Source organism: Chionomys nivalis, chromosome 3 (assembly GCF_950005125.1).
Source record: "Chionomys nivalis chromosome 3, mChiNiv1.1, whole genome shotgun sequence".
In the NCBI taxonomy this organism is placed as follows: domain Eukaryota; kingdom Metazoa; phylum Chordata; class Mammalia; order Rodentia; family Cricetidae; genus Chionomys; species Chionomys nivalis.
In genome coordinates, this window is record NC_080088.1 from 22,299,539 (window position 1) to 22,371,627 (window position 72,089).

Sequence of the window (72,089 nt, forward strand, 5' to 3'; positions counted from 1 at the left end):
AAAATCATTGAACAGTAATTTATCACACAAAAAATTATCAATACAGATGGACAATTTTTTTCTTATTTCACATAATAGAAGTCTCAAACTCTCGAATGTTGTACGCAAGAACTGTAATCCTTCTGTTGGCTGTTAATGGTAATAAAGTTTACTAATGTTAGCAATATGACTTTCTCCTTTACAGGAGAACTTCTTGTTCTAGCTTGAGCGAGAATGACTTGTTGGTTACGGCTGAACAAGCCATTCCACTTTCAGTAAATGAAAACAGTAGCAAATTCACTAAGTCGAAATGAATTATAGTCCTCTGGTGGAATTTTGTGAAAGATTATTTTCTTTAGGTTTTAAATGTCTTTTATAAATTCTTGCCTATGCACTCTAAAAAACATTACACATCAAGTAGAAATTAATATTTTGCTTTTATTTTCAGTTGAATATTTGAACCAATTATAGTTCTTGTAAGTGTTTTAGAAAGTAGGCAATAGTGCAAAGTTTATGTTGTAAATTTTATGCATTGGGGTGCTTTTTAAAAAGACATTTTAAGTTTGTGATATGTGGTATCAGCATCTTGACTTGAAATTTAGAGAAATTTGAACTCTATGCCACCAGACATAGTTATGATCTAATATCATAGTTCATAGTTATTTTGATATCATAGTTTGCACACTTTGGTGTAGACTTCCAGAGATTATCGTTTTGATTAGAATTAGCCAGTTCCCTGTGTTTTCAACAGGGAAAATGAAATTATACTTCTTAAGTATTTTTTGTTTCTGTCAAAAGTTTAGTTCATTTGTGATTAAAATAGAATAATAAGACTTTTAGATATTAACATACAGAGAATATAACAATTAAAGACTTTCATAATTCAAAAGATTTTTTAAACACATATAGACTCAAGTTTCTTGTATTTAAAAAATATCTCCACTCAATTAGGAGATTTTTCTGGATTTTCAATTCTTTCATTCTGCTTGTACACAGTTTTTCTTTCTTCACGGGAGATTCTGCTCTATTCTGTCTATAGTTGGTCTCTCCTGTCAACACTGAATATTATTGATGAGATTTTCTTTACACAAAAGGAAAATGAGCAAAACATTTAGAAAGTATTTATAGATTACAAGGCAAGCAGAAAGGTAGCTAAACGATTGAATAAAGGTATTTATCTACATGTACATTCAAATTATATGTACATATATTCTTACTGTCGCTGCTAACTGCTAAATTTGCAGTTTTTGTTGTTTCTGTTATTCTTGTAGTAAGAATAGGAAAATATTTCTGTAAGGGCCAGATAATAAGTAGGTGAAGTTTGTGGATCATAGAGTCAATGTGTCCTTTCAGCTCTGCTATCTGACTTTGAATGCAGCTTTAGACTCAATGAAAATAGACCAGGGTGGCTCTGTTCACAAATCTTTATTTAATCTATTGGATTAGTTATAATTTTTAAATATCACAAAATATGGCCACTTTTTCTTTTTTATTCATTTAAAATTATGAAAGTTGAGGGTGGAAAGATGGCTCAGAGGTTAAGAGCACTGGCTGGTCTTCCCGAGGAACTGAGTTCAAATCCCAGCATCCACATGGCAACTCACGATTTGTGACTCCTGTTCCAGGGAATCTAACACCATCACACAGACATACATGCAGGTAAAACATCAATGAACATAAAAATGAATAAATACGTTACTTTAAAAATATGAAGCTATTCTTAGATTGCTGACCAGATTTATCTTTCCTGACATAGTTTGTGAATTCCTATGTTTTAGTCCTGTGGGAGACAAGTTGAAAACAGATTAATTCAGCTCTCTTTTCCCGTGTCATAGCTGAGAAAACTGAAACAGAGATATAGAGTCATTTTTTTTTCTAAAATTATAGACCTTGTACTCTTCTGTATAGTTTAAATAGTAATTTGGTTAAAATTCATTTTTTTAATTTAAGTCTTTTCAAATTGCATGTATGAGTGCTATATTTAAATTTGTTCACACCTTCTCTCCTTGTATATCCCTCCATTTGTAGCTACCAGCTCACACACTGAGCACTGCAGTTGTGCATGGGAATACAGCACCCATCTCATTCTTGCACTCCCAAGAAGCGCTGTGTAAATTTTAATTGGAATATTATGACAAAAACCCAGAGGCCACAATCTTTCCATGAGATAATTGAATCTTAATAATGATCCAGGGAAACCTTTAGCGTTCCCCTTCAGGATGAGTAGAAATGTCTTCAAACATAACTTCAGAAAGAGTTCCCTTTATAATGTAATTAGCCTCTCTCTGTCCAAGTACAGAACAGTTCAATCATACAGCCTCCCCCTGGAAACATTATAACTCTACACTCAGTTGTGCTATTGCTACAATGTGTAACTAACTGACAACCAAATATTATGAAATTGTTTAAACACTATGAATTTATTTTCATATATGCAATACAAATGTATTTATTTGCACATATATATATACACATATATATGCATATATGTCTTTCTTTCCTATTTGGGACAATTTATAGATGGGTATTGTATCTGTAGCACTTTCACCTCTCTCTCTGCTCCAATTCCTCCCATGGTCCCTTATGTGTAACCTTGAGACATTTGATCTTGTACTTCACTTTTTTTACTTAAACATTGAAGGGATAAATGCTAAATAAAGACAAGGCAGGGCTTACATGCAGTGATTGCCAAGAAATCAAGAGTCATGGCTAACACTGTAGTTAGGATAAAAGTCCATTTTCTTGTCTTTTTTTTTTTAAAGATTTATTTATTTATTATGTATACAACATTCCTTCCATGTATGCTTGCATGCCAGAAGAGGGCACCAGATCTCATTTTAGATGGCTGTGAGCCACCATGTAGTTGCTGGGAATTGAACTCAGGACCTCTGGAAGAGCAGTCAGTGCTCTTAACCTCTGAGCCATCTCTCCAGCCCCTCCTCCCCCCCACACATTTTATTTTTCTTAACTGAAAAACAGAAAGGATTTCCTTTTTCTTGCAGACCGTTTAGAATAGAAGTAGAATTTGAGGGAAGGATCAGAGGTATTTCTAGGATGTGTGCATTGTTCAGTGATTTTTCTGCTACACAGTTATGGGCCTCCTGAGTTCTCAGCTTATTCAACCCTGAAAGTCAGAAGGTCGTTGCCAAGTGAGAATGAATTTGAAGTCAAAGATTGTAGTAGCAGATGAGAGAGCACTTCTGTCTCCTTCTTCCATTTAATGGGGAAAAAAACCTATCCAGTTAAGTGAAAGAAACGAGAAAAAAAATTGTCTCAAGGAAGATGAAAGTGGAATGATGGTTACATGAAGCATTGAGGGATAAGGGGTGAAGGTGGAGGGGGTACAGCAGGGTTGGAAGAGTGAACTGTCTGATCTGTTAAATAGTAGGTGAACGTTACCCAACAAAAATGTACTGTGTGGTACAAGACAACAAGAGGATCTTGATGCTTATCACCATAACTATGTGGTAAATGAGAGGTTGTGTATATGAATTGCCCTGATTTGATCTTTACACAATATAGATGTATTGAACTGTTACAATCTATCACTTCTTTTCCTTTATTTTAGGTGTTATTTATCTTAGGTGTTGAGTTTCATATGCTTGACTTTGTGACGTGTAACACAAAAAGCATTTTAAGCAGGACTCAGTATCTGCAGTATGACTATCATTAATTTGTCTTTTTCATAAATTTCCCCTTCCTCCTTACAGCACTAAGTCATAACTTAGAATCGCATTGTACATGTAGGAGCTTTGGCAAAATCAATCCAGTATACATTTGGACCATGATATATTTCCATGTTCAATCAAATCTTCTCTATTTTTATGTAAAATACCTTTCCTCTTCAGTATTTATTTTATGTGAGTATTTACTATGTGAGTATATATTTCTATTTCTTATCTTCATTCCAGTCTTTTGTTATTTTATTTTTTGTCATCGTCTCCTCTTCCTCTAATTCTTCCTCTGTACCTTTCCTTTTCTATTCTGCTTTCTTCTATTTTGAAAAGAACCAGTGAACTTTCGTTAGCAGCACCCTTTTTAAACTAGCTTAGAATAATTTATGAGCACCCACTCCCTTAAAGTTCTGTATCAAATGCCACTGAATCTAAGTAATTTAAAAATTTATCACTAGATGCATTCCTTTTCCCTTGAGCACCCAAGAGACTAAAGGCACTTAGTGTGTAACTCACTCCTAAAAGTCAGCTTGAGGCACAAGTTCTTCCATGAGGTCCAATCGTAGGCCAAGACCAGGTGGGTATTCAGATTGTCTTACAATAGACTTAAAGAGCTTTCATGATTAGCTAATCAAAATGAATAAAAAAACCCAAAGTAACAAACAACAACCCCACTACCTCCAAAAAATTCCAAAGCCATACTAACAAAAAATCAGTTAGAATAGGGAAAAACTTCCAAGAGAAAAATAAGTAAAATTGGAAAATATAAATGTAATTATGGAAATATTAATTGAAATTTCCACTTGCTTGCTTTTGGATATTTTAAAAATCATAGTTCATAATCTATTACTTATGTAATCCTAACCATTTATTTCCTATACCAATTATTCTTAATGTAGTGACTTTTTTCAGTTTCTATTCCTAGATTTTTAAGCTAGAAGTGAAAGTCACAGTTTTACAGTTGTTAAGAACAATTCACTCTGTGGCAGTAGATGTCTTTATGCTTTCTTACTTTTAATGGGATAATCACTGCTAGGATTTTATCATTTTAATAAGCCACATTTCTATTTGAAGTATGTTATGAAAAGCATGGTACTATCAACTTGGATATACTTTTATGAGGACACGTTTTCAGTTGACAGTGTTAACATCTAGATATGAACTGTCAGGGTCCAATAAGGTGCATATTTTCACTATAAGAATTTTATCAACCTGTTTTCTAAATTATTGTATCATTTTTATACTTCCTTCTACAGTCTAAATAGCTTTATATTCTCAATTATATTTCCCTGGCCACTAGTCTTTATCATTTACCATTTTAGTGTGTGTGTATGGCTTATTTTTTAATTTCCATATTTTGGATGGCTAATGATGTATCTTTTCTTGGGATACTTTGCTGTTATATTGAATTTTTTTGCCAAGTTGAAAAAGACTGTTATTTTGTCTTTTTATATGCATAGTCCACACATACTCTTACATTTATATATAGTTTTTAGACACATGCTTTTCAGGTATACATATACTGAATATTAATATTCTTGGTAATGCAACTTAGGAAACAATCCTGTTTCATTAGTTAAAATAAATTTTTCTCTTTTTCTTTGAACATGTGTTTGTAGCTATCCATCTGTTGAGTTTATCAATGGGTATGTAAGTGAAGGAAATGTCTGCCTCTGTCCAGACATCGTTTAGTAGGGAGTGGTAGGATCCTCTAACCCATGCTTGCTTGCTGATGTGTGAGTTTAGAGCAGGCTCTTTGGAGGCTGAGTCCTCTGTGGTCACAGCATGGTTACCTTGGGTGGCTTGCCCTGAAAACAGTATTTCATAACCCTTCTCACTATCCTCTTGACTTATATTCTACCCATATGCTTTTTCTTATTGCTTCCTGCATATTAAAGGATGAGGTAAATGATCTATTTATGGCTAAGCACTCGACCATCACTTATTCTAAGTGCTGTGAGCTGTACTTCTGATTGAGTTTTGGAGTAGCATTAGCTTTTAGGTATAAATATAAATAGGTGGTTTTGGAAACCACCCTGTCAATTTTTGCAAACAACTGTGGTAAGATCTCGTCTAGGGCCCAAGGATTGGGCCTGTGGATTTTGGACTGTGTTCATATTTTAGGCATGAATTCCTTCTTGTGAAATTGTCCTCCAATCCAGTTAGAGAGAACAGTCTATTACTCCTATAACAGTCAAGCTATGATTGCACCAAGTGAATATATTTTTCCTGGTGGATTAGTTTTGTTGTTCAGAGGGTTTACAGTGGGGTAAAGAATGTCAATGGTTCCTTTTCTTCTCAAGCAACTGTACAGCACTGCCTGTCACTATGAAACTGAGCCAGCAGGGAGGAAATGTACAGAGAACTAACTTAATTTCTCCCTCTCTTGCATCCACTGAAATTTGGGAGCGTTACCTAGTCTTACATGCGAATTCCCTCTCCCCTCTGAAACTCTCTCTCTCTCTCTCTCTCTCTCTCTCTCTCTCTCTCTCTCTCTCTCTCTCTCTCCTTTCTCTCTCTCTCTCCCAATTATTAAGGTACTTTTTCTCCCAGATTTTAAGGTAATTTCAATTTTTGGAGTTAAAAAAATTCAATTGTGGTACCTTCAATTGAGGACTAATTTTCTATGCTTCTCATTTACATTTTTATGAGTAAAAAAATTGGATGGATAAGAGTACAAGAATGACTTGTGATGTTAACTTTCTATGAAATTTTGCCTTATAATAGTCAAAGTTAAATTAATATCTGCTTTCACAATCACTCTCAGTATTTTAAATAAGTTTCTATGAATTATGTCTCTATGAATCTAACATTTTACTGAAGAGTGATAACATCAGGCCTGGGGAGACAAAGGCTAATGATCCTTAATTTGAAAGCATTAGGATCTGTGTTAGAATCTCCTGTCATGGATTAGGTTGGTATAAGTAACCAGGCTGGCACAAGAGTAACCGGAATTCTTTAATGGTTAAAGAGGGGAAACTTACACTGTAAGAATGGGAGTTCCGAAATCCTATAGGTCCTGTGGGCACCGCAAAGAGAACCCACACATGCATCCCCAGGTTTTTCTACCTGAGCTCTAGGTGGCCACACCCTAACTAGATGTGATTGGTTGAAACTATCAGTTGATAGTTTCCCTATCATCTCCCCCCTTTGTCTAAAAAAGAAAGATCCAAACCCAATACAACTATATACAATAGGAACAGATACTAAATATAAAATTACAAACAGTAAACAATATTGAGCAAGGAACACATGACAAAAGTTTTACTAAACATACTATTTCAAGGAGTCTAAATAATGTATTGAAATTAAGTTTGGCTAAATCATGAGGAAGGTAACTACAATTATCTAATCTTTAATTTAAGTCCATCAAAGATCTAAGAAGGGAAGCAGTATTACTTGAGTAAACAGGAAGTGTAATTGAGAAACTTTCAAATTGCACAACAAATGACAGAGACAACTGACTACCTGGCCAATCACCCAAAGTCTCATTTGCAATGTTGAAGCAACTAACTTTGGTTAAGGCCTAACGTAACTGACATACCATTTTCAAAGGCAAGAAACTTTTCAAAACTATCTTACTCTGTCTTGGCAGGATATGACAGTCCTGTTTTATCCATTCATGGATACTTTTTTTTATCTCTGTCAGTGGTTGAGGTATGGGCATTTCTTTGCCCAAAGGCTAGCTCTGCCAAGAAGAAAGGTTCCAGTTCGAGTGTCTTTGGTGCTTAACATTCTCTTGGGAATGGACTGGTGTTGTCAGGATTGATTGTGTCTTATTACCACTGAACTCTAAATTAGATTAAAGGCCATTTCCTACAGCTCTTTGAAGAGGTTGAAGACTATCTATCTATACTGAATATAATCTCTATGTATCTGAAGAACCTGATAAACCTAAATATAAATATAACAAACATAGATGACTATTGATCTATAATTCTCAATTCCTATCTCACTTAAAGACAAAGACAATAAACAACTGTGCAATAAATAAGAACAATGACCTTCAAATGTAAACAATGTATAAGTATCTTGATCAGAGGTAGTAGTGTACACTGCAATATGGTAAATTTATATGTCAATACATAAACAATGTTTCAAACAGAGGTAGAAGCATACATGCATAGAATATTCAATATAATTTAACTATGTATCAAAATACAAGAATTCATACCAATATAATTGTCTAAAAACAGTAAGTCACAAATACCAATCTATTATCCCATCATCCAATTATCCCTCCTTTTCTTTTCAAGAAGATCCCTGAGCCTATAAAATTTGTCCCCCATCCCTCAACCATATACCAATTATAACCAACCCCTAAATGATGTCTCTAAACCTGAGGGCAAACTTTGCTGGAAGAGGGGACGTTGTCCTCTAAAATTGCATCCAGCTGTTATGGGGGCGACATTCTTCTTGGGGGATCCTGTGAAAGTAAATGATGGTTAATTTTCAAGATTAATATTTGGTCTGGTAAAATTGCAAATAGTCTCTGAGAATTTCGTGGAGGTCTGGCCAGAACGTTGTAAAAGATGTGCACCATTTCAGCTAACCAAGTTGGAACCGTCTTGTGCAGCTGATACCCAAAAACAGGTCTTGTAGTAGCGCTATCAGCATCATGACGTCATATTAACCAGGTGGAGTTGTTGTTGTGGGGCCCTATCTTCTTTCTGGAAACTTCAAAGATTACTGCAGGGCACCAAGTGACGCGAATTAGGTAGGTATGATAAGTAACCAGGCTAGCTCAAGAGTAACCGGAATTCTTTAATGGTTAAAGAGAGGGGAAACTTACACTGTAAGAATGGGAGTTCCACTCTAGAGTCAAGTCTCTTGCCAACCCTAAAATGGCTCCCTTAATTAAGATATATACTTCCCTGCTCCCATATCCATCCTTCCATTATCCCAACCATCCCATCCTCCCAAGCTCTCCCCATCCTCCCCTTCTCACTTGTCTTTCCCCATCTCCCCTTTCCCCATCCCACCCCACCCCCCAGTTCCCAATTTTTGCCCAGCAATCTTGTCTACTTCCATTATCCAGGAGGATAACTATATGTTTTTCTTTGGGTTCACCTTCTTATTTAGCTTCTCTAGGATCGCAAATTATAGGCTCAATGTCCTTTATTTATGGCTAAAAATCAATTATGAGTGAATACATCCCATGTTCATCTTTTTGGGTCTGGGTTACCTCCCTCAGGATGGTGTTTTCTATTTCCATCCATTTGCATGCAAAATTCAAGAAGTCATTGTTTTTTACCATTGAGTAGTACTCTAATATGTATATATTCCACACTTTCTTCATCCATGGACAAGGGCACTGAGTTTTGATCCTACTGCATGTACTGGCTTTGTGGGAGCCTAGCATGTTTGGATGCTCACCTTCCTAGACCTGGATGGGGGTGGGGGGGACCTTGGACTGCCCACAGGGCAGGGAACCCAGACTGCTCTTCAGACTGGAGAGGAAGGGGGAGGGGAATGAGGCGTGGGGAGTGGGGGGAGAGGGAGGGAAAAGGGAGGCTGGGAGGAGGCGGAAATTTTTAATAAAAAATAATACAAAAAAAAAAAAAAAAAAGAATGGGAGTTCCAAAATCCAATAGGTCTGGCAGGCACCGCGAAAGCGCACCTGCATCCCTAGGTTTTTCTATCTGGGCTCTAGGTGGCTACACCCTAACTAGGTGTGATTGGTTGAAACTATCAGTTGATAGTTTCCTCATCAATCCCCAGTGCCCATGAAAACAGGTGGGAATATCTGTGAGTGTCTATAGCACCAGCATGAAGAGCCAGAGACAAGTGGACCTTTGGAGTTCCCCTTTACTGTTAATTTAGTGAAAATGGCTAGCTTGTGGGTTTGTGAGCTATCCTGTCACAAGACAGTCACATTGAGGGTGGAAAAGAAAGGTTTCCGGTGCTTTGCAATGGTCTTCTCATAAATGCACACAGGGGTCTGTGCCAATACATTTATGTGCCCGCACCATGTGTACATACACACATGGTATCAATGAGTGTAACAATCACTCGTGAGTAGTAACTTTCAGAATAAGGCCTAAGATTGTTAGTGCCCAATTATTCCCATTTAAAGTCTTCTCATTCTCTTTAATTCTATCCGTCTAATGAATTGTTTTAACAGGAAAGATTGATCTCATCACTATTCTCTTTGTAACCTCAGTTTTCTCTCTTGATATTTTAGGATATTTAAATTTGCCATCGAAAGGCAATGGAAGGTATAAAAATCTTGGTGAGTCTGATTGAGTGATTTTTCTCTACATTTTGGGGAGTTTGTTGAGTTTGCAAACCATGCCTTACAATTATGTTCTTAGTTAATGAAACAGGCTTTCTCTCTTCTCCCACCAAGTAACTCTCCTCAAGGAAGTAGCATGTTTAAATTTGTTTAAATTTCTCTGCATCTTTTGTCTTCATTCTCATCATAATTTTAACACCTCCTCTATTATGTGTTCCTGAAGAAAGAAATTTCCATATCTTATATGATTTTATAATTTGAATGTTTATTACACAATTGTGTTTTTCCTTAATTGGAGTTTTAATTGTCCTTTTCTTTAACTGATCCTTTTTTTATAACTTCTAAAATTTGCCTCAATAGCTTCTTTCCCTTGCTTTTGAAATGACATTGTTTTCTTCTATTCTGAATAAGAATGCTTTAAAAATTAGCAATTAATGCTCTACCTGGTAATAGATGCTATATTTTTCTGATGACTATTTAGATGTAGGTCTTTCCCCATTATTTAAATAAAAGTTTTCTTACTAGTTAATTTCCCATTACTCCTTCTAGGACGAGGCAAAGTCTATCAGGGTTTGTAACCAAGCAGATCTTTGGATTATCAGATTATATTTCGCACTTGTCCAAACTCGGTAATAAATGTGGCGGATATGTATAACTCACACAGTTTGTTCAGCACAGCAAGTTCATAGTCACCATGGAACTAAATGTTCCTCGTTATGTCTTCCTTTATCTCTGGCACTGTGTATGCAGGATCAAAGGTCTTCTCATTACATATCCATTGTTAAACAGGGAAAGTTGTGCAAGTGTTATAGCTTCTTGACTGGCTTCTTTCCTCCAAATTACTTTGACAATAATGCATTTGTATGCTCTAAATTAGAATTACTATAAGTATTGTATCTTATGTGCAATATTAAAATAGTATTTTTGTTCTTTTCTTCCTGTGCTCAATTTCTAAATTTTGAATTGCTGAGATGAAGTTTACTAATGCCTTTTAAGTATTTGACAAGTACTAAAAAATTTACTTCCTAAATAGAATTACCAGATTAATGTTCTAGATGTAGTACAAATTTATGCCATCATTAAAATATTTTATACTTATGTTTATTCAATAATTCACAATTCTGGAAAGCTATGAAAAGTTAAATATAAAGCAGCCATTATATCACTGCCTTACAATTATTACTGCTATTGAACATTTCAGTTATTTCATTTTCTGGCTTATTTCTTTCTAGGATGAGCAGATGAGTAGATGAATAGACAGATGATGTACAGATGATTATAGAAAGATAGATGATAATAGGTAGATAAAAATTTTTACTCTTTGTGCCACTGTGCAAAAGCCTGTGACTGATAACTTTAGAATTAATGCAATTGTTTACTTTATTAATTTAAATCTTATCAAATAAATAATTTTAATGCTAAAAAACTCCAAAACAACATTTTATCATTGCATTCTCTCATCGTTCACTTATATGTATTTTGTATATATACACACCTACATTTTGTTGGGATGATTCTCTTCTCTTTCTCTGTCCTCTCTTCCTCTCCACTTTCTCTTCTTCTCAGGCTCTTGCTATGTCACCACGGCTAACCATGTCCTGAAGGTACTTCTACCTCATGTTCCCAAGTGCTGGCATTATATGCCTTGGAAAGAATTTTTCACTACTTTAAGTTTAAAAGCAAAATGGTAGACTTTATTTTTATTTGTGTTAATATTGGTACTGGCGAGCTTAAGTTTTTTCTCATTAATAAGTACCCTTCTGTAAAGCTTTTGGGAGGATTCACAAGCAGTTTATCTGTCTTCACTGCTGATGTTTCCAGTGATTAGTAAAAGGAATGATTTCAGCCTGACACTTTCTATTTTATTTGAAAAGAGTGTTTGTCATTTTTAACCTATCACATTTGTTCATATTTGTTTGTTTGTTGTTAACCTATCTCAGGGAGGCTTTTTGTCTGATCCAATGTGAGTTTTAGCATTGTAGCTGCTCAGTAGATCACATTAAAGTGTCAATAAAATAGAATTCTGTTCATTTGTACAATATTGCACCAATAAAACTGCAATGTTAACCTAATACTCACCCTGACTTTTCTTTCTTTACAGAGACTAATAAAAAATGTCTTGAATTCTCAAAATTAAATGCAATGTATTCCCTAAAAGATTTGTTTACCTCCAATCTAAAGATAAGTCTGATGATGTATACAAGATACAATTCAACCTGTGCAGAACCATTGTTTGGATCTAATAACTCGCTTAATGCCCGTTTCAACTTGTCAAAGAAAACGGTCTGGATTATTCATGGATACAGACCACTGGGATCCACCCCAGTTTGGCTTCCGATGTTTACTGAGGCATTTTTGAAACAGGAAGATGTGAATCTCATTGTCGTAGACTGGAACCATGGTGCTGCAACTTTCCTTTACAGAAGAGCTGTTAAAAACACCAGGAAGGTGGCTGCGAGTTTGAGTGTGGCCATTCAAAATCTTTTGGTAAGTATAAAAAATTTTAAAATATACATGCTACGCAATATATGGGTTGCTATGTGACATCACAAAATTAAAACTTTTTCCATAAACATTTGAGACTTTATAATAGACATATTGATTTTTGTGGCCATATTTTGTCTACTCTAAATAATTTTATATTTTAATTTTACATTTTTAATGTAAAAACCATTTTATTTTAAACAATTAAAAATTTAAGGCTCTTTAAAACCTTATCTATCCTGAATTCAGTATAAATTAGTGATCTTATATGGGAAGTAGACATTACTGTAATCTCATTACATTTTTTAGTCATCATTGCTAAGAGCATTATTATTTTGAATTTCCAATTTTAAAAATATTGTGACCCAAGAGAGAAGTGGAGAAAATAATTGACAAGAAGATTGACGTGTATAAAACTGAATAATTGACTTTTTCCTGAATTATAACTGTCTCTAACTGATAAACAGGGACTTCATAATGTAGAAAGTGCAAGTTAGGAAGAGAATTTAAGGAAAAGCCATGGTCTTTTGCTTACAGAGGATTTATAGGAGCTGGGAGGAAAGTAGCCTTAGTTTTGTGGTTTGGAGAAATACCCGTTCAGCTTTGCGGACATTGCTTTGAGGAATTTGAAGAACAAAATTGCTTTGTGCTGGCCAAGTCCCCCTTTAGCTCTCCAAGAGTAGTGAAAGTTCAACATCATTTTATGAACCTTCAGACATCACTGTATAGTGTGGACCATCACCAACTCCAATTAGCTCCCTGGGAGTCTGCTGGAAGATACACACGCTCAGTGAACTCACAAAGCTAACTACCTGAGGCAGACAGATAGATGTTCACACATTGACTTTAGATTGTTTATCTGTTCTATGTAACCTGTAATCCTGGAACCCACCTTAAATCCAAGCACTCATTTTAGCATTTCAAAAGTAAGAGTGGCTTTTATACTTTTACCAATTCTATTAGGGGTCATTGATATACCCTGAAAGAAAAAAACAGAAGAATACTAGAATATATTTTGCAATCAAACTGATTCAGGCTCATATCTTTCCATTTGAGACACTATAAAAAAAAAAAAACACAGTAAACTGGCTCTGCAGACATACCTGCAGACTAAGAGACCTAAGAGCAAGGGATTGGTGGATTCTCGGCTGGTAAGGCTCACTTCTTGGTTCGTAGTTGGTGTCTTTTCACAGTGTTTTTACGCTTTGGGAGACTCAAATAAACTTCTTTGAATGTCCTTTATCAGGATATTAGCCTCATTCTTGAGTGTCCATACTTTATAATATCACTTTTTCTAGTCTCTGCTCGATACACATAACATTAAAGGTTAGGATTTTAGCATATTAATTTTCAGAGGCACAGAAATCCAGACATCACTGACTTAAAATACATCTTCATATGTCGCTTTGTACATGTCTTTGACTTCTGAACCTTTTTCCTTAGTAAATGGATGTTCATGAATGTTGTTTAGTTAGTGTTTGATAGGTGACGGGAAGAGTTTTAAGTAACAAAATAGATATGAATAACTCAAATGGCAAGCTGAAATATTAAATAAAAACTTACAAAACACATGTTGAGGTACTTACCACAGAATAAACATTCGGTCATGCCTATTATTACTACTTGATCATTAAATGCCTTGATAATTAAGTATTAAATATCTCACTATACATTATGGATATTTAAAACTTAAATTCACAACTGAAGTTGAATGGTGTTCCTGGAAACAAAAAGAGAGAAATCAGACATTTCAGGATGCAAGCTGAACAAAGTTATCATCTTTTCAAGGTTGTAAGCCCCTTACTTATATCCCAGAAATGCATGAAGTCAGAATGAACTTCAGAGTGTCAGTATATTAGGAATTATTTGTGATTTGCCAAAATTAAAATCATTGCCTTGTATTTTTCAATTGCAGAACCATGGAGCATCTCTTGACAATTTTCATTTTGTAGGTATGAGCTTGGGGGCTCATATTAGTGGTTTTGTAGGAAAACTATTTCACGGTCAACTTGGAAGAATCACAGGTAAAAATTTTTTTTTTTCCTTTTTGTAAAATTATCATTTAAGCACATTTTCCTCCTAGAGTTTATTCTTTTTAAAACCTGAAGACACTGCTGTTGACGGAGGCTGCTTGTTCGTTCCTGGCCAACCAAACCTGAAATAATCACGAAGAAACTATATTAATTAAAACACTACTTGGCCTATTAACTTATGCTTCTTACTAACTAATTCTTACATCTTCAATTAACTTATTACTGGTAAAGTTCTGGGGCATCTCTCTTCTTTGGCAGCTATACAGCACCTCCTCAACTATGCCTACTCCCTCTCTCTACATCTTTGTTCAGATTTTCTGACTGGCTTTAATCTGTTATGCCATTGACTGAAAGCAGCTTCTTTATTAACCAATGGCAATGAAACCTATTCACAGCACACAGAAGGGAATCCCATATCACACGGCTACAAAATATATTCAAATATTACCTTTTATTGGATTGTTAATTCTTCTTTAGTGGTTATGGTAAACATGAAAAGCAAGTATTATATTTTTATAGCTTTATCTATATGTCAAAAGCTACATGGGAAAAATTGATCCATCAAAACAATCATTTATTTATTAGCTAAAAATATTAGCTCTTATAGTTCACTTTTATACACGCTGTTGGATTTTAATTCTTTTAAACATTCACTGGAGTACTAGACAAATCAGCAGTTGCTATTCAAATTTGAAACATTCTCATGTTCACTCAGGCAACAATGACATGATGTTTACAGAGATTTCCATCATTTGTCTACATCAGGTTTATTAAGCAATTATCCATATGCATATCACTGAATTATTATAATCCCAATTATTAATGAAGGATAACATTGTCTTAATAAAATTTCATAAAAGAAAGGAGAGGTAGAATTACTCATATTGATGCACATGCTTACTTGCCTATTCCTCTGCCATCACACTATTGCAAAATTCTGAAAGACCAAAAATATAGGCTTCTCACATAAGAAAAATGTAGAGAAAGAGAGGGTGGGGTATTATGTCAGTTAGGCTAAATAAAATAGGACAATAGAAGAGTGTGAAGTGAACAATAGTTAAAATAATATTAATTTATATATTAATGTGGGTAAAAGAATAACTTAAAAGAGTAAGGTTTTTTTCCCCTTCTGCTCCATGGGTCTGGAAAACTAGATGTCTCGTTCTCCAGTGGATTTTATTCTATTTCCACCCCTTTGCTACCAGAAAGTCATGATCTGTGAATTTTAGTTTAGAATTAATCCTATAGAATAATATCCATATTTCATAGAATTTATAACATTTTTACTTAAGAATGTATAGGAAACTCTTAGGAGAGATGACTACTAAGAAAATAGCAAATTTGTTCCATCCACTAACCTGAGTAGTATTGATATCTAAAATGTATTTTAGACCTATAGGCAGTCACAGGATGAAGCCAGTAAGGCAAATAATTCAAAAGAGGTCTGAATGGTATTCATTAGCTCTTTTCCTCAATTAGGAGGGATATCTGTTACTATTAAATACAAAGTTTCATAAATTACTCTATCTGCTTCTTAGATAAAAGTGCTAAAAATAGCTTAACAATATTCTGTTGAGACATTTCTCCTGTTTTTAGAATAGCTATAAAGGTTGCCAATAAATATTTAAATAATGAAGGCACTTGTCATTTGTCAAATTTAATATCTTTATATAGGCCTATTAGACATGTTTAAACTAAAACTGAAGATATTTGTATTTATAATCGACAATACAACAAGTATAAAATATAACAAAGTACTAAAACATTATTAGACTGATACTTCCTATTTTTTATTTCAGGTCTTGACCCAGCTGGACCAAATTTTTCTAGAAAACCATCAGATAGCAGATTAGATTACACTGATGCAAAGTTTGTGGATGTCATCCATACTGATTCCAATGGTATAATAATAAGTATCTATTAGTTTTGTGTTTAAAAGCAAAGTATGGAATATAGATTCCTGATGAAGATGTTGTAAGAAGCACTATGGATAAAATGTTTGGGGTTTAATGAGTTTTGGGTTTTGTTGTTGTTTGTTTGCCTGTGTTTTTGCAATGGTTTCTGGTATTGTTTGCCTTGTGTTTATTTATTATTACTATTTTTTTCTTATTTTCTTTTTAAAAACAACCTTTTTTATTTTACATACCAATCCCAGTTTTTTCTCCTTCCCTTCCTCTTGCTCTTTCCACCTTTCCCCTCCCCCAAACCCCAGCCCCACTCCTCAGAGAGTTTGAGGCCTCCCAATGGGGTTTAAAAAGTCTCTCTAATCACTAGGGGCAGGAACGAGACCCCCCTCCCCCGTATCTGAGCTGAGCAAGGTATCTCTCCACGGTTTCCATAAAGCCAGTTTATTACTAGGGATAAATACTGGTTGCATGGCTGGTGGTCCCACAAACTGCCTAAACCTCACAACTGTCATCCACATTTGAAGGGCCTAGCTAGGTCCTATGCAGGTTTCCCAGCTGTCAGTCCAGAGTTAGTGAACTCCCACTAGCAAGGATCAGTTGTTTCTGTGGGATTCCCCATTATGATCTTGACCATTTTGCTCATATCATAGCTCCTCCTTTTTGTATGACTGGACTCTAGGAGCTTGGTCCAGTGCTTGTATCGGCGTAAATGAAGGCACACAGAAATTGTAATAATATATACAGCTTTAATTGGGAAATAGACTTACAGTACCAGAGGTTCCAGTGGAGAACAGGAAAGCAGAAGGGGCGGCGGGGAGTGCACCCACAATCTTTATAAGTAAAAAATATCCTCAGGGGACCCCGCCCTACCATAAAGGTGGTTGGCTGGGTCTCCCCTACAAGTACTTAGCTGTAGATCTCTGCATCTGCTTCTATCAGTTACTAGGTGATTGTTCTATGATGACAATTAAGATAGTCATCTATCTTTCGACTGGGAAAGGCAGTTAAAGTACTATCTCTACTATTGCTTAGATTTTTGGCTGGGGTCATCCTGTGGATTCGTGGAAATTTCCCTAGTGCCAGGTTTCTTGCTAATCCCATAATATCTCCCTCTATCAAGATATCTGTTTCCTTGCTCTCCCTCTCTGTTCTTCCCCCAACCAGACCTTCAGGATCCCTCATGGTCTCCTCCCCACTCCCCATATCCCCTCTACACTCTCCTTCGACCTTTCACCATTCCTTTTCCAAGCTCACAATTTACTAAGGAGATGTATTCTGTTCCCCCTCTACAGGCGTATCCATGTGTGTCTCTTTTAGAATTCTCCTTATTTACTGGCTTCTCTGGGGGTTTGGACCATAGACTGGTGTAGGAGGAGGGGTCTCTTGTTGCTTCCTGTCTGCTCAGCCCTGAAATAATCACATAGAAACTGTAGCAATTAAATAACTACTTGGCCCATTAGCTCTAGCTTCTTATTGGCTAACTCTTACATATTAATTTAACCCATTTCTATCAATCTGTGTATTGCTATGTGGCTGTGGCTTACTGGCTAAATTTCCAGTAGGGATACATGGCTTCTGTCTGAATCTGTCTACTTTTTACCAGCATTCAATACAGTTTATCCTGCCTATCTATGTTCTGCCCTGCTATAGATCCAAAACAGTTTCTTTATTCATTAATGGTAATCACACCATACAGAGGGAAGTCCCACATCAGACTGATTATCCTTTGCTTTGTGTCTAATATCCACTTATGGGTGACTACATACCATGTTTGTCTTTCTGGGTCTGAGTTACCTCACTCAAGATTTTTTTTTTAGTTCCATCTATTTGCCTGCAAATTTTAAAATGTCATTGTGTTTTTACCACTAAGTAAGACTCCTTTGTGTAAATATACCTCATAGTCTTCATACATTCTTTGGTTGAAGTGCATTGAGGTTCTGGCTATTATGAGTAATGCTACTATGAACATAGTTGAGCAATTGTCCTTGTGGTATGACTGTGAATCCTTTGGGCTGGAAATATGGCTCAACCATTAAAGGGCAGGCTCACAACCAAAAATTATGTGTTTATGTTTTAAGAATTGTCATGTCATTGGATAAATTGAAATTTCATTTTTAAATAATCATCTTCATTTTATTGGCAGTCACTCACTTGATAATATTTCTTGCATTGGTCTGATGTGGGATTACCCTCTATATGCTGTGAATACAATTGCTTAATGAATAAACCTGCTTTGGTCCTATAGCAGGGCAAAATAGAGCTAGGAGGGGAAACTAAGCAAATTGGTGCTCCAACATGTGCTGACTACATCCATGTAAAACCTGAAAAAACTTGGAAAGAAATTCTAGACACAAAAGAACAGAATTAAGCACAATTTCTTGGTAGCCAGCCTTTTTTTTTTCTCTGCTGGGCTCTGTTTGCAGGCAGAGAGTAGGGGCTCTGCGGATTCTTTAAGAGAGGTCTTCCTGACTCAGCAGTAGCAGCAAACACTGTGTGGCTCTTTTAAGAAGGCTTCACGGTTCCTGCTAGTTACAGGAACAGCTCTGGCTCTTTCAGGAGGCCAAGCATTTGAGTGGGGTTTTGGGCTCGGGTGCTTGTATGCTAGCTCCAGGTTACGAGGAAAGGAACTGAGAGCATGCATGCTACTCAGTACCCTGGCCTGGGCTCAGGTCTGCTAGGAGTGCACAGGCAGTAGAGCATGGAGGATTCCCACCGACATACACAGAGACATTCCCAGGCTGAGAAGTGCACTGCATGGCGGATTTAGCTTATACAGAGATAAAAAGGGCTTATATGCTGCACAGTGCTACCCAGAGTTGAGGTGGTGAGCGTGGTTCACACCCAGCAGTCCCAGAGTGGGCGGTAAGGTACCTCTGCCTTACTGAAAGCCTGAGAGAGGCAGAGCCAGCATTCAGGGTCTCTGTGACTAAGATGCTTACCATTTTAAAGCGTTCCTGGTCAAAATGATTATAGATACACAATAAAGACAGATTCAGACAGAAATAAATAGGTCATAGTGTGTTTAAAGATGTATGTAGACTTGGGAGAGAGAAGAAGAGTATAATTATAAAAAGAAATAAATAATTTCAGAAAATAAAACAAAGTCTTTAAGGAAACAGAGTACAGACAGTCATAGATTAAAGGAGTAAAGAAAAATAAGCCACGTAAAGATGGAATATACACAGATAGTCTGGATTAAGTATATTGTTGTGCTTTCTTTGAAATTTTTGACTGGGAAGGAGCTGCTAAGCTAAACATACATACATACATGCATACATACATACATATGTACATATATTAAAGTTATCTTGACTTCAAAATTTGGGTCTAAGGATATGTTGCTTTAGAAAGAGGTTCTGATTTTGTTTCCACAGAGGATGAGAACCTGTGGATTCCTTGAGACTAATGTGGTTCAATGAAACAAGACCCCCTGAAAGGTCTGTGTAAACCTGCAAAATTACTTCGCACAACAAAAAAATAGGAAGCAGTTTGAAGAGAACTACACCCAAATTCCCTAAATGCTTGTTTATAAACATTTGTTTACATTTATAAGGGGGGTTTGCAATAGAGATGAATACTTTTCATTGATATGGATCTTGGTCTATTGATAAATTTAAGGTCAACTTTGTTATATGTATATTTCTGCTCTTGATTAAAGTATTGTGTTTGTGCAATTCATTTAAAAAAGTAATTTATAGTTAAAAATACAGATTAATAGATAGTCATTTATAATAGTCAAACTTGTAGTCATGTTAGTTAGGTATTTATATATACAGAAATATATTTCAGATAGGTAAATATTCTCCAAATCTTTCAAAGATGTGCAGAATATGGCATTTAAAATGTTTTAAGAGCTTAGGACTTTTCATGACAGTGAGACACATCTGCTCCGGTCAGTACCAGTCTACTTCAAGAGGAAACTGGGAATTGAAGAATCTCCTTATAGACTTTGTTAGTCATTTTGGCAAGAAATTGCTATTGCCTGGACTGCTTAAATGTATGCTTTATGAACTGGACATGGAGAACCCACAGGAAAGTTACTGCTGAACATTCCATAAAAGAGGATGGTCCTTCAGTGTACCTACTTCACAGAGGAAACTAACAGACATTCTGCATGAATGAAAGCAACTGATGGACTTTGCCATTACAAGGCAGAACAGATCTTCAAATTTCCTGCTTCATGGAAAAGTCTGCTGGATACTATGGGCCTGTAGGCTGAAGATGGATGCCTCAATGTTACAGAAGAACTTTGGGTAACTGAACAGCAGTGAGGTATCTCTATCAATTCTAGAGCTTTGGAAGTTGCTTACAATGCACTTCTGGGATCTTTGATGAAGTTGAGGAATAGATAGTTATAGTTTTCCTTAGTTAAGACAAAAGATAAAGTAGATATAAATATTTGAACTCTATTTTTTTCTTGAAACCTGTTTTGTTGTATGTAATCTTGCTATGTTAAAGTTAAAACGTTCCTTTTTATTTAGACAAAAAAGGGGAGGGGATGTGGGATTCCAATCTATATGCTGTGAATATCATTGGTTAATGAATAAAGTTGCTTTGGTCCCATAGCAGGGCAGAATAGAGCTAGGTGAGAAAACTAAGTTGAATGCTGGGAGAAAATATATGGAGTCAAACAGACACTATGTAGCTGCTCCAGGAGACAGACATGCCAGAACCTTGCTGGTAAACCATGAGTCTTGTGGTAAAATATAAAATAATAGAAATAAGTTAATTTAAGATGTAAGTGCTAGCTAGAAATAATATTAAGGTATTGGCCAAGCAATATTACAAATAATATAGTTTCTGTGTGATTATTTGGTGTCTGGGCTGCTGGGAACAAATGAATAGTCTCAGCCAACAATAGTCAATGCTGCTATTTATGTTTCTGTTCATTTTCCTCTTGTGATGTATACCAACTGGAGCTGAGCACAACATTAAAACCACAGAGAAGGACTGTTTTTCTATAAGGAGAGAATAATTTATCTATTGATTTTAATTGTCTTTATAACGCTGTTGGTAACACTGGTTAGAAAATATTGGATAAATTCATTAGAAAAATTATTGAAATTGCCCTGAGCCTTTTTTGATTGAATGGATGAGTTTATTAAGTTGAAAGAAAGACGGGGGGGGGGGGGCAGGGTTAGGTTACATAGCGGGTTCTAGAGTAGTTTGGGATATTGCTTATATCCATATCTCAAAAAAAAAAAAGAAGAAGAAAGAGGAGAATTAGGAGGGGAAGTAGGAAGGAAGGGAAAGGGAGGAGGAGAGAGGCAGAAGATAGATATGCTGGAAGCAGAAGAAACTAACAAAGTTAAAACTTGCATTTGTCAATGATACAAATTTCTGAAGAGTAAGTTTATTGAGTGTTAACAGATTTTGTTATATACAACTGCTCAAACAACATTTTATGCTTTTTAATTTTATGGGTGCTTTCCCCTCTAGGTTTAGGCATTGTAGAGCCATTGGGACATATAGATTTTTACCCAAATGGAGGAAAACAACAGCCAGGTTGTCCTACAAACCTTTTTTCAGGTACATGATAAGTATTTTCATTCTTTTTTCTTTTATTAAAAATAGACTTTTTTCAGATGATATATTCTGAGTACGGTTATACATGATTCAAAATGATATGACAAAATAGCTTACCATTTTGCTCTCATAAACTGTGGGTAATATTTTCATATCATATTTTTTGCTAATGACATAGAATAGTTATTGACAAGATATAATTTAAATTTATACAATTTAATACACATAGGTTACTAACATATATTACATTTAGTAATGGATGAGGACTCTTTTTGTGTGGTTTTAACAATTTTAGTTCATCATTTTAAGCACAAAGAGGAATTTAAATTCATCTAGAAAACATATATAGCCAAATATCTTAGAATTTGAGTTTGATCCCACAATCTAGCACTTATGATCAACGTATTACCACATATACACAGATTTTCAACCGTGACCACTTGGTTGTACCATACATGTAGTAATGAATGGTCTTTGAGTGTGGAATCTAGCTCACTTTGGCACCATGGCAGGTTAACACATGGTCAAATGCCACCATGGATAGAGAAGTTCAAACTAATGGAAACATGTATGAAAGACTGGGAGAGGGAAGTGAGATCAACGAGTTGTAACATCACTTGTTTTCAGAGACATGTTTTACAATGGATCAAATGTTTAGGAGTATAGAGTTAGAAAGGAAAGACACTATATTAGTAATAGTATAATTGTAGCCATGCACTTGGGTAGCCTGTTAAATTTAAACAGCCATGCTTTACAATTATTACTTTATGCAAATGTCTTGTTTATTTCATGAGAAAATCATGCCCAATTTAAGATTTTAATTGGTTGATATGTAACTATTTTGTGGTCAATGCTTTGCTTGTAAAAAAAAACCACAGAATTTAATGTAACTTAATGGTCAGTATTTTTCTAATTCTCTTGAACTTGATTTTATAGTTGTTTTGCTTGTTTTTCTCACCCTTAAGGAGTTAATTACATAAAATGTGACCATCAGAGAGCAGTTTACTTGTTCCTTGCATCTTTTGAAACAAACTGCAATTTTGTCTCATTTCCTTGTACCTCCTACGAAGATTACAAGAATGGTTTATGTGTGGACTGTGGGAACCTTCCCATAGACTCCTGTCCTAGGCTTGGTAAGGGAACTTATATTTACTAAAATTCCTTTTGAAGATGAGCAATATCACTGTGGTAGTATTTTAGACTGGAGGCTAACTTGTGATTCATAAAATCTGCTAATATATTATGGTTTGGTGGAAATTATCAATGGGGATAGCAGTAGATTTAGATTATATATTTCCCCATTTTTCCTAAGGAATTTGTCAACCCCTCTTCCTAGGCATACAGGCAGAAATTTCTACATTCCACATTCTTTTTTCTTTTAATAGGAAATCTTAGGCACAAGTGAAGAGATGTGCATCATAGCTAGCTTCACATTTGGTCTCAGCAGGTAGTGAAAAATTGCATGTGATTCATGCTTTCCATATCAGTAAGACATAGCAAGGATATTTACACTGACATCTTTTGAAAATGAAAGTCAGCCAATGGAAAATACAGAAAAACAATAGATTCCACAAGAAGATAGGATTAAGTAGGAGGAGGTAAAGAGGATTAGGGGTATGTCAATATACAATATATTATACATCAAATATATTTATAGTTATTATACTTATGAATAAAATGTGAATAAATAAACAAGTCAATAATGTGTTCAAGTAAAAATAAAAAAAATAGATCTTTAAAGAATTTCAGACACTGTTCAGTATTTTCCAAAGAAAATATTAGGTCTCAGCATGGTGTAAACATATCAATATATGGTTAGTATTATGGAAGGGTTTTCCTGAAATGTTTGCATGGTCAAAGCATCTCTAGGAATGGGACTGAAATAAACCCAGTGCATCAAACTTTACTCAACCTTACTGAATGCACATGGAGCATCGCTATATAAAGCATGATCCATCCAGAATTTGTCAAATCCCCATTTCCATACATTTCTTCTGTCCACAAGATCTATAAGTAAAAAATCTCATGTAATTCTCCCAATTAGGAAAATTTACTTATACTTCTAGATGGGATCGCTTTTCTGGTGGCATCATTTCTCTATCTGTGAGTTAAGGCAATTATATAGATTGCTTAAGAGCACAAGGTTGAGCTGAAGTTAAAAATTCTGAAATTTATGTTTTCTCTCTGCTACATGAACATTCAAAAGTTTTGAAGTAGATATAAAGAGGCATTTGGCATTGTTTAATGTGTTACTAATTTAGTATTCAGTATGCACAAATATAAGAAATGCATTCAAAACATAGGATTTATATATGTATTTATATTATTTATATGCTTATGTATTATGGCATAATACAATATTGTAGCTGTAGGATAATTTTGGGTCTTCATTCATGGAACTAAACTGCATGTTAAAATTTTATGCAACTCACTTATTCTGGTGAATTTGCTAAAAAGAGTTATGCAAAAACTGAATATATAATGGTATAAAAATGATACAAGTGTATCTCAGTCATACTAATTATGTCAGGATCTGATAGAACTTTCAGAGAGTGTAGTGATTTTTGTGAATCTTGAATGTGAGTTACTTTAAAAAATATTGTAAAGCATCTTAAATATTTCCAGCATACCTTTTAATCTATATTTGATGCTGTACATTGACATTTAAGAACTTTAGTGATTTGGAGAATTTATGTGTTACTTGATGGAATTCAATTTCTGTGTCTATTTATTAAATCTTAGGTAATCAAGCTAAACCTTGGTGGAAAGAAGGTTTAAAGGAAAAAATGGAAGGATGGCCTTTCAGGACCATTGCATTTTTGGATACTAGCAGCAAAAATCCATTCTGTGGTAAGTGGTTAGAATTTACATAAATGAACCATTATGCTCAAGCATATGTTATTTAGGGATAACTGAAACCTTCTTTATAATTAATCTTTAAGGATGAATTTGTCTTGCTTTCTAAACCTGTAAATTGAAGGGTTAAGTTACTTAATTTCAAGCCCAACAGTTAGAGAAGTGTATTAAGACAGGCAATGTCAATCATGGGGGAAAAGATAGAAAAACAATGCAGTCAGTATTACCAAACCATTTTAGAATCAACCCAGGCTAGCTCCATTTAGTTTCAAGCCCTAGTTGGTCATGGTTTCTGCACTCACATCTGCATCCTTTTGATGTTCTTCTCCTTCTATCCTACTTGTCCAGCTGCTTTCTTCACCTTTTCTTCTCCAACTACTTCTTGCATCAAAACTTTATTTATAGTTCATAATTTCAGTTCCCTCCACACATATGTTAACTTCTCCATCTCTCACTCTTCATTTATTTATTTCTAAAATAAAACGTACTGATGACTTTTCAGTAGTAATTTTGGCCGATTATTTTAAAAGCTTTAGTTTTTAATCATTGTTTGTGGTTTTGTGTGTATGTTTGTGTGTTCACGTGTGTGTGTGTTTGTGTGTGTGTCCACACTCATGAATGCAGGTGCTCATAGAGACCAAAGGCATTTAATCTTCCTGAAGCTAGAATTACAGGCATCGGTGAATCACTTGACATGCCTGCTGGGATTCCAACTCCTGTCTTCTGCCAGAGCTATATGACTCCTAATCATTGAACAAAATCTCTCTCGTTCACTGTGAGCCCTTTTGTTTTGGAAGAATAGTGCTTTCCTGCATGTATATACTTGAGGTATAACAGCTCAGTAGACAATGAAGTGATTATTAAAGTTGGCAAGCAAATTTAGTTTTATTTATTAATGAGGTCATTAAGAGACTTATAATATTTAAATATGTCCTTGAAAAACAAAATGTTGTCTTATGTTATTTTTCTATTTGATTTTATGTTTGCAGAAAAGTCATAATGTAGTGTCAATTTAACCAAATTATCACTGTACTCGACTGATGATTGGCAGGATTTTATTCTTCAAAATATGACTTTTTAAATGTTTTCTATAAAGATGTGACTCATAGTATGTTTGCCACAGTTCAGAGCAGATCCCACTCCCAAGAATAGTTGGGCAAAATAATCTCTAGTCAACAGGGAGAAAAAAATTAGAAAACTAAAAGTTTGGTGTTGCAGAAGTTAGGGTAGGTATGGTGGATGTGGGAAAAGCTAGGGGTGAGGATAAATGTGGTCAGAATAATGTTTCTGAAATTCTCGAAGAATTAGTAAAAATGTTTTGGTAATAACCCAACAAGAAGTAGAATGCATTTTCCATTGATAAAATTATTCTCTCTTAAATTTTTGTTTGCATAAAATATGGGACTATCATGTGTGCTTGTGTGCATTTCTTACATTTGGGACAAAACAAAATAAAGTTTGTAATATAATATGAATAATATTCTACATTTTTATTTTGTAGCCTATTATTTTTCTCTCAGTGTAGTTCCTTATAACAAAACTATGAAGGATGGCTCAATTTCATTTAGTGTATTAAGCCAGCATGACCAATTTTCATATCCGAAGCTCTATGAGTAAGTACCACTTTTTACTTACTTCTTTGAGAAATTAAATGTTTGCTTATTTGCAGATCTACACATGGTTCAGTAGATAATGCAGAATTAATTTTCTAAATGCACAGTCTTACATATCATGTTTACCTATCATGTTCTAGTATTTCATTCTATGGGAAGACAATGAATATGTAACAGGCAGCTCGTGTTTCACAGCTCATGGTCACAAATGTTAGAGGAACAGGAGGAGCCATTTTTGTTACATATTTGACCCTCAATTCCAATATTCATCCTTACGATCTTGCTTGCTCACTTCCTCCAGATTTTATGAAATATGATTTCCGCAGTGTTGTAAATAAAACTACAGGACATCTAGAGTGGCACAAATTTAACATTTATAAAACTCCACATTACAAAGCTTCCAAATATATGTTGAGGTATCTTTTTCCTCAATTCCAAATGAATTTTTACATGTTTATGACTGTATGTACATGTTTCTAATGTTACTTAAACTTCAAGTTCATTTTCAGCTCAAGTTTTCTGAATATCTTTTTAATCTTAGATAAATTCTTAAAATTCTGAAGCCAAAGAATGATATAAAAGTTTATTTTTGTTTAAAATCACTGCTTCCAATGTACTGGTTTAACCATCTAGAAAGGGAAACTGCTTTCATGTCGGCCGATTAAATGAATAATCAGCTTTATTTAGCCATTACTATGGCATAAGTTGGCTTCAATCTTTCCTGTTATTGGTGACTTTTGGGTTTTCAGGAGTCACAGTTGTTATCTCCAAAATTTACTGTCATTGCAGCTAAAGTAACAGTGACATGAACTGGCCAATAAACTAAATACAATGTGTGGTGAGTCTTGGATCTGAACATATTGTAACATACAGATTTATTCAGTTGTCGTCTATGAGAGCGGAAAACCTCCCTGACTGGAAGCAAGTTTAGTTATCAAACAATGGTAACAGCCTTCTTAATGTTACAATGATATTAACATTTAATTAAAAATCTTCAATGACATGAAAATTATAGTACATAGCCAAATCACATAGTAGATGTGATATGGAACACAAAAAAATTTCAAATCTTGGAATTTGGGAAGAAGATCAAAAGAAAAAAGTTCATGTTGACAAAAACCTGAAAAACTTCATAATCAAGTAAAGCTAAGATTTTCTGTCATGGCTGCTATGATCATTCTCAGAAATGAAATACTGCCTCAACAACAGGAAAGTAAAAATTGAAATAAATATTTTAATATTGCATTACACAACTATAACTTTTAAATTAATAAGAGTCATTGCAGATGACATGGAAATGATAGTGTAAAGTATTTTTTCTTCCCATTTTCACCTCCTTTCAGTCACTCAAAAAGATATAGAACATATATAAGAATTTTATTCTAAATTCCTTACTTTTATCAAGGTCCATGTTTCGTTAAGAGAACATTTTGCCCAAGCTTGGAAATTGATTATATATTGTATGTTATAATATCTACTGCTGCTTAGTAAATAGTTCATTAATACAGATATCTTAAATTGTAAAAAGGTTTTGGATATATTACACACACATATATAGCCTACTGTTTATTCTTACCAGAAATATACTGTTTGCTTTTAAATTAATTCACTTATCCAGCACATGACTTATGACTAAACATATCCAGGTGTCATAGGGACATCAGCACACTTAAACCGAAATGGTGTTATTGTTCAGAAGAAAGTCACAAAAGACTGGTGAAGGCTAATGCATAACTGAATCTGTGTAGTGAGCTGCATGATAGATTAGCACTTAATGTGCTGTCAGAAGGCAGAAAAGGAGTAAACACGTTTGAAAGTAATACAATCCCATAAGCAAACTGGGAAAAGTTGCTTTTGGAAGGCTCAGAGAAGACAGAGTGACTAAACTCATAAATCGCATGTAGACCAACCTTCTAATACAGTTGCTCCGATCTTTCCAGTAGGTAAGGAAATTTGTTCTGATTTCCTTTGCAAACAGTGAAACACTTTGAAATAGTGATGAATTTTGCTTATAATGGATTCAGTCCACAAAGGGACAGCATTATGAGGATATGTATATTTATGACAACATGTCAACCTAAGCTTGGCTATTGTTTTTCTATTAGAGATATTTGTCATTTGAACTTTTCTTTGAACACTAGAAGAATCAAAGAATCTTGAAAAACCATGCATTTCCCATTCAAGAACTAAAATGGGAATATTTGCTCTTTATGCAAAATGCCTAAGATTATAGAGAAAACACTTATAATCACCTTTGACTATTGCACATATGAATGCTGAACTTCTGTTTGCATACACTTCCTCTACCTCTTCTTTCCCCTCCTGATCCTTCTTCCTGTCCCTTTCCTCCTCCGCTTCCTCCCCTCCCCATTCTACTCACCTGCTCTCTACAGGATCTGTAAACACTCTGTGTTTTGGTTCATTATTTTATTAGTGGGACTTCACTGGAAATGTACTGGCTCCTGATTTTTGTACAGATTGCTGTGGTGTGGTTATTTTTTTTAAAGTCACTTAAAAGTACTTGGCTATTATAGTATGATTGGAAGTGTAATGTTTTATAAATTTAGGACTTTATTTATTTATTTTTAGTCTATTGATTGTGCATATTTGTGTGTGTGGTGGGAGGGGGGGTACAAATGCTACAGCTTGCATATGGAGCTCAGAGGTTATATCATGGGTTTTCAGTCTCTGTTTCCATCATGTGGATTCCAGGATTGAAACTCAGACTGTTAGGTGTGGTAGGATTTACCCACTAAGCAATATCACCCACACTCATGGTACGTAGATGTTCAGATTACGGCAGTCCATCAGATGAATGATAGTGAGATTAAAGGAAATTTTAGAGTCTTCAGAAATGGCTATTGTATTTGAGTGATAGACAGAAGAAACTAGATGGGTTCAGTGGAATAAAAACAAAGACCAAGAGAGAACCTATAGGTTCCAAGGATTCCAAATTTATGTGTGACAATTTATCTAAATTGGAAATTTGAGAAAGGCAAAGTAGTATAGAATAACTTCAAAGTTTGAAGTGTAGATCCTCAAAAATATTCAAAATGTCATTCCATACCAAACCATTATATGTGAAGTGAGGGTTTTCTATGAGATGTATCTAATTTAATCATTCAATAAATATTTGGATAGAGTACACTGGCAAGGAAGCATGTGGAACAGTGGTTATACATACATACATATATATATATATATATATATATAGAGAGAGAGAGAGAGAGAGACTTTAAATAAAAGCATATATTGTAGTATATATATATATACACTAGTATATATACACAGTAGTATCTATGTATATACTAGTGCAGCAGATAGACTTTAAATTAAAAGTAAAACCAAATTATGATATTTATTATTCCTTCAGATAGTCTTTAAAGATTGTTTACACTGAAATAGTCTGAAGACGGGGGCGGGGGAGAGTAAGAATTTAGAGACTGAGGGTGATAGAGAGAAGGGAAGAAGGAAAGTAAAAGGGAGAGGGAAAAAGAGAAGAGAGAAGGGAAGAAAAAAAGAAAGGAAGGGAAGGAAAGGGAAGGGGAGGGAAGGGGAGGGAAGAGGACGGGAGGGGAGAGAAGGAGAGGGGAGTAGAGAGGAGAGGAGAGGAGGGAAGGGGAGGGGAGGGGAGAGGAGAGGAGAGAAGAGAAGAGAAGCCCTTGATACTAAGAAAATAAGATTTCAGGCAGTTGGAAACCCTAGGGAAGATGTGAATTTGTAGGTAACATTGCTATCTGAGTTTGTTGCAGGAAATCTGAAGAATCTGGATATGCTCTTTGAAATACATAAGTAATATACCAAATGAAGTTATATTCTGGGGGAAAGTGGGTAACCCTGCCAGAGTGAGAATAGAGATGAAATTTGAAGTGAATGGTTACATCCTTTGGATAACCTAACTTCTGTGGTGAATAAAAGGGAAAACAGGACACAGACAAGTCAAGCTTGGTAGGAAATGTTGGGGCTTCCACACCAAAGCTGTTGTTTTGTTCTCTGTTCTACATAGATTCTTGTCTTTGTTCCAGCACATTTTGCTGCACTTTTTTCTTCAATGAGGATTTCCATGCTCTTTCCTTTTATCTAATTCCTTCTGTTTTCTTTTCTCCTTTTACTTCTTTCTTCTGACCCAAATCTTGTGGTTTCTCTGATCCAACTTGCTTAGATCCTTAATTTTAGCTTCTGAGAGATGAAGATAGAGAGCATTCTTGGATTTGGACAAAACTATAATGACAGGAATTATGTTATAGAGTCATATTTCTGCCACACAGAGATAAAGAACAATGGCACTGGGTTTTGATCCTACTGCACGTACTGGCTTTGTGAGAGCCTAGGCAGTTTGAATGCTCACCTTACTAGACCTGGAAGGAGGTGGGAGGTCCTTGGTCTTCCCACAAGGCAGGGAACCCTGACTGCTCTGGGCTGCTGAGAGAGGGGGAGTTGATTGGGGGAGGGGGAGGGAAATGGGAAGCGGTGGCAGGGAGGAGGCAGAAATCTTTAATAAATAAAATTTTAAAAAGTATGGTTTTACACCACAAATGATTAACTAATAGCTTTGTGATTTCAAGAAAGCAATCTGTATGATTTGAACCTGACTTTTTTTGATATGACCATTTTTATAATATCGTTAAAAGGAGGTTACTGGCTAAATAAAGTCCAAGTGTGTGGTTTAAGCCTTGTTACTATCCTTGATACATTGAGAGTGATCATGAAATTATGTTTATAAAATAGTACTTTTCATTTTAAATCTCAGTATTTCATTGATATTTTCTTTAAGGAAAATATTCTCAAATGTGTTGGTGAATAACATTTCTCATTTGAAGTCCTAGTCAACTGAAGGAATTGCAATGGCCGGGGAATGATCTACAAAGTCAATTACAGGATAAACAATCTTGAAGAAAATGTGCTTTTCTGCATGTTCATGTGGAGATGCATACATCCCATTATTCTGTCTTGTCTGACCTCTGCCCTGTAAAATTGTCTCGTGTTTCATTTACATTGCACTTATTTTAGAAAAGTATGTTTAAGTTTATTAACAAACTGAGAATATCATTTTTCTCCTGCTTAGGAAGAGCAAACCATTTGATAATCTTAAAGAATTCAAGATCCTTGCTCAGTTCAAAATAGATGTTGTGAACATTTCATGCATTTATATCACATACATGCCGTCTTCAGATTCTTACTGTTCCACATGCCAATACAAATTCCAGAGTCTCATGTTAAAGTCACTTACCAATCCGGAAAGGTAGGAACTCTAAATTTTTATTACAATATTTTGTCTCAATATTAAAACTGCTCTTTAAGTTTTGGCTAAGAATTTATGTATGCAAAGGTTGGTTAATTGTATTATAAAAGGATCTCAAATGTTTAAAAAAAGACATAAAATGTATTTTTTATCTTGAGTGATACTTATGGTAGTTCATAATTACATTATCTGAGCAACAAAAAAAAACACATAATAATTTCAAAAGGTATTGGTAAGGTTGAAATTGGCACAATATAGTCCTAAAAGATTTATAAATATTTTCCTTTTTTGCTTGTTTATTTTCAGCTCAAAAACAGTTTTTTATTAGAGTTTAAGAGAAAAAGAATAGGACAAGAAAGCTGTAAATCTCAGCAGGTGCAGCGAGGATTGAGACAGAGAAGAGAATAAGGAGAGAGAGAAAGAAACCCCGTTCTTTAAATTAGGATGGACAAGGTTTCAGGGGATTCTTAACACCATTGAAAAAGTCAGGCACAACTACCATTCCACTGGGGAATCATGGGACTTGCTGGCCAGCTAGGCTAGTTCACACAATAATCTCCAGGTTCCATAAGACATCATATCTCAAAGAATTAATGTAGAAAATGATAGGGAAACATCATCTTCTGGCCTCTGTAAAATTATTTGCATTTAAGTTAGTTTCTAACACTCTTCTGTGAATGTAGTTGAGTTCCATATATGTGTGTGTACCATGCACCACTGATGGAGGAGTTACTTTCATTTAATAAAGAAGCTGCCTAGGCCCATTTATAGGCCAGCCCTTACATGGGTAGAGTAAACAGACAGAATGCTGGGAGAAAAATGCCGAGTTAGGGAGTCGCCATGATTCTCCCACTCCAAACAGACGCAGGTTAAGATCTTTCCTGGTAAGCCAGCTCGTGGTACTACACAGAATATTAGAAATGGGTTAGATCAATATATAAGAGCTAGCCAATAAGAGGCTGGAACTAATGGGGCCTAGCCTAGTGTTCAAAAGAATACAGTTTCTGTGTAATTATTTCGGGGCATAAGCTAGCCATGTGGGCGGCTGGGTGCCGGGGACACAGCCCTGCTGCTCCTATTACAACACACCACACATATGCACATGCTTACATGTATATCTCGTGCATAAGTACATGCACCACACATACACACATGCTTATCCCACCTACATGCCCATAATAAAAGAAGTGGTTTGTGGATTGATTGTAATCTCTTTAGTTGGTTGTAATGTTTCTACTTTAATCCACTTTACACACACACATACATATGGATCTTAACTCTCTTTTATGAAAGTGCAGTACAGAAGATTAGTATTTATAGAAAGTAAGAACAAGAGCAATATATGATTATATGTGTGTCTAGTGATATATAATGCCTGCGTATGTGTGTATGAGTGTAGTGTGTGTGTGTGTGTGTGTGTGTGTTGAGGCAAGAGGTCAGCCTTAGATATCATTCTTCAAGTGCCATTCACATTTTGTTGAAGAAAGGGTCTCTCACTGACATCACAGTCATAATCCCTAGGAATCTCCCTCTCTCCACCTCTTCAACACTGAAATTGTAAGAAAGTGCCATTGTACGAGCCTTTTTATGTGTATGCTAGGGATGCAGTTCCTCATACTTGGGTTACTGACTGACTGAACTGCTTCCCAATCTGAGAACAGGCATTTAGATCAGCTCTACATCCATAAAAGAGTGTTGGAAACTAATTTAAATGCAAATAATTTTACAGATTTTTAGTATGATAATATACATACATCAAAAATCAGTAAAATGCTATTATAGAGACAAAATGGCATTTTCTACCATTCCTGTGACTAAAGTGTATGCAAAAAAATATCAAACCAGTAGATATCTAAGCAAGAACATTTACCTTTCAAATACGTGGTTGGAGCAGAATGTCATATCTTGAAGGACAAGGTTTTAAGTTTTCAACTACATTTGATTCGGTATTTATTTTTACAATAAAAACATTTTCCATTAACTAATAAATTTATTCATTGTAGACTATTTGGAAAATTTGTTTCATATGTAATGTTTCTGCTAAAATAGAATTATTAATGTTTTCTGCTTTTCCATCAACATTTTCTCATTTCATTTTTATGCCGATACATGCTGCATAAAACTCAGTCATAAGTAAGAAATAGAACAAAGCCATTCATATATGCTCCAGTACATAAAACAGACGGGTATGGGATTTTCTTTCCCAAAACCTAAACTATGGATGGATTATGATTATTTACTAGATTTATAAAATTTGGATGCAATTCTTTTGACCAGAAAAGTGAAAATCTAAAATACATCTGGGTATTTAATGATGCTCTCAGCATCATCTTCTGGCCAGAGACAGAAATGCAAAATGATTATTGGATGAAAGTATCCTTTATGTTTAATTGCCTAGGTAACTACTGTAATCATCTAGTTACATTCCTCTTTAGATATGTCCACACAGATAATAAAAAGTCAGTGAGAATTTGGACTGTTCAGCTATTAGGGATGTGAGCAACAAAGGATGTGATCCACCTTACTTTACACACCCTTGATGAGTAATTTTATCTACAAAAGTAGTTTATAAACACTAGCCAGAACCTCCTCTCAGCCACTCCAAGTAAATTAGTTCTTTGTTTTGAGGGACCAAGAGAAATACACATAAGAGTTGTGACCTTCAATGACTTCCGGAAAATTCCTTGACTGAAACTGTTTAAAAAACTTAATATTAAATATTTCTGTTGGTGTGTATTTGCATAGATTTTATTGGGTAGAAGAATAGCACTTAATATCACAAGCAAAATTTTAGAATTCACCAAAGTTTATTGGTTCTGTTTTTCGATTATCAGCTCAACTCTGACGTCACCTGCTGCTGCTGGCTTGTATTTTTCTAGATTTATTATATACACAAGATTGTAGGTCATTGTATGTGTGTAATTTTGCACTTATCTCTTGCCTATATCAGTGAAACTTATGAACGAATAGGCTTTCATTTTAAAAGTTTTACACACCTTGCTCATCCACTCACCACTTAAAAGACATGGGTTAACAATTTTGTTTCCTACGAGCAAACCTGGACTTATATATGGGCTTTTATGTGACTCTGAAGTGTCATTTGTCTTCTATAGATACCCAGAAATAGGGTTGTTTGGTCATATGTTGTGTCTTAAACTTTATAGGAAACAGTCGAAGTGTTTTCAAAGTAAGTATGTTTTGCATTTTGGCTGGCATTAAATATTTATTGTTCTCCTGGCAAGTGTTCTTTTACCATTGTCTTAGTTACCTTATATGACTGTGATAAACACCATGACTAAAGCCACTTAAAGGAAAAAATAAACCATTTCAGTGGGACTTGCACTTCCAAGGAGATAGGCAACTTATTTATTCATTTATTTATTTATTAAAGATTTCTGTCTTTTCCCCACCACCGCCTCCCATTTCCCTCCCCCTCCCCCAATCAACTCCCCCTCTCTTGTCAGCCTGAAGAGCAGTCAGGGTTCCCTGCCCTGTGGGAAGTCCAAGGACCTCCCACTTCCTTCCAGGTCTAGGAAGGTGAGCATCCAAACTGCCTAGTCTCCCATAAAGCCAGTACCTGCAGTAGGATCAAAACCCAGTGCCATTGTCCTTTACTTCTCAGCAGTCCTCATTGTCTGCTATGTTCAGGGAGCACAGCAGAAGGTAAGCAACAAGCCTTCCCCAACAAGGTCACACCTCCTAGTCCTGGCCACACCTCCTAGTCCTGGCCACACCTCCTGGTCCTGGCCAAAGCACCACCAACCAGAGACTAAGAATCCAAGTGCCTGAAACCTCCAGAGGCACTCATTTAAATCTCCACAACCAGATTGGTTTTAGGTTTTTCTGTGTTATTGCTGCTTGATTGGTCTCTTGTTTTTTTTTCATTTCTACTTTTTTAATAGGTATGCAAATATAGCTTGTTAATTTGCATTTCTCAAATGGCAATGATGAGGTCATCTCTGCTCTTGAATTTACACGTTTAACCAATTAAAATTAATGACAATGCATGTTAATTCAAGCTTTGCCGTTTTGTATTTTATTTGTCCTCTTGGTTCCCTGCTCAGTTTTTATTTATTTATTTATTTTTGGTTTTTCGAGACAGGGTTTCTCTGTAGCTTTGGTGCCCATCCCGGAACTAGCTCTTGTAGACCAGGCTGGCCTCGAACTCCCAGAGATCCACCTGCCTCTGCCTCCCGAGTGCTGGGATTAAAGGCTTGCGCCACCACCGCCCGGCGCTCGGTTTTTTTAATCTTTCTTTTGTATTAATCAAGGAGTTATAAAATTGTATTGCTTCTTTATGTGGATTTGCAAATGGTTCCTTTGGAGTTTATATTAAAATATTTAGTTTACAGAAATTTACCTTCAAGTGACTTTTCAACACTCTACATAGGAAAATATTACAGTTTTTGCTTTCATTTTTCGGTAACACTTTTTGTGCTGTTGTTGGCAAGCATTTTTCTTTCGAATGTCCTAAAACATTCTTAATGAACTGTACCATTTCTGCTTAAATTGTCATTAAAAAATGAAAGCGATAACAATAATTAGAGACACGGCACATGTGTGTGTATATAGTATATGTGTGTACATATATCTTCAAGTGTGAATGTGTGTGTTTGCTCATGTTTGTGTAACCATGTGTGTGAAGGTGTCTTACAATGGCTAGAGATAAAATCAGTAAATCAATTTTTCTTAGTCATTTCTGTTTTTTTTTTTTTCTTTTTTTCTTTTTTGGAGACATGGTTTTTAATTGAATCTAGAACTCATGATTCTGTTACACAGATCTATCTCCAGGCCTTCTCTCTGGCACCCATCACCCCCAGTCCTAAGGTTACAGACTTGTACTCCAGTCCATGGTTTTTACGTGGGTGCGTGACTTCAAAGTTTCATGCCTGCATGGAAAGAAGTTTGCCAAGTGGAACTTCTCAGCCCCCTTTAAGATGCTTGTGCTGATAGGGGCATCTTTTTGTCTGCTTTAACTTACTTTCTAGTGTGGTTTCCATAACATTCATTCTACTGTGTCTACATTGTTTGTGAAGTCCAATATGACCTTTTGAAAATTCCTTATGTTTTCTTCATCCTGAAAGATAATATTTCTGGCCATGTTAGAGAAGCAACAGGTGGTAGCTTCCTGAGTTCAGTCCACTAGAATACAAGGCTCTGATGGGAGAATCTCAGATAAGCAAGGCCCTGAGGGCTTTGCTTCCATAATAACTCTTGCTACTTCTATGTCTTTACATGGTGGCCACTGCCATTTTTCTCTGGTATCTGTCATGATGTGTATGGATGTGGAAGTATTCCCACTGCCTTTAATGTAGTATGATTAGCTCATGTAAATATTCAGTTCTACTGGGCATTTTTATCTGTGGGTTATTATGAAGATGATTTCCTCTTAAGCTGTACTGTTTAATTGAAGTAATGATTTAATCAATAGTAGTGATGATTTTGATAATTAAGGGTTTTCAACAAATGTGATAAAGGATTATGATAGTGGTTAGTTTAGTGGGAAAATTAATATAGGTAAAGATAGATTATAGTGTTATCCCTGCCCGTGATAAAGCAAGAACTGCAGAGAATAGAAAACAGGAACAAGAGTTTGTCAGTTAGGACTTCCAAGTTTTTCTTCAGTAGTCCTATAGACTGTGACTTAGGTTACTGATTAGGTTACTGATTAAGGAAAACAATTGAGCCCCAGAAGCTAGGCTACCTCAAGTTCTTTTGATCTTAATATTGGGAGACGTGCTCAGGGGTTTCAGTGCATATCATAGCTAACATAAAGCTTTAAATAATGTCTTAAGGTTAGGTCAAAATGATTTTGTTAATGATTTGAGGTAGAAAATATTAAGAATCAATTTAAAATTTAGAAAGAAACACTTTTAATAGTTGATCAAGGGACCCATTGAGGTCAAAGGACCAAAACAATGGCAGCCTGGCTATTGTTGGCTGATGTGCCTTTCCTGCTATGATGGGTTGGTGATCAAGGGTGATGATGAATACCTTGCATCCATTTCAGCCCTCATATTCCTGAGATAAAAATATCTTCATGAATGGGTATGCACCCCAAGGATATAAAGTAGAGCTTGCTGGTTGTTTTTTCTACATAGAAGTTTAGATTTGTGATTCTCTTAGAATATTTTTATAAAATTACCTTTTGAGATAAATAATAAGGTGGTTGATCCTTCTTTGTATCTGCAAAATGCACCCTGCTAGTAAAAGAACTGGCTGAGAAAAATTCCTTGTTTAGTTATGCTTTGTTAATTTGTAAATGTTATTCTTGAACCAGGCCAGCCTGGTCTACAAAAGCTAGTTCCAGGACAGGCTCCCTCCTGTCTCTGTTTACAGCCTGTCCAGGGGCTTGCAGGCTCTGCATCTCCTCTTCAGTTTCTCTGACCTGATGAAAGGTTGCTATTCATTAGGACCCTAGGTGTGATCTTGACATGTTGGAGATTGTGTGTGTTTCCCTTTTTTGCTGGCCCCAGAAAGACCTATCCTTCAGATAGGTCAAGTCCTTAGTTCACTGATTCCGTGGATCCCCATCGATCCCTGAGCAGCTGAGGGCTGGTCCCCACAGAAGTTCAGTGTTTTCAAAGGTTGTTTCTTTGTCTGTTGCATTGGTTGTCCTGAGAAATCTATTGCTATCCCTTCTTTGCATATATAAACAACTTATTTTCTTATGGAACTTATTTTATTTGGATAGTCACTATTTTTTTTAACTGAGCTGGAACAGTTAGATTACAATATGCCTAGTAATTTTATTCACATTTCTTATATTAATATTATGAATGATTAATCATAACATTGTAGAGTAATAGCTTTAAAGACTAACAGGCAGAAAAAACATTTCTTCTAAGAAGGAATTTTATAACAGAATTCTTTATAAATTTTATAAATCTTTGAGGTCTATTGCTCACAGACCTGCAGATTGATAGTTTGCTCTTTTTCTTTTTAAAATAAGATTCCATCTAAAATTTCACCTAGATGAATTTATTTTTGTTTCTGTATTGCTTTTTCCCTTTTCTATCTTATTTGGGTATACCTATTTCAATGTTTGTTGTTGTACTAGAACTCACCAATGCTTTCTTAATTTTCCCGATTACACTTTCTCTCTGATCTAATTTTGGAGAGTTTGGGTTGCTATGCTTTGCTGTTTGCTGGTCTTTGCTTCTACACTGTCAAACAGTTGTTAGTTCTGTGTAGCACAGTCTTCAGTTCATATACTGTTTTTGTATCTGGAAGTATGATTTGTATTTTTACAGCTTATGTCTGTGTTTAATTTTTTTGAGCACATGAAATGAATGTATAATAACTAATTGAGTGTGTTTGTGTTGGTTACCACATTTGTGCTAATGTTGTGGGTTGTTTTAATAGGTTAAGTCTCTTCCTCATATAGTTCCATCTTCTGCTTCTTTGCCTGCCAGCAAATTACTTACAAAGCCAAAAAGACAACAGCCAGGGCCACAAGCACTTTGTTATTCAATTATTTACCCTCTTTTGGTCCTGAACTTCAAACCTTGGGCTCTGGTCCTGCTCTGCTAATGCTCTCTCACTGAACTTTTTCCATATCCTGCCTGCTCTTTTTGAATCTGATGCTAGACATTGTGTGTCTTTTCATATTGACTGCTCTGTGCTCTACAAATATTTTTATGAATGCAAAATTTCTGTAAATATCTTTGGGGCTGGATTTCAATAAGCAATAAAACTACTTTTGGACTGATGTTCTTTAGAAGGCCTGGAGAAATATTTAAACTAGCTTTATTTACTTTCACTCTTTAAGCACAACTTATCTAGCCAGGGAAATGTAACTTATGAATTTATCCCTGTCTGGCAGTTAGGATCAGGTATATTTCTGTCTCTGTATTAATGCTTAAAAGTATTTCTTTAAGTCACTTTACAAAAAGATGTTAGAAAAATAATGTGATATATCACATAAACATCTCAGAAAGATATTTAAAATAAGAAAAATATATTTCTTATTTTTATTCTAATTATGTATTGCAGTTAAAAACTAGATTAGGTTTAACTTTAGATAAAATCTTTGAATTACCTCTGTTGTTACTAAGTTTTTTTTTTTATCAATGTAATATTCTCCTTTGTGTTAATCTGTAATAAGAAAAATAGTAGAAATGTATCATTCAAAGCTCATGCTGAAATTAAATATGTGAAATCCTTCCTTCTCTTGGAACTTTTAACAAATACACCTTTTTGGAATAGCAGCATTTTCATAAGAATGAAGGATCTACTAATTGTATAAAACAAACTATTTCAAAATTAGAGTTATGAAGGAAAATGTGACTACTCACAATGTAAAGAAAAAGGAGATAAAACTTTCTTATAAATATTGGTGAACCTTAAGGTTGGCAGACTTTACACATCTGTTTAAACTGTTCTTATAATGTCGCACATGCTTTAGAGAGGGAGGGATATTTGGTATGACATATACTCTATATGTTAATACAAATCCATGGTGATTAGCTTGTGAGCCTCGGTTCTATTTAAGAAGAAAATAAACAATACCCTTGCTTTGCTTGTATATTTCAGACACACAGTCTGGGAAGGCACTAAGTGGCTGAGGTAATTTTTTCCTTTGTGGATCTGACACATTTTTAATACGAAAAGAGAGGGAAAATGAGGCACAAGAAAATCAAATATCGAAGGTGTATATTCATACATAAATACAGCCAAACAGAACAGGAATTGGTGCAAGTGTTTGAGGGATGAAAAATCTTTCCTTAACTTTTGTCTAATTTTTAAAAAGCTTTACTTTTATTTCACCTGTATTTGTGTTTTACCTATGAGGTGACCTTGCATTGTTTGTATGTGGTGCCTGCAAATGCTAGACAAGGGCGTGGATGACCTGGAACTGTCCAGCTGTTATGTGGTTGCTGGGAATGAACCCCCAGGGTCCTTTGGGAGAGCAACAAGTGCCTTTAATGCTGAGTCATCGCCAGTCCCTAGAGGCGCAGATTACGATCTGCTGCCAGCATCTGAAAATTCTATACTCTCTGAGCAGTATCAGTTCACAATTGCGGGGCCACAATGTGAAAACGACAGTTGTGAGCAGTCTTTAGTATTTCAAATGGGGAGCGCTGTGGTATTCTCTTTTCATTCCCATAAAGACCGGTGTTTATATTTTATACACAAGCATAAAATTTATGTCTTCTAAAAATCAAGAAATTCAAACAAAATCTGCTCTTTAGTATGTTGCGCCATTGAGAGCTGTAGTGGTTCAGGCCTGCGGTCCCTGAAAATAGAGGATGGAGCAGGTTTATAGTGAATTCAAGGCCTACCTGAGGTGTGTAACAAGGCGTGGCTAAGACAAAGGAAAACAAACACTACCCAGTAGTGTTTCCACCAGGCAAGGAGGTTGAGAGACATGAAACTCTGGAGCCTGTCACTATAACTAAGATAATCTGTATGGCTGATCTGATTACTCTTGATTTAATAACCATTGATTAAAAAAATGTTTATTTATAGCATGTTTTATTTTTCCATCCATTTTTTTATTTTCAAGTTTTTCCAAACGTTAACAGGAAAATAAGCAACTGGGCCAGATGCTTAATTAACTATAGTGGTTTGATCTCCAGCGTTGTATACATGTTCTTATTAAAATATACACTATGTTACATGGTGTTATTTCAAATTTAATTGTAATGAATGGTAAACTGGGGTGGAAGAAAAGAATTTAGATGAATGATGTCTTATATGTCAATCTCTGTCCTTGGGGGCAGTCATGATGGAAGAGCTATTTAGTTACTTTAAAGTTGAATTCAGGAAGGGGCTGATTCCAATAGCACTGTCTATGCTATGCAGTGTGAATATTCTGTGATGCAAAAGAGACAGAAGTGGAAAGGGAGAATTATTTCTTCCTCACAAGCACTATCTCTATGTCATCCCAACACAGATGAGACAAGTGGATTCAGTTCTAAGGGATCCTTCTAGCGCCGTACTTTTGGAAAACCAGCTCATTTCAGATTTGGACTTTTCTAATTTTACATGAAACGGAAATAAATTTTGCTACTTTACTAATAGCTGTTTCCCTCTTTTCTTCTCTTTCCAAGACCACCAGCTTGTAAGTATGATTTTGTACTTACAGAAAGAAAAATAACAGAACTTCGACCAGATACATGTAAGGTGTGAACGCCTTCTTTGATCCATCTCAAAATCGTGGGCCAAAGGATTTGTCCACTGCAATAATGTAACCAGCATGGTTTTAGAATGAACTATTCAATCAGTTATTCAGGTATATATATTTGTTTTTATTAAAAATTTCCACCTCCTTTCTGCCTCCCTTTTTCCTCCCCCTCCACCCACTCCGCACACCCCCTCCCCTCCCCCTCCCTCTCCAGTCCAAAGAGGGGTTCCCTGCCCTGTGGGCAGTCCAAGGTCCTCCCCCCTCCATCCAGGTCTAGGAAGGTGAACATCCAAACAGGCTAGGCTCCCACAAAGCCAGTACATGCAGTAGGATCAAAACCCAGTGGGTGAACCCAAAGGTGTATATATTTTAACACATTTTGGAGATTCAAGATAAGAAAATATAATATTCATATGATAAAAAGCATTCTGAATATATTCTAATGCTATTTGTTTTCCCTTATCTGCTTCCTATATACATTTTAAAATTGAGTATTTATATCTTATCCTAATCAGAGAAAATGTTAAAAATGTATTTTCTAAAGAGAAATAGCAAGTTTAGTGCTTTAGAGTGGAAGAAAATCAATATCACTGTACCTCTCTATTGTAAAAAACAGATTTTTAATTTGAAAAGTTATTGTTTAGTGAAATAAGTTGGATTAATGTGATCCTTGTTAAGATGAATATTTTTATGTGCTTCAAATAACAATGTTGTGCTACTGTGTCAAATAAATTAATAATTTATGAACCTATGATGCTTAAGATGAAATCCTAAATCCATAACTTAATGACTTTAAGTAGATTAATTCAATTCATTGTATTTCTAAATTCTCTAAGAAATGTTTATGAAATTTACTCAGGTAAACTACAAATAGTATCTGTTCACCATGATGATAAAAATAAAGATGATTATAGCTAACAGTTGCATAGATCATTGTGCCGTTGGAGCGTATTAACCCGTCTATGTAAAACCACTTGAAACTAGTCTTACATAACTGATGAAGAGACACCAGCGGAAAGATGCTGAAGACTCATGTGTAAGTCCCATCAGAGATATCTGGTTACATGTCAATCATCTTGTTGACGTCTTTCATCATCTTTTTAGTAATGTGAGAAGTTAGATTAATTACCCCTGTAATTTGGAATGCAATCTAAATTTCCGTGGCTTTCTTCATCTCACCTGTTTAATCAAGGCCCTTCCCTGCCACAGAGATGTCTTCCTTGAGTCTCTGTACCTCTGTAGTTTGTTATTATATGCTACTGAGTGGGAATGCCAATAGAGTCCATACCGATGCTCTTCGTTGTGGTTTCCTTTTCTTTTCTTTTTTATTGTATTAGTGTCTTAGTATCTGCAGTTGATTGTCTTCTTGTTATATACTCACAGGATCTACTATGTGTGTGAACACCACCTGTCTTTTTCTGTTTCAAAATGTCTGCTTAGTATAGTGTCAGTTGTCCAGACAGACTAGAGTGTGACCCACACAGTGTCCTGTTTGGACATAATCACATCTCTGAAGGAGGATGTAATTAAATTCATTTTAAAATTAAAACTTTGTGTGTGTGTGTGTTTTCTTGTGTATGTCAATTGTCCATGCCAGTACACACACACACACACACACACACACACACACACACACACATAAATGTGCTTGTTTGTGTTGAAGCTGAAGGACCAACTGAAGTGTCAGTTTCATGAGTGTTGGCTACCTCCTTTGAAGTAAGAATTCTCATTGGCCTGGGTTTCACAAGTTAGTTTGGCTGGCTAGTCAGGGACCCCTATAATCCTCCTTTCTTTGCCTGCCCAGAACTGAGACTATTAACATGCAACACCATGTCTGGCATTTTGTTTGAAAGATTATTTAGGTTAGTTACATGTATGCATGCGTGTCTGCATGCACATTTGTGCATGAGTATAGTTGACTGCAGAGTTAAGAGGGTGTCAGATCATCAGGACCTGGAGTTATAAGTGGTCTTGAGCTTCCCAGACATCAGCACCAGGAGCTGAACTCAGGTCCTCTGCATGACCAGTAACTACTCTTAAGTGCTGAGACAACTCGTCATCTGCATTTCTATCTATTTTTACATAGGTTTTGGTAACTGGACTCAGGAGCAGGCATGCACTTTCTTGACTGGGCCATTTCCCCAGACAGTGATTAATTTTCTGGCCAAATTGTATATCCAACTGAAAGCATTATTAGGTATAATATTCATGTGATTTTTGTGAAGTTTTTTGCTGATATATTAAAATTACTAATAACAAACTGAGAAAAGGAAGGGGCTGGGATTACAATAGCTTCTTCAACATTGACCCCCCCCCCCAAGGACCTATCTTCCTTCTATTAAGTCCGATTTTCTAAGGATTCTAGAAGTTCCTAATACCACCATCAACTAGGAACTTCAACCTGTAATCTTACATTTAGCTCACATTTAAGATGAAGTTATAGCACTATTAAGTCAATCTATGCATTAAAATCTTTACTTGCAATACTATCTCATGTACCTTTCCAAATTCTCCATAAACATATTATTTTAATATCCTCAGTGACTGGCTGAATAATCAAAGAAATAAAAATTGAAGGATGGGCAATATCAGAAAGGCTTTTTTGGTATGCTATATAATGAGTAATCAGTGAACATTATGTAAATCTGTGAATGAGTAAATGGATGAATGAATGAATGAGAAGTCAAATCCTCTGCAGAAGCACAGGCCAATAGGGGGAGCTTGGCGCCACAAAAGTGTGATGTGACTGGGGACTATTGAGCCAAACAACACAGAATTTACTGAATGTGACCATCTTGTCAAATTCAAAGAAACACATGCTGTTTCTCTGGGCTGAGCTTTTAGATTTCCCGATGAAGAGATTGCTAAACATTACTAAGTAGCTCCAAGACAAATAAATACATTTTGCTTCTCAGGTGGCATAAACAACATCAACGAAGAACATTGGAGGGGGGTCATTTTGAGATGGAGGACTTCAAAACATGAAGAGCATTTTCCTTAATATTTTATTGTCTTGTGAACATGGGGTACTTGAAAAATGAAAGAAAATCTGGAAGGTGAACAGCTGGTAATACAGATGGTGTTGATGAATTGAATTTGGATTTCTGCACTGGGGCTTACATTTCTGGAATGTTAGGTTTCTCTTGGCTCAGAGTAGAATTTTGTCTCACAGGGACATAGAAGATTGTTTTTGCATGCAGGCTAAAAGTGCTTTTAAGCAGAGCACAAGATTACAGAAAGTGTTTGAAGACTAAATTTAAAGGCACCATTCACCCAGACAGACACATACACCTCCTGGTTTCTTCCCTTTATCTTTATCAGCAGCAATCAGTATTTAGGTCAGATTCACCCACCTACCACTTCCCCCTTGGGCCTTGGTTTGGCTGTTCTCATGGTTATTTTATTTGTTCCAAGCACACTCCCACGTTTGGTATTGTCTCCACTGTTAGCCAGAAATGCTGTCCCATGCCTGTGTAGTAGCATGGCTCTTGTGTATCTCTGAACACTTGTCTTCCATCATGAAAAGTGTTTGCATATATCTTTATTTCAGAATTTCAATAAATACTTGGATTATTTCAATTGTTCAACAACCTATGCCAAATTAAATAAACGAAGCAGTAATGCTTTCAAGTTTCTATCTTTTAAGTGGGAGAAAAGTGGGCAGCAATTATTATTCAGACTGTCTGGAACAAAATGTTACAGGTAGGTCTGCTTGAAGATTAGAGAGTTCTTAGAGATAATTTGAGTCTCACGGCTTTAAACTCTTCTAATACAAGACTTCAGTATTACAAAATTTTAGCTAAGAGAAATAGAGTAATAAGTTCAATTAAAAATTAATTTAAAAATATTCTCCTAACTATATGAGTTTATTTTTACATTCATTGTATCTGAACAGATAAAATAATGATCATTTTTATGCCTTCCCTTAATAACATTTTAGGAAAACTAATATTGACTGGCAAGTAAACAGCATCCACAGCAATGAAGATGATAAAATCATTACACTTTACCAGACAGATGTGTCCTTAGTTTCAAGAGTGCTTTTCATGGAGATTTTAAAGAAATGTATGAGTGTTATTTCATTTCAAACCTTATTTCCTTTTTTTTTTTTGTTGTTGTTGTTGTTGGGAGACTTTTAAGGGCGGCTTCTATTTTTCTTATGGGTTATAGGTCTACTTAAATTGTTCGTCTGGACTTGATTTAATTTTGGTATATGGACCCTATCCAGAAAATTTCCCATTTCTTTTATTTTTTCCAGTTTTGTGGAGTATAGGTTTGTGAAGTATGACCTAATGAGTCTCTGGATTTTCTCAGTGTCTGTTGTTATGTGCCCCTTTTTGTTTCTGATTTTGTTCATTTGGTTATTCTTTCTCTGCCATTTGGTTACTTTGGATAAGGGTTTGCTTATCTTGTTGATTTTCTGGAAGAAAAAAAATTTCTTGAAATCTTTTTTTACTTCTTTAGTTCTTTGTATTGTTCTTTTGTTTGTTTCTATTTTATTGATTTCGGCCCTCGATTTGATTATTTCCTGGTGTCTACTCCTCCGTGGTGCGTTTGTTTCTTTTGTTCTATAACTTTCAGGTGTTCTGTTAATTCGCTAGTGTGGGATTTCTCCAACTTCTTTAAGTAGGCATTTAGTGCTTTCATTGAATTCTAAGAAGTCTTTAATTTCTTTTTATTTCTTCCTTGACCAGGGGTGATTCAGATGAGAATTATTCAGTTTCCATGTGCTTGTAGGCTTTCTGGAATTTGTGTTGTTGTTGATTTCTTTGATTTCTAACTTTAAGCCATAGTGATCCAGTAAGATACAGGGGCTTATTCCAATTTTTTTTTTTTTGTATCTGTTGAGCTTTGTTTTGTGACTGAGTATGTGGTCAATGAGGTGGTAAAAAGAAGCTATAGTCTTTTGTGTTTGGATGGAATGTTCTATAGATGTTTGTTAAGCCCATTTGACCCCTAACATCTGTTAGTTCCCTTATTTCTGTGTTAACTTTCTGTCTGGTAGATCTGTGCATTGGTGAGAGTGTGGCATGTCGAAATCTCTCACTATTGGTGTGTGGGGTTTGATGTGCAATACAAGCTTTAGTAATGTTTCTTTTACAAATGTGGGTGCCCTTGTATTTGGGGAATAAATGTTCAGGACTGAAACTTCATCTTAGTGGATTTTTCCTGTGATGAATATGAAATGTCCTTATTTATCTCTTTTAATTACCTTTAGTTTGAAGTTTATTTTGTTAGATATTAGCATAGCTACACCTGCTTGCTTATTAGGTTCATTTGATTGGAAAGTCTTTTTCCTTTACTCTGAGGTAATGTCTGTCTTTGAAGTTGAGGTGTGTTTCTAGTATGCAGCAGAAGAATGGATCCTGTTTTCATATCCATTCTGTTAGCCTCTGTCTTTTTATAGACAAATTAAGTCCTTTGTTATGAAGGGATATTAGTGACTGGTGATTGTTAATTCCTTTTATTTTTTGATGACAGGGTGTGTGTGTTTCCCTTCTTTAGAATTTGCTGGTGTGGGATTATCTATTGCTTATGGTTTTTTTGGGTACAGCCATCTTCTTTGGGTTGAAGTTTCCTTCTACTTCTTTCATAGGGCTGGATTTATGGATAGGTTTTGTTTAAATCTGGTTTGGTCATAAAACATCTTGTTTTCTCCCTATACGGTGATTGAAAGTTTTACTGGGTATAGCAGTCTGGGTTGGCATCTGTGGTCTCTTAGTGGCTACACAACTTCTGTCTAGGATCTTCCTGCTTTCAGAGTCTCCATTGAGAAGTCGGGTATTACTCTAATGGGTGTACCTTTATATGTAACTTGACCTTTTCCCTTTGAAGCTCTTAATGTTCTTTCTTTATTCTGTTTGTGTTCTGCTTTGATATTTATGTGATAAAGGGACTTTTGGGGGTCCAGTCTACTTGGTGTTCTGTAAGTTTTTTGTATCTTCATAGGCATTTCCTTCTTTAGGTTGGTAAAATTTTCTTCTATAATTTTGTTGAATATATTTTCTGTGCATTGGAGATGATATTCTTCTTCTTCTTCTATCCCTGTTATTCTTTTACTTGCTCTTTTCATGCTGTACAAATTTTCTGGATGCTTTGAGTTATGACTTTGTTGGTTTTAATGTCTTCTTTGACCAATGAATCCATTTCCTCTACTGTATCTTCAATGTCTGATTCTCTCTTCCATTTCTTGCATTCTGTTGGTTATGCTTGTATTTGTAGATCCTGTTCATTTACCCAGGTTTTCCAGTTCCAGACTTCCATAGGTTTATGTTTTCTTTATTTTGTCTATTTCAATTTTCAAGTTTTGAACTATTTCCTTTACCTTTTTGATTGCTTTTTCTTGGGTTTCTTTAAGAAACTTATTGTTTTCTTCTATTTTCCTCAATTTTGTTAAGACATTTTTATTTCCTCTTTAAGGGTCTCAATCATCTTCATACATTAATTTTTATGGTCTTTTTATCCTGCATCTACTGCATTGCGATGTCCATGTCTTCCTGTTGTAGGACCACTAGGTTCTTGTGGTGCTATTTTGCTCTTTAGGTTGCTTAAGCTAAAATATGCTCCGCTTCCAAGCAGGAAAACTAGTGAGTGACCAAAGAAGTGGATTTCAAGAAAACTGCGATATAGTATATTTGGCTTGAAGGAGAAAAGGGGAATTATAGTATAGAAAGGGTTGAGTGGGATGAAGGGTGGAAAAGCAGAGTAGACATATTATGTGAAGTGATAATTAGCAATTAGCAACCTTTGTAACTTCTCTTTGGTATGTACTACTACAGAAAGTTTCTAACATTTACATATAAATATTTACATATACATGTATACATTACATATCCATGGCAGGGTTTTAATTAAATTATTCTATAACAGGGAACAATGCCTTTCCCAGATACCACAGACTATTAAATAAAAATGTCAGTACTAGGTACAGATTTAAAGATGTTGGTCAATGGGGTATCATTGATCTCCAGATATTATGGTCTATTTTTAATTGCTCTTGGTTGCATTCCAGAACTTAATGTTAAGACCCTATTGCTGAAGAAGCCTTGACTCATAGGATGTGGAGAAATCATGCCAGTACTGACTTGGAACTTCATTCCTACAGGCTACCTTCCTTAGTACTAGAAAGTTCTGTTTATGCAGCCTTGGGAGAAAAGTGCTCAGTAATCTTGTCCAGTTGGGAACAATGTGAAACACAGCAATGACTGGCTTAGTTTCCCCATTGGTGTAATAGTGGCATTGATGGTGTAAGAATAACCAATCACTTTTTTGTTGGCATTTTTGATCTGTGTCACAAGACGAAAGTCTGGTCTGGTACTATTAACTGTGTTCCAAATCCATGACTACTGTGTCACAGGTCCAGGGATAAAAATAAATGTGATTATTGTGTCACATGTTCATATTATTAAACTTTTGCCTATGTTAGTTAATATCTTTAAAACTACAGATTATTGCATCTCTCATCAAAGAAGCCCCCTTAAACCATCTGGATTTCTATTTTAAACCTCTTCTTCTTCACCTTGCATAAAAGTGGACCTCTGTTTGTGTTCCTTTGCCCAATTACAGATTATACTTTAGAAACATACATGTTACCATCATGTTCTCCAGAATCCCACTCTAAGGATTCATCTTGAGATACTTCTGTATTGAAGGCCTTAGGACCACAGGGAGCAAGAAGTTGTGTAGAATCAGCAGAATGACCTCAGCCTACCAAAGGAGGATTTCTCATTAATCCATTTATATATTTATTATTTCATTTTTAATATGTTTTATTTTTGATATATGGTTTCATTTTGTAACCCAGGCTGTATCTAACTTGCAACCCCCCCCTCACTCCTAAGCAAGCTAATAGCTGGAATCTCAGGTCTGAACTCACTGTAGCCAGGTTTGCACTCCAGTTCTCCTTGGGAATTCCAATGAGTACACAAAAAGCTTCTCAAACTGAGTCAAGGATATTGTGCCTTTTTTTTTTTTTTTTTTTTGGAGACAGGATTTCTATATCTCTGGCTGTCTGGGAACTCACTCTGTAGACCAGGCTGACTTTAATTCTATTGAACAGAGCCTGATCATGGTAGGGGGCTCTGGAGCTGGACTTCCTGTCTGTCCGTCGCTGGCCTCTCCGTTGTCCGTTTCTCCTTGGCCTATTTAAATGAGGACTTCGATATTACATCTTTCTTGTCAGTTTCACGCTTCATTTTTTTTTTAAAAAACATAACTTTTTATTGACCTTTTGGGAATTCCACATCATGCAGCCCAATTCCACCCATTTCCCAGTCCCTGTGTATTTGCTCTTCACCCTTGCAGCATCCTCCCCTAAAGGATTGCTTAAAAAGAAATAATAAAAACACAAATAAGAATGATAATTAAAATAAAGCAAAGGCAAACAAACAGAAAGCAAACAAGCAAACACAGCCCCACATCACCCCTCTGTCGTTCCCCACTTCTCCAATGCTTATTCTTTCATCTTAGCGGCACTGGGAGCAGTGGCGTATCGTGCAGTAGACCCTTTGGTCCACACAGTTTTATTTGCAACTGGTCATTGTGTAATATGCTGTTGGTCACGTTCAAGGTCTCTGGCTTCTGGTATACCATCAATACTGGACCGTCACTGAACTCTGCTTGGGTATCCTCTCTTACTGCCAAGAATCATGGAGATCCTGCCGCTATGGTTCCAGAGGACCAGTTCCTTCACGTTCTCGAGTGTATCTTACATGGGGTAGATATTGGGGACCGCCTATTTAAAGGCTGGATGTGTGCCTGGGTGGTAACTGAGTTAGTCAGTCCTGGCCCTAGGACTCCCCCTCTCAGGTGAGGCCTGGAGCTAGGTCTCCCAAATCCACAGTGAGGGGTGGGGCCAGCTTTCTCAAGTATGGAGGCCAAAAGCTCTCCTAGGAGGAGTGGGACCAGCTCTCCTGTGCCTAAGTCATCAGGGTTCCTATATCAGGAGTGGTGAGGTCAGCTCAGAGGTCACCTTAGCATAAACCTCATACTTCAACATATGGTTTCACACATGTTTTTTATGGGCTCCTGTGGAATCACAGATGACAGACATTAACAAAGACCCTGCGTGCTGTAGGGTCAGAGACACAGACACGGCCCTCAGCAGCAGCTCAGGCCTGGAGGACGCCATGGTCCTGGGTAGCACTATAGGCCACTCAGATCAGCATGACTCTGGCAGTGTCATGTCCATCTCATCCCAACATGGCCATAGGTGGCTTCTCAGAACCCGGACATCTTCGTGGCCTTCCGTGGTAACAGGGGCCAAGGGCATTAATAGAGACCTCACTGTGCCAGGCCCAGACATGGACTCGGGCAGCAGCTCAGGCCCAGATGTTACAGTGGCCTCAGGTGGCAAGCAGACTACCCAATCAGTCTATTTGTCACTAACGCATCTTCTTTAGATGTGCCTCTTTCCACAGGACAGCAACCATTCTGCCTCCTCCCCATGCCCCGTCTCTCCCCACAGCCCACCATGTATTTATTTGCTCAAGGTTTTGGGTGAACCTATGGTTTACTCTACCTTTCTAGGTCAATTGGCCTTGGAGGGCACGTGGGTGTCCTTCACCCACCCTATCCTAATCTCCCCTTCATGCTTTCAGGTGTGATATGCAACCTGTGTCATAACATATGCATCTTTGCCTTGTTTACCGTTGTGACCTGAGCCTTGAACCAAACACTGTATAAAGTCAGAGGCTGTGCACTGTCTGCCATTTGATGAGTGAGACTGACTGTTCTGTAGTGACCTTTCTATCTAAGGTCACATAAGCCATAGCTTCCTATGAAGTGTGCCACTGACATTTCTATATGAAGCTATCTTCATTTCTCTAAAGATGGAGTTATATATTCTACAAAATCTAAACATCAAACTAGCTAACTAATAAAATGGATCACAAAAAGGACCACGTATAAAAACAAACAAAAAACAAAACAAAATACTACACTAAGATATTTCTTGTTAAGTTACCGCGAGTTAAGAGTCTGAAGAGAAAAACAGCTCTTGGCTAGTAAAATACAGCACATTGCCACAAGAGGGCAGCCTTTTAACAGAAATTTCTTCACAGCCACAGGGTTGGAACAGGCTTTTGTTGTTGCTGTTTGTTTTGTGGTTAGCAATCTCCAGGGAGTTGATCTAAAACTAAATACTGATGTGGTAATGCAAGGTTATTAGTAATTTCTTTGCCCTCTGCAATTTGTATCTTTATACTGCTGCTGACTTCAATGATGGAGGTAAAACCTGAACCAGGGACGGAAGTTCTCCATCCTTTCTTCGGGCGGTATTTTTAACTACCAAGGGAGAAAGTCATACTCAATAAACGCCGCAAATCAGGGAGCTCAGATAAATGCACCCATCTATCTCTCCTCTACCTCAGATTCTACCTAAGCCAAAACTACAGGGCAACGCATGAAATACAGTTCTTGTTTTCAGCCTTTCCTGTACCGCATGCCACAGTGCTCCTGAGACACGCCTTTAGGGTGTGAACAGCAGTCTGTCTCCATCTTTATCCCCGAGACCTGCAGGGTGCTGTCAGACCAGAACTTTCTGATTGCTTCCTTACCGATGATTGTCCCCGGCTGGGCAGAGATAGCACGCCAGGTGTCAACCTCAAGTCCAGGGGCAACTTTAATTGTAATTGCCTGAACCTGACCTTGTGCAGGTGTAAATTTCAGCACTTTCTGAATTGGAAATTACAGTTAGTACCCAGCATTTCACAGCCCCAGGGGCCTCCAGGGGTTGCCATTGCAAGTCAGCGACTGTGGGCAGAGCTCACGCGTGGCCTAAATACTCCTCTTGGTCCACACATTCATTACTTAGTCTAGATTTGCCTGGAAGCTGTTTTTGCTCAGATTGTTCTTAACTCAAGGCAGACAAGTCAGCAGTGGTTTTGTTTGATTGTTCTGTTTTGTGTTCCAACAGGATCTCACACTGGAGTGCAGCCTGGTTTCATGGTAGCCATCTTGCCTCACCCTCCTACTGCAGTAATCACTACTGATTAGAGTTAGGGTTGCCGCACAGGGCTAGGCAGAAAGCATCTAAGAGGGACTCCTCTGTCTTTTCTGACAGATTTATTCCAGCTGTAATCTTGGACCTAACCTTTTTCTAGACACATGATCCATTTCTCTCAACTTTATTTATTTTTATTTATTTATTTATTTTTTTGCTTTTTCGAGACAGGGTTTCTCTGTGGTTTTTTTGGAGCCTGTCCTGGAACTAGCTCTTGTAGACCAGGCTGGTCTCGAACTCACAGAGATTCACCTGCCTCTGCTTCCCAAGTGCTGGGATTAAAGGCGTGCGCCACCACCACTCGGCTTAAACTTTCAATTTCTAAATCAACATCTTCCTCCGGCTGTTTTTATATTTATGAGCTGACAGTCTGGTGAGCGGCTATTTTAGTTCAACTCACATTTCATTGCCTGAGATGCATGCCTGCATTCTTCTGTTTTGGGTTATCTAAGTTTCAAATAATAAACCCAACATTTTTCCAGGTATTAGAGTTGTAAAGCCTCTATCAAATTAATTCACTTTAGAAATCTGTGTGGATAAAGTTGTCCTTTTCTTTGATTCTCTCAGGTGATAGATGAGGAAATAATACCGTAGAGCAGCAACCAAAATAGAAACTGAGGGTTAATGCCCGTCCCTATTTCTCAGCGAGCCCAAAGGATGCCGGGTGTAAGGAATAGCACATATCTTCCAGCTAGTGTTTTGCAGAATGCATGTGATAACCAAGGTTTTTATGGGTGAAGTTTTCCATACCAGTTTATGAAGAAGAAATGATTGACCTGACGCAAGAATTCTAGTGAAAGTCTTTGTGGTCCTAGACTGAGAGATGGGTATCATAATAGCCCTGTGGACCTGCAAGCATCTAGATATATTGTTGATCTGGCATAACTAAAGAAACCTGTGATTTTGGGGTCCATAACTGCACTTTGTATAAACTAATAATCAGAAACAACAATAGTTTGTCTGTCTTGGATGTTAAAACTTATTGTTGCATCTCATTGATTACAAATGTCTGTGTTGAATTATCTGTCTTTAGCTCCTAGAATTTGGATCAATGCTGGAAAACAGGATGAAAGAGACTGAATTGATAATTTCATTCTTCCACCCAATGGCTATTGCATATGACTTGCAAACGTATTGGCCATATTCATCTTTTTATTGATTTATTTTCAACTTGACACAAACTAGGGTAATCTGAGAAGAAGAACCCGAGTTGAGAAAATGCCACCATCAGATTGGCCTGGGGGCAAGATCTGCTGGGGTGCTTTCTTAATTGATGGTTTCTGTGGGAAGGACAGGTCTACTGTGGATGGTTTGGGTTGTGGGAAGGTGGTCTGGGTTTGTACAAAAAAGGCCACTGAATGTGTGCCTGGAGAGCAAACCAGAGAGGTGCATTTCTCAACGACCTATGCTTTAGTTCCTACCCTTGAGTTCCCGCCCTAATTTCCCTTCATGATGGGCCATTTGATGTATGTTGTAATAAACCCTTTCCGTGGAAGCTGCTTTTGGTGATGGTGTTTATGGCAGAAGTAAAAAGCAAATCGAACACTTGGTGTCTGATTGTTGGTACCTCATGACGATTCTCAGTCTTGTAACTAGAGGAGGGAAGTAAGCCTTGCCTTTATCAGTTTACTTGCTGATATGAAACACCAGAGCCACTGAGCAAAAACTAAACAATTAGCAGATTGTGTTCTTTGCTGTTGAGACTGGTATCACAGAGAAAGCTAATTTCCACCTAAGGTAGATTTGAATTTACTAAACTATTGAGAGCAAAAACCATATTTTCCCTCCTGAAGATGAATAGTCATAGTAGTGATCATTTCCATTCTAAAATATAAACATTGTCATGTATTTTGGGGGGGCTTAATTAAGTGATTTTATGCCAGGGAGAACCCTATTAAATTCCTCCACACTGCAAGATCTGAAGGTTAAAGCATAAATTAGCAGTAGACTTGGATAGTATGTCAGCATCATAGCAGAAAGTGATTCTGAAAGAAATAATTAAAGACTGGTCACTGTAGGCTATTCTGAATTCTAATTAGAAAATTGAATTGATTAGAGCCCAAATGGGCATAATAATAGCTGTTCATATAATATATATTCATATATATTTATATATTGCTAACTACCATTTCAGGATTGAAAATAATTACATAAAGTTTTGAGACTGTAGATGAAGAATTTTAAAAAAAAGCATACTCTAAAAGAAGTATTTCTGAACTGAGTAGTTTTGAAAGCCATTCCTAGTTTCTAACAATTGAGTGCTACTCATCTAAAAACTGAACCATTTCTCTGTGACTAGGCATCCTAATCCCTGTGTTGTCATCACTGGATTTGGTCTTAAGCCATGAAAGTGTTGGGAGTTTGTAGAATAATATAACCGAAGTGCTGGGACTACATTTCCTTTTATACCTGAATGGGTAAACCTCACCTTTTGCTCTTTATAAAGAGGAAGACAGCTGTAGATGTTATTCAGTTGATAGAGTGCTGGCCATTGCTACTGTGCTGGTTCTACTCTATTACAGGAAAGCACAATCAATGTTGGTTTGTCAAACTGGCATCTGTGTACACATAGTAACTATGGGTTAAGTCTGTAGTCAAGATTGACTTTCATATAGAAAAAAATTAACTGTGAAGAAACTGAATGCGGGGTGCAATACTGAAAAAGGTGAACTTTTAAAACCCCAACTCTCTCTGTCGTGAACTTACAATGAAATGTCAGAAGCTTGAGTGTGTCTCTGCCTATGAGTGACACGCAAGTGTGTGGTTTGATTACAAAGAAATCGGTGGCTTGGAAAGCACTAGATTGAATAATGGAACAGGCAAATGATGTTGCAATACATATTCTAGTTTCTTTATACATTTTGGCTCACAGTTCCAATTACACATGTCAGAGTGGCGGTCCGTCACAGGAGGAAGGAGGAGCTTGAATCTGCTGTCCATATTGTACCCACAGTTGGACCTTTGACACTGTCAACAATGAAGGCATTCCTGCTAGTGTTTCACTCACTTTCTCCAAGCCTACACAGACCAAGCTCCCCACAGTGGGCAAGCCTTCCCATATCAATTAACTTAAAACATTGTCAGAATTAGTTTTTTCTCATCTTGATACATGTGAGTGTCACCTGGGAGAGGAAACCTTGGTTGAGAAAATAACCCTATAGGCAAGCTGTGGGGAATACTCTTGGTTAATGGTTGATATGGGAGACCCAGCAATCCATGGGAGCCAGTTAGGCAGCATCATTCCTCAATGGCCTCTATTCAGTTCCTGCTTCTGTTTCCTTGCCTTGAGTCCCTGCCCTTATTTTCCCTCATAGCCTACAACTGGGACATATAAGACAAATTAACCCTTTCTTCCTCAAGTTGCTTTAAGCTAGAATGCTTTATATCAGCAACAGAGAGTAAACCAAGACAATTCTTTGAGGTAATTCTCAGAGATCATTTCTAGGTTATTCTATATGTCATCATCAACAAATGGTGCTGGGCAAACCAAGTCACTACATGTAGAATAACAAAACTCAAGACAAACCTCTCAACCTGTACAAAATTTTATCCAAATTGGGTCAAGGACTTAACATAACACTTGACATTGTGAATTTGATAGAGGAGAAAGTAGGGAATATGCTCAAACTCATTGGTACAGGAAGAACTTCCTAAAAAGGACTCTAATAACATAGACATTAAGAACAGCAACTAGGGGTTGGGAAGTTGGCTCCCAAGCTAAGTGCCCTTGTTACTCCTGCAGAGGACTCGGGTTTGATTCCCAGCCGTAGCGTGTGGCAGCTCAAAACTAAATGTGGCTGCAGTCTCAGCGGATCTGATGCTGACCCCCAGGGTCATCAGGCAAGTCTATGGTATACATAAATATATATAAACAAACCCTAACAAGCAAAAAATAGTAAAATAAATAAATATGAAATAAAAAGAACAGCAATTAATAGTTAATAAATAGCATCTGATGAAACTAAAAGTTTTTGTAAAGCAAGATTAAGTGAAGAGAAGGCAGCTTACAGAGTGAGAAAAGTTTTACCAGGTATCCATCTTTTCTTTTTACATTTTTATATTGTATATTGTATTTTTCAGCTCAGTCTCTTCCCTCCTACTCCTTCCATGGTTCTCCCTCATTCACTCTCCAATTCATCACCTCTTTTACTTTCATTGTTATCACATACATACACGGGCATGCAAGCACACACACAAGTACACAAGTACATATGTAAATACAGCAGGCTGAGTCCAGTTTCTCGATGAGTGTTTATGGCTGACCACTTGGTATTGGATAACCAACGAGGGGGATTATCTCTGAGGAAGAGTGGTTTTCACTCACTCAGGAGTCAACCACAGATTGACAATATCTCTTCATATAGATGTAGGGCTTGTAAGATTTCCTGTAGCAAGAGGAGCACGGGCCGTATCCTGCCACCTGGTTAGCTTAACCCCTGAAATAACCACACAGAAATTGTATTAATTAAATCACTGCCTGGTCATTAGCTCTAGCTTCTTATTAGCTAACTCTCACATCTTGATTCAACCCATTTCAAACCATTTCTAATAATCTGTGTAGAACCACGAGGTGGTGGCTTACCGGGAAAGATTCAGCACGTCTGACCTGGTGGCTGGCACCATGGCGGCAATCCCTGACCCTGCTTTCTTCCTCCCAGCATTCAATTCTCTTTCTCCAGCCTACCTAAGTTTCTGCCCTATTAAAAGGCCAAGGAAGTCTCTTTATTCAACCAATAAAAGCAACACACAAACATAAGTACTTCCTACACCAATTTCCCCACCTACATTAGCATGTCCAATACTGCTGTCATTGTTCATCTTATAGATTTTATAGTTTAGCTTCTGTGTCTTATATAGGAGAGGATATCTTGTAGACATCTGCACCCTCTTTTGCAATTTCACCTGAGTCTTATGTATAGGAGTTATGTTATAAATATGTCAATTGAGGCTGGGCACCCTGCAGTCAGCTGTCTGAATTTTGATCAGCATGGCTTTCCACAATCTCTGTCTATCTGCTGCAAAATGAAGTTGCAAAATGATGAGAAGGAGGACCACATTTAGCTGCGGGTTTGAAGAAAAGTATTATGAATGCAGTTAATGATTTTACTGGTTTCACAGAGTGGGTTCTCCTCTAGGTTTTACGGCCTCATCTATCATGGATAGTTGGCTATGTTTAGAGTACCAGATGTGAATTAATTACCTCACCCCCAGTGGGCCTTCAGTCCACTTAGGTAGACATTGCTTACTGCCAAGATGCAATGGCCATCTTTGCATCCTTGAGAATATCTTGCTGCACTGGTCATTGCTGCGGTTTGTAGACAGCATAGCTGGTTAGGATTATTTATTGCTTCTCTCCCTTGGCAACTTGCACAGAAACTTCCAATACTCTGGATGAGAGCTAGTTCTCAAGGAGGAGGCTTTCAGGTCATGTCCAAATAGAATCCTCCAAGTCCATGTCTGAAGTGTGTGGTATCTTCTAAGATAGGGACTTACTTTAAAATTCTGCAAGGCAATCAAAGGTAATGTTAATAGCCTATAATGTTTTGGAACTTGCCTGGACTCTCCTGAGTCTATTTTAAAATGTTTATTTTTAAATCAGCTAAGTATACACATTCATACCATTTCTCTGATAGTGTCCATGTTACATAGAATAATTATATCTATTTTGGGATATTTTTTATCATCATTTTATTTAACAAACTTCATCACATTGCAAAGGTTATTCTTTATTCACATCAAATACAGTAACGTGTTCATTAGGATCCCCTTAGTTCATTGTATCTTCAGAGACTGGTGAGGTTTGAGCCTCTAAGACAGACACGTTATCATTAGCATTTAGAGATTACGTCCCTCTTCTACTGAAACTTGACTCTGAATTTTTAGCTGATACAGTATAAGCTACAGAACTAAAAGCACTCCCCAGAACCTTGGCTCAGACTGGCCTCTGATTGCATGACTCTGCTCACCATTAACCTAATTCGTCTGACAGGAATACATCTTCAGCAGTGGGGTAAGAGGGGTGGCTTAGGGGAAGCTGAATGAGAAGGGAATTTCCACTTAAAATTCCTCCAAGAGAGCTCTTTGGGATTTATTTCAACAATTAAAATAATATGTAAACATGAAAGTTTCTTAAACTAGCAAGAAAAAGAAATTGTCCTGGGAATGAAGGATGCCATACTGCAAGGTTGAGGAGTCTGGAGACAGTCTGTCTTTGGCTTATTCAAGCCAGTATTAACCCATAGCTTTGATTATAAGCATATATGAGTATTTTGAAACAATTACGTATGTGTGTGCAAGCAAGTGTGTGTGTGTGTGTGTGTGTGTGTGATTGCAGGGGTCAGAGGATAACTTGTGGGAGGTGGTTTCCTTTTCCACCTGTGGGTCTTGGTGATGATTGAACTCAAGTCATCGTATTTAACAGCAATGCCCTTACCCACTGAGCCACCTTGCTTGCCCTAAAGTAAGATTTTTAGTTAGATATATTCATAGTCTGTGAAAGTTTTCTAGATATTGAATAGCTCAACATTAAGTTAAAAAAAAGAGTATACATTTAAAGCTGTCAACTGATTGTGACTAGAAGACAATTTTAAATGGTGGCAGTGATCTCACGGAAGCAAATGATCTGATTCCTGCTTGGATATGTGGGATCTCTTATGCAGGAGCATTTTAGAGACTTATTTCCCAATGGAGTTTACCTTCAGATCTTTGCTCTTAACCCTGAGTCATTCCCTTCGTGACATTCACTCATGTTGGATTCCCTCTTATTCCTCAGACTCTAGTTCTGTCCACTGTCAGCTCTGACTCTTGTAAGGAGTTCTGCCCTATCGGAAGATTTCTCACTTCACCCAGCATGCAGTGTGTAGTGTGTGATGTGCAGTGTGCGGTGTGCGGTGTGCGGTGTGCAGTGTGCAGTGTCATCAGGTGCAAAGTTGCACCAGGCAAACTGAAACTCATTCAAAAAGTTTCCTTCAAAGAACAGATATTCCATCACATCTCAAACAATGACTTTTCTGCCTCCCAACTGTAGCAGGTACTATTAAATATCATTTTTTTACTTTTCATGAGTTCATAATGGATTTTATGGTATATAAATAAATGAATTTTAACTACTATTCCAATTTATGAGTGAAAATATATTTATAAATTTAAGAAAAATATCTTTTCATTTGGAGACGTTTTACAAATTCTGAATCTGTCTGTAAAATTTAGGACTAAGGAATGAATTCTTAGTTATCATCATAGCTCAGGATACACATGAAACCTAGGCTCAGCTACTCATTTGAAAATGTACCTACTCATTTGAAACAATGAAATTGACCCTAGGTACTGTAGGCAGATATCATTTTAGCTGATGGTAGGAGGAGAGATTAACTATGTCTTGATGGTAATTTCTGTTTTTTGTATTTTTCTCGGAGTAGGCAGATAAGTTCACAGTAGAAATTATTGCTATTTTGGTTTTATAATTTTTTTTTAAAAAAATGTAACTGCATTCATTTTTATTTGTCTTCCTATCCATACCAAGTATGCTCTGTCGTACATTATGTTTTTCTTTTTTCAAATTCACTTTAAATTAGATTTCAATGATCAAAAGTCTCACTCTTCTATGAAAAAATGTTTGGCTGGAAAATGGCTACAAAGAGAGAGTCAAGGACATATAACTGCCATCCTGTAGCAAGTTGTATACGAACATTTTGAAAATTTAAAAATTACCTTTTCCAAAAACTAGACTGTTCTACTATTTCTCTGAATTCTTAATGCCTGTGAAGGATTTTCAGAAATATATACCATTTCATAAGATGCAGGTCACTGCTCAGACAATGAACAAAAAAATGAATGAGGTAAGTGCTATGTGGCAATCTGTACGGGGCACAGCAGCACATGGAGCCCTGTGCTCTATACCCTGGCATTTATAAAATAAAGGCTGGAGTCCTGGGAACTTGCTAATTAATATGACTTTGCTGGCATTTCATTAACCTAAATGGTTTAGGTGTCCTGTAGATAGACTGCATGTGTTCTCATTTTTAACCTTTCCATAATGTTTTCTAATTGCAGAATTCATTGGTTTTTAATAGCAAAAGAACAACAATAGTTTTAAAGTTATCTTCAATTTGTTTTTCACTAACTGCTAAAGTGCTTTTGGTTCCTCTTTCACCTTTTGAGCTATGTACTCTGGGTTAACAGAAATCCCTAACCATGCTGCCATTGACTTAAACTTTATAGTGACCTTTTTATTGTCATTTATGATTAGCTATATTGTAGAACCAAATAGCTAATGGAATCTCCAAATACTCCTCGGGAGGTCAAAGTACCTCCAATAAATACTCAGACTAATTTGTTTATTTGAAATTTCAATCAAATGTTTCATTTCACCCTCAAAGAAGGACTAATGAAGGTAAGTGTATAGATGACCTGAGTGGCTAATGAAATTGCAATGCTTGAGTGTCTTAATAAAGTTTGCCGCTTTTACTGTGGCATGTGGCTCTATCATTTAGCAGTGACAGCTTTAATTCTGTTTGAATCAGAGGACAGTAAACCTCAGTTTACTGGCTGCTTGACTTTGGGTAGCATACTTTCTGAACAGTTAAAGTGCCTATACCAAGCATAGAGGAGATTGTCTTCTAAACAGTAATTATGATATGTATGAAGAATATGGTTCTTCATAACAGCTTTTGAAATTTTGTATTATTTTGCCTAATAACAAGTCATGTTCTCAGAAACAGCTTTTGACAATTTTCCCTTTGTTCAAACATCACAGAGTATGCTCCCCAAGCTCCCATGGTGTAGTGTACTGCACACCTTTGCGTAGCATTTCCCATCTTCTATCTTAGAAACCCAGATAGCACCCCTTCTGAAAATAGTTGCTAACTACTTAACAAAGAGCAGGCAGATAGGTGCCTGATCATAGTCCAACATAGAAATGCTGCAGAAGAAAAACTTGTTAAAAGTAGAAATGACAAATGCTTGCAGAGTTCATACCAAGTACAGACCTTGTTGGAAAGGTTTCTCTGGGTGAGTCAGACAGGAAGCAAAAGGGGGACATTACTGTTCCTGAATAGACTTTATAAATATCATGTACCTATGACATTATAACCCTGATTATACATTTTATAAATATTGTTTCCTTAGGCCACATTACATTTATAACTAAGGTTTTTCCCTCAATAATATATTGATCTTGGATTACTCTGTTGTATTTATGTAACATTTTAAATAATGTGAATTCTTTGTTTAAAAATGTGTAAAATATAATATCTCCAAACAGAAAATAGAAATCCCATCAAAATCAGTCTTGACTTTAAACCTAATTCGAGTTTAGAATATTAGCTGGTTTGGACCGTTTTTTTTTTTTTTTTTTTTTTTTTTTTTTGTGAGAATTAATGTTTTGTCCCATGCTTTTCAGACCCAGGCCAAAAGCATGGGATAAAACTGGACTTGCTGAACATAGCGGACAATGAGGACTACTGAGAACTCAAGAACAATGGCAATGGGTTTTTGATCCTACTGCACATACTGGCTTTGTGGGAGCCTAGGCCGAGATGGAGGTGAGTGGTCCTTGGACTTCCCACAGGGCAGGGAACCCTGATTGCTCTTAGGGCTGATGAGGGAGGGGAACTTGATTGGGGAAGGGGGAGGGAAATGGGTGGTGGTGGTGGGGAGGAGGCAGAAATCTTTAATAAATAAATAAATAAATAAATAAATAAATTAATTAATTAATTAATTAATGTTTTGATAATTAAGACAATACAGACTTGTAAATCCTGTATTGTAGCTATCAAAATGCAGCCAATGCTTTTAACGTGGCTAATTAATCATTTCACTCATGACTGTTACAAATGCTTTTCTCCAGTTCACTGCGTAGAAGAGTGTCAGGATGTCATGCGGGCAATTGCTGAGACACATGAAATATAGCACAGCATGCCCTCAGTACCTACTGTGACTTAATTATGAAAACCTTGTCGTTTTCTTTCTCCAAGTTCCAAAAGTCAGAATAACGTATTTTTATATAAAGCATATTTTCAAAGTATTTATTCTCAGACTCCAACCATAGCATATAAAGAATAGACCATCATTTACAACTTTTGACTCCTGTAATAACATTTAATCTAAGATGCAAAAGCTTTGACGAATAGTAGAAAAGATTTTCTTTGTATCTAATTCTATTAGCGTTTTATTGTATGTTTTAAAAGATGAAGCCGTAGCAGGTGTCAGCCTAGGCTCACACAGAGTCACAACCAACAACAAGAGATTCTCCCTTCTGTCTCCAGTTAATCCCACTGGAACAACCGTAATGGAACAACATTAGTAGAGACACCACCCCCTATGGCATGCTGGATGCTGAGAGAGTGGCCTGAGGCTGTTTTGCAGTGAGCTTTCAGAACATATATATAAGTGGAATGAGCACACGCACAAAGAGTGAAGCTTTCTATGCTAACTGCATACATGAGGAAGATATGCTTCCTTATTCTCATTGTCAAGTTATTATACTATTCATAATTACGTGCACTGCATTTCCTACAGCACTTCTTGATATACTTGTTTACACAAAAGCCACAGTCATGTAACAACTTTAAGAAAATTATGATGGCTGTGATGTCATTAGGCAAAAGAAAAAAATTAGCTCTTTTCTCATCTTACATCCCATTATCATGGAGGGCGTCTCTTGCTAACCAGAGCATAGCTATAGTACATGGTATCTGATCAGTCCTGTGTGATTGGACTCAATGTGTTATTATATCTGGTGTATTCGTGGAAATGTGACATGCTCTCATTAGCATAATTAAGTTTAAATTGCTTTTAAAGAAGATGACTTAAAAATAGTAACATATACAGCCTTTAAGTATTGTCTAATAGATGGGCTTGCAGAAATATCTGGAGGAAGTGAATCTGGCAGAAATGTCTTCATAGCGAAGGATTCCCAGAGATATGCAATGCTGCAGGACATGACATATGATGCCCAGGCAGGAATGAGATGGAGGCTGAAGATGAAAATAACAAACTAGGATCTTATGCAGAAATGCTTTTGTGAGGAAATTCCCCAATGCTAGCTTCTAAAAAAACTTTGCTAGGCAGCATTTTCTGAATCTGCCGCAGAAGACAGATTACAGATGTGTGCACATTATTACAAGGAAAAAAGCAATTTAAAAAATTTTAAAGGACTTAAATTAGTTGAGAGTGGATAAATTATATGTATTTGTAGTAAAACAATGTACTCGAGGTCCAGTGACTTTCTAAAAATAATACTGGGAACTTTTTAGAGTATGGAATTGTTCAAAACCCTGCTCCAAACTGGTATTTCCAATTATTAATGTCTACATTTTTTCATTTTCAGCATGTTTTAACTTATTTTGTTCTTGCAAATCTGTTAAATAAGTGCTTATCATTAAGTGGTGTATTATCTACAAGGAATAGAATGAATTGGATTGTACAAGTAAAAATGTAGGCCAGAATAACTCATACTTATTTTTTTTTAAGTTATAAGGTGTTTACTACCAATACAAACAACATGAGCTTAAATCCCAGGATCTACATGTTAGAAAGAGAAGAAACTTCTGCAAACTGGCCTCCACACATGCAAGGTGTGGCACACTCATACATGTACAAACGCAAACAAATGAATAAATGATTTTTTTAAAAAAAATTTTCGCCTTTTCCCCACCTCCCATTTCCCCTCCCTCCCCCCACTCCTCTCCCCCTCCCTCTCCAGTCCAAGGAGCAGTCAGGGTTCCCTGCCCTGTGGGAAGTCCAAGGTCCTCCCCCCTCCATCCAGGTCTAGGAAGGTGAGCATTCAAACAGGCTAGGCTCCCACAAAAGCCAGTTCATGCAGTAGGATCAAAACCCAGTGTCATTGTCCCTGGCTTCTCATCAGACCTCTTTGTCCGCCACGTTCAGATAGTCCGGTTTTATCCCATGCTTTTTCAGTCCCAGTCCAGCTGACCTTGGTGAGCTCCCAAAAGATCAGCCCCACTGTCTCAGTGGGTGGATGCACCCCTCGCGCTTGTGACTTCCTTGCTCATTTTCTCCCTCCTTCTGCTCCTCATTTGGACCTTGGGAGCTCAGTCCGATGCTCCAATGTGGGTCTCTTTCTCTATCTCCAACCATCTCCAGGTGAAGGTTCTATGGTGATATGCAAGATATTCATCAGTATGGCTATAGGATAGGGCCATTTCAGGTTCCCTCTCTTCACCTGCCCGAGGAACTAACTGGGGACATCTCCCTGGATACCTGGGAGCCCCTCTAGAGTCAAGTCTCTTGCCAACCCTAAGATGGCTCCCTTAATTAGGATATATACTTCCCTGCTCCCATATCCACCCTTCCTTTATCCCAACCACCCCATTCCCCCAAGCTCCCCCCATCCTCCCCTTCTCACTTTTCTCTCCCCATTTCCTCTTACTCCCATCCTACCCCACCCCAAGTTCCCAATTTTTGCCCGGCAATCTTGTCTAATTCCAATATCCAAGAGGATGACTATATGTTTTTCTTTGGGTTCACCTTCTTATTTAGCTTCTCTAGGATCACAAGTTGTAGGCTCAATGTCCTTTATTTATGGCTAGAAACCAATTATGACTGAGTACATCCCATGTTCATCTTTTTGGGTCTGGGATACCTCACTCAGGATAGAGTTTTCTATTTCCATCCGTTTGCATGCAAAATTCAAGATGTCATTGTTTTTAACCACTGAGTATTACTCTAATATGTATATATATTCCACACTTTCTTCATCCATTCTTCCATTGAAGGACATCTAGGTTGTTTTCAGGTTCTGCCTATTACAAATAACGCTGTTATGAACATAGTTGAACAAATGCTTTTGTAATACGATAGGGCATCCCTTGGGTATATTCCCAAGAGTGGTATTGCTGGGTCCTGGGGTAGGTTGATCCCAAATTTCCTGAGAAACTGCCACACTGATTTCCAAAGTGGTTGCACAAGTTTGCATTCCTACCAGCAATGAATGAGTGTACCCCTTGCTCCACAACCTCTCCAGCAAAGGCTATCATTGGTGTTTTTGATTTTAGCCATTCTGAGAGGTGTAAGATGGTATCTCAAGGATGTTTTGATTTGCATTTCCCTGATCCCTAAGGAGGTTGAGCATGACCTTAAGTGTCTTTTGGCCATTTGAATTTCTTCTGTTAAGAATTCTCTGTTCAGTTCAGTGCCCCATTTTTTAACTGGATTAATTAGCATTTTAAAGTCTAGTTTCTTGAGTTATTAATATATTTTGGACATCAGACCTTCGTCTGTTGCAGGTTTGGTAAAGATCTTCTCCCAGTCAGTATGTTGTCTTTTTGTCTTAGTGACAGTGTCCTTTGCCTTACAGAAGCTTCTCAGTTTCAGGAGGTCCCATTTATTCAATGTTGCCCTTAATGTCTGTGCTGCTGGGGTTATACGTAGGATACTTCTTGATGAATGATATTTTTAAGTTTCCTTATTTATGTACTACTTCTTAGAGCTGTATTATGAGGATCTTTGTCAAGACTCCCACCTATTAATAACATCCTAGTGGCATACCCTAGGAAAAAATGATCTCTTAATTACAGCTTTTTTTAAAAGAGAGAGTATAATTTAAAATAAAATAGTTTTTTTTCAATTTTATAGTAATTTAAGCTACTGGTCATGAGATTGTATAAATTATTCATGGCATGGTAATGTGTAAATTGTATGGCAAGTGTGCTAAATATAGCTGTTTAAAATATATTTCCTTAAATTCCACTGGATCCATTAAATGTATCACTGCAGATCATTCTCTTATCTCTCCTAGGCTGGAACTTTGTTCCTGTTAAGGTCAAGGATACATTTCTTTAATTTCTGTACATAAATTTGACACAGGGCCTACTGACATATGGATATTGTAGCAGTGTAACTCAGAGGGCTCCCTAAAGGATTTGAATAAATGAAAATTAGATAAATTGAGGAAAAAGTGGTATGAGATTTACTTATAGGTAAAATCAAAGGAAGCAGAACTGACACAGGATATAAAATCCTGCGGAACGTAGTTGTAGGACAACATATGGATCTTATATATGCTTGAATATGAAGGATCTCTTAATGAAATCAAAGAGTAACATTGGAAATATAGTGGGTGACAGGGACCAGTAATGAAAGTCGATGCTCCTAAGGCAGATAGGAAACTATCATGAAGAAGGGAAGGTTGTAAAGAGAACATGTGCTTAAGTGGAATCGTGGGAAAGTTGATGCTGCCCTACGAAGACAGAGTCAAATAGACAAGGCTAGATATCTCACTCTTTCAAAAGGAAGATTTTTGTACTAGTAGCTGTGGAGTGCTATAAAGTGGACATAAACAGTTACATCATAAAGTAGTCTAAGAATTTAAAAAAGGCTTGTATATTAATGCTAACATGCTCACCTTGCTCATGATAATTTAAGTACTTAACATTTTCAACATTACATTTAACTCTGAATAATTCCAGTAGAGATGCTTAGTCATGAGGACTGGAGGTATGGAAGAAAAAGACTGAAAGTCTTTATTTAAGGCATATGGTTCCATTGTTTTAATGACAAAAATAGTAATGGAGATGAATGGCAGACGTTGTTGTAAAATATTATGAATATTTAATAATACTGAATAGTATGCTTAAATAATTAAGATAGAACATTTCATGTTTGTGTAATTCGAAGCAAAAATTAAACAAACAAATAATTGTTCCTAAATAGATAGGCAACATCATCCAAGAACAACAGATCCCTATCCAGCTGTGGACAGGCATTTGTGATACCACTGAGCAGAGTTTAATGCTATTCACTGGCTGGGAAAATTGACCTTGATAGCCAGTTCACAGATGCACATCAGTCAGGCAATAATAATGCCATAGTCATCACGGTGATTTACATTTTACACACCTCACATGTATAACTCCCATGGAACCACTTAAAGACATCATCATCATTACTTAATACCATATTCCCTTACCACGTTTGTCTCTCTTGTCTCTGCTGACTTCAGAAAATGTCTCTTCCACGACAGTATTCAATCATCTTCATCCCATGGTTAAAACTTTTCTTAAGTCTCAGAGTCTCCAAGATAATATTCCAGACAAGGCTCGTTGGCTTCCAGTCACTGATGCACCATGCCCTTAGAGACCTTATTTCCCCTTCTCAATTTAACATAGCTTTCAAATACCTTTCCAGTAAAATGAAGTTGTTTATATGGTTTTATATTTCCTCCCATTGCCTTGTGAGCATTTATCCGTATTGACATTGATTTCCATCTTGCTGTAGGCTTGTCAAGATGAAAAAAATGGTACATGATGGGTAATTTTGAGCAAGAGTTGGGTATTTGTTTTCTACAAGTAGAAGCTAGTAGAATTCTCACTAGTCCAAGAGAGGCAAAACTTGATCAAATTGAGACAGATAGAAGCAACTGAACTTCCCCAAGATCACACAGCTGCTAGTTGTAAATACAGATAATTTACCTCTTCTGTTTTAATCGCTGTTGGTATAATAAAATATTCTGACAAAAAGAAAATTAGGAGATGGAAGGGTTTATTTCCATTTACAGGTTATAGTTCATTGTTGGGAGAAGGTAGCTCTGCATTTTAAAGCAGGCTTGCTTGGTAGAACACCAATGAAGTAAAAGTGTAGGAGGAACCAAGAAGAATGCTGCTTATTTGCAATTCCAAGGCCAGTGCTTAGTTACTTTTCCTATATAACTCATATCCACCTGCCAAGGTAATAGTGACTCTCACAATGGGCAGGGGTCATCTATTAACAATGAATACAGTCCCCACAGACATGCCCATAGGGCAATATGACTTGGAAAATCCACCTAGATTCTATTCTCAGTTGGTGATTGTGTACTGTTTTAATTTGGCACTTAAAGTTACCTAGGACATTACCCGAAGGACAATGTTTTCAAATAATATTTTAGTGTTTCTCTACATGATGTTATTGACGTTGATTTATGAGACTAAAACATCAAATCTCAAATCTAACCCTACTTATCTTGGTAACAGAGTACCCTACTATCTATACAACTCTGTTTCTTTTCTGTACAACAATAAAGTTCATATATGTTAAAAAATTTGATGTAATGTGTATGATGAAATAACTGGTATAAAAGCTTAAAGCATGAAATTGTTATCCAAATAATCTATCAAGGTTTTATTAATAGTTTATAGGTTCTGTACATGAATGCCGTTAAATGAACTTGATATATTATTAACATAAGGTTAATTTATGTAGCCATTTAATTATTATCTAATATTCATCCTGTTTTATCTTTTATTTTCTTTTCCACTTTCTTCACCAAAGACATTTAACCTTCTTCAATCACATATGCTTTTTAAATTTTGAAGGAAGGACATATGCATCATCTTCCCTTAGTAAGCATTAATTCTGTCAGTAAGAGAAAAAAGGCTTTGTTTTTATTGGTACGGAGATCTAACAATATCTTCTATTCTCTGTGTGATAATTCTGATTTTATTTGGTAGAATCATACTTGTTACTTATTCCATAATGTCATAACCACAAACTTTTCTATTTTAATGACTTCTGCACCCATAGTATTTTATCCCTTTTTTCTTTTTTTAAAAAAAGAAAGCAAACAATCTTTTTTTACTTTACATACAATTCTCAGTTACCACTCCTTCCCCTCCTCCCATTCTCTCTACCTTCTTGTCCACCCTCATTCACCATCAAACCATACACATTAATAGTAGGAGACTTTAACACACCACTCTCCCCAATGTACAGGTAAACTAGAGAGAAACCTAATAGAGAAATAAGAGAACTAACAGATGTCATGACTGAAATGGAGTTAACAGATATCTATAGAACATTCCACCCAAACACAAAAGAATATACCTTCTTCTCAGCACTTCATGGAACCTTTTCTAAAATTGACCTCATTCTCAGTAACAAAGCGTCATGGTCTGGTACCAACCCAGACTCTAAATTATTTTTCCAGGACCAGAGGGGAGACATGGGAAAAACTGAGACAACTCACATGGCTTTATTGGGAGGGAGATTTTTAGTGATCTCTCATGAAATCCTGAGTTCACATCCTGAAAATTTCTCTGTGTTTATTCTCCAAACAACCTTTATACAAAAACATAAACTGAGGGTAAATTTATTAGCATTTTGTTTCCTAGGTTTCCAGGTGAATGGTTGTCGTCACATCCATATCTTCCTATGCATGCTCTATCTTGTCTTCTTGCTCTGTATGCCATCTCTGTCATATAGGATGAATTAGCATCTTTTTTCAGGCATCCTTCAAATTAAAAAAAAAGGAGCATAACAATATTCTGACCTTTTGTTAGGGATAGCAACAGGCTAGATGACTGATCATCTTTTGGGTGGCAGGTGCAAACTATGGCCTGTCTCTTAGTGTCTGCAGCACATCTGCCCAGGACCCTCTGACTTTCAAGCCCTGAGATTCTCTCTTCCATCTCTTGTATTCTGTTGGTTATGCTTGCATCGGTAGTTCCCGTTCGTTTGTTCAGATTTTCCCTTCCCCAAATTCCCTCAGTCTGTGTTTTCTTTATTGCTTCTATTTTCAGTTTTCAAGTCTTGAACTCTTTTCTTGACCTGTTTCTTTGCTTTTTCTTTGTTTTCTTGAATTCCTTTAAGAGATTTTTGATTTCTTCCAATATTTTTGTTTGTCTTTTCTTCCATTTCTTTAAAGGAATTTTTCGTTTCCTCTTTAATGGTCTCTACCATCTTCAAAAGTTATATATAAGATCATTTTCCTCTGCTTCTTCTGGGATAAGATAATCAGTTCTTCCTGTTGTATGACCACTGGGTTCTGGTGTTACCATATTGCTTTTTAGGTTATTAAATGAACTTTTGCATTGGTGCCTCCCCATTTCTTCCTCTAACTGTTTCAGGCAGTGTCTTTACCTCCTGGCCCAATCCTTGTGGTTGTTGTCTGTGTCTTAGGGACTGCTCTTAGTCTACTCTGTGCAGTCACTCTCTGTGTATCATGGAGCCGCTGTGGTCTCCCTTGGCCAGCTCTCTTGGTCTACTGTGTATAGTTTCAGCCTCTTGATCCTCTGTGTACAGCTGCAGGCTCTTGGTCTGCTGTGTGCAGAAGCAGCCTATGGTTCAGTGTTCCTCTGAGGTTTCAGGGGATGAGTGGGCTTGGCTTCAGAGTGGGCCTTGTAGCTTACAAGGTGTGATGGATGGGAAGAGGTGTTGGAGCAGTCTACCTGCAGGAAGTTTGCTGGCTGGCTGGAGAAGGTACGGCAGATGGGATAGGGGCCCAGGGTTTTACCCTGTATTGAGGGCCTAGAGAATGGGGTGTTCAGCTGGCTTGTTGATCACTCACCTCTTTGTTCACTATGTGCAGCTGCAGCCTGTGGCTCAGAGTTCCTCTGAGGTTGCAAAGGATCAGTGGGTTTGGGGGTGGAGTGGGTCTTGTAGCTTGCGGGGTTCAATTGATGGAGGCTGTTACTATTTCAATTCTTTACAGTTTCATAACTTTTGCATTTGAATATTAGGAAATGTTCTGTGAGGGCAATTTAGAATACAATCTATATAAAAATTTCTCAAGTTTATACCATTCTTAAAGCCTAATAGGGGATGGAATTCATAGCTGAGTAGTCCACACCATGGAGTTATATTCATTGTTGCTATGACTTTGCTCTCAGAGGGCAGTTAGTGACACAACACTATGACTCTGTACAATAAACTTCCCTTAACTTAATGAAAAAATATCTATAGAAAAAAGGTCTGTGAATCTTGTAATCAAAGAAACTTTAAAAGTTGCATTAATAGTAATTCCTATCTACATTCTAAATATTTATCCTCACACCCACAGATAGCTGTAGTTCTCACCCCTATTCAGAGAAACTTCTTAAAGATCATTGAATAAGAGGGCCAGAGAGATTAGAAGAGCAGGGGAAAGAGAAAATTTGCTTTGAGACTATGTTCCTAGAAATGACAGAGAAGCCACACCCATGAATTCTCATCAACACAGCTGGCTAATCAAGATCAGAATAATGAAGACACCAATGGACATGATAACCTGAAAGGTGGAAGGTTTGTGGAAACTCAATCTTAAAAACAACAGCAAAACAAAAACCTACAGGTAACTGGGTATTGTTGAGAGCTGTTGAAATGGTCTTTTCCAGGGAAAATGACCCAATTACCTATCCCAAATTAGTGATCATATCTGTCATCATATACATATAGATAATGTTAAATGACCTAAGCAGGTTATACTTATAGATCTAGGAATACACACACACACACACACACACACACACACTGACCCCCCCACACACAAAGCAATGAAAGAAAAGAGAACATAAATTTTTTTTTTTTACTTATTTATTTATTTTTATTCTTTTTTAATTAAAATTTCAACCTGCTCCCCATTTCCCATTTCCCTCCCCTCCTCCCAAATATTGCCCTCCCCCCACTTCCCTCCCCCTATCCCCACTCCTCTTCTC

The 72,089-nt window shown here is 36.6% G+C and overlaps 1 protein-coding gene across 1 annotated transcript; it reads left to right on the forward strand.

The window, feature by feature from the left end:
- Nucleotides 1–11,796: 11,796 nt before the first annotated feature.
- On the forward strand, nucleotides 11,797–51,079 carry Lipi (lipase I). The gene is made up of 10 exons (XM_057763858.1): nucleotides 11,797–11,832; nucleotides 11,992–12,375; nucleotides 14,288–14,396; nucleotides 16,205–16,306; nucleotides 21,752–21,841; nucleotides 22,804–22,971; nucleotides 24,581–24,688; nucleotides 26,196–26,307; nucleotides 31,373–31,549; nucleotides 50,755–51,079. Exons 2-10 carry the CDS (start codon nucleotides 12,031–12,033, stop codon nucleotides 51,077–51,079), a joined length of 1,536 nt encoding a protein of 511 aa, XP_057619841.1. The 5' UTR covers nucleotides 11,797–11,832; nucleotides 11,992–12,030.
- Nucleotides 51,080–72,089: the final 21,010 nt, after the last annotated feature.

Bases quoted from the DNA above. Each gene is read 5' to 3' on its own strand.
- Lipi (XM_057763858.1), top strand. From the start codon at position 12,031: ATGTATTCCCTAAAAGATTTGTTTACCTCCAATCTAAAGATAAGTCTG. The intron at 21,842-22,803 runs GTACATGATAAG...CTCACCCTTAAG, and splicing joins TCCTACAAACCTTTTTTCAG to GAGTTAATTACATAAAATGT. The intron at 24,689-26,195 runs GTAAGTGGTTAG...TTTATTTTGTAG, and splicing joins CAGCAAAAATCCATTCTGTG to CCTATTATTTTTCTCTCAGT.